The 72,089-nt window shown below is 38.6% G+C and overlaps 4 protein-coding genes across 6 annotated transcripts in view; 1 reads left to right on the top strand and 3 right to left on the bottom strand.

Moving 5' to 3' along the window:
- LOC122667864 (GBF-interacting protein 1-like) overlaps positions 1-11,263 on the bottom strand; it is a 27,186-nt gene extending 15,923 nt beyond the window's left edge. The window contains exons 1-4 of one of the 2 annotated variants that reach the window (XM_043864311.1): positions 10,807-11,263; positions 9,244-9,287; positions 8,684-8,810; positions 1,479-1,617 (exon numbers count right to left, since the gene is read on the bottom strand). In XM_043864311.1, coding sequence (XP_043720246.1) covers positions 1,479-1,617; positions 8,684-8,810; positions 9,244-9,287; positions 10,807-10,981 — 485 coding nt within the window. In that variant the 5' untranslated portion in view covers positions 10,982-11,263. The remainder of the gene's footprint in view (positions 1-1,478; positions 1,618-8,683; positions 8,811-9,243; positions 9,288-10,806) is intronic. The other variant, XM_043864312.1, reaches the window with a different exon arrangement.
- Positions 11,264-11,724: 461 nt separating this feature from the next.
- Positions 11,725-12,246, bottom strand: LOC122669258 (acyl carrier protein 1, mitochondrial-like). Its single transcript, XM_043865983.1, has one exon. The coding sequence runs from the start codon at positions 12,194-12,196 to the stop codon at positions 11,816-11,818; it is 381 nt and encodes a 126-aa protein (XP_043721918.1). The 5' UTR covers positions 12,197-12,246; the 3' UTR covers positions 11,725-11,815.
- A 17,172-nt stretch (positions 12,247-29,418) lies between these two features.
- On the bottom strand, positions 29,419-36,138 carry LOC122667479 (protein Brevis radix-like 4). Its single transcript, XM_043863753.1, has 6 exons — positions 36,055-36,138; positions 35,700-35,892; positions 35,225-35,607; positions 32,068-32,203; positions 31,208-31,602; positions 29,419-29,813 (listed from the first exon to the last, which is right to left on the bottom strand). The coding sequence occupies exons 2-6, from the start codon at positions 35,817-35,819 to the stop codon at positions 29,735-29,737; spliced, it is 1,113 nt and encodes a 370-aa protein (XP_043719688.1). The 5' UTR covers positions 35,820-35,892; positions 36,055-36,138; the 3' UTR covers positions 29,419-29,734.
- A 2,293-nt stretch (positions 36,139-38,431) lies between these two features.
- Positions 38,432-70,886, top strand: LOC122667478 (phospholipid:diacylglycerol acyltransferase 1-like). 2 transcript variants are annotated; one of them, XM_043863751.1, is made up of 8 exons: positions 38,432-38,445; positions 50,234-50,668; positions 52,486-52,708; positions 52,831-53,114; positions 56,308-56,635; positions 63,458-63,711; positions 64,556-65,048; positions 70,646-70,759. In XM_043863751.1, exons 2-7 carry the CDS (start codon positions 50,241-50,243, stop codon positions 65,037-65,039), a joined length of 2,001 nt encoding a protein of 666 aa, XP_043719686.1. In that variant the 5' UTR covers positions 38,432-38,445; positions 50,234-50,240; the 3' UTR covers positions 65,040-65,048; positions 70,646-70,759. The 2 variants fall into 2 exon arrangements, with proteins under 2 accessions (XP_043719686.1, XP_043719687.1); XM_043863752.1 differs by lacking the exon at positions 38,432-38,445 and having other exon boundaries at positions 50,178-50,668; positions 70,749-70,886.
- The last annotated feature ends 1,203 nt before the right edge of the window (positions 70,887-72,089 follow it).

The following is a 72,089-nucleotide window of genomic DNA, read 5'->3' as shown; positions in this document are numbered from 1 at the left end:
TGAATAATTGATTAGTTCATCACAAAATTGAAGTGAATGAAGTTAGCAACAAATTTATTAAGGGATTGGAAGATGTTGTTGGTTCTCAATTGCCAGTTCTAAGACTAGACTTTAGAGAAAAATATATATACTTAGTTTAACAGTAAGTTTGTAGAAGTGCTTCTGTTACTGTGCCTTACAAAGACAAACACTTCTGTTTCTTCTCTAATTCAGAAAAACTTCTTACACCATGTTACCGTATGCATTTCTACCCCGCAGGAGTACTCCCCGGGAAAAGGGAAAACAAACATCTGGCTCAGAAACACTCCTGTGGCCGTGGAAAAGTGTTGTCACATAACAACTTATTATCTGTTGGCTAGAATCAACTTTCTTCCTCCCTGCGCTGTTTTCCAATTAAAGCTAGGACTGTTCCACCGCCCCTTTCTTAGGTTCTCAGATTTTTGAGATACTGTATTGTGTGATACTGTGATAGACCTCACCATTATGGTCATTCGACCAGACTCCAGAGTTTCAGACCCATCAGAGTAAGTCTTCGTCTAGTAATTAATTTTCTTCTATACCCTCACATTTCTGAAATTTTTGGGTTTCTATACTATTTCTCCCTTCTCTGTTCTGTTATACTACTTCTCCCTTCTCTGTTCTGTTATACTATTTCTCCCTTCTCTGTTCTGTACTTCTGTTAGTTTCCTATTTTCCAATCAGTCTCCTATTCTATCTTTGTGCTGGAAATCAGCTTTGCAGATCCTTCGCTTGAGTACTTCACATCAGAAGGGACACACAAATGCTGTTTTTGGAATTGTGAGCTCTATGGTAGCATTAGTAGTTTGGAAGTCAAATGGGTTGTTTGATCTACATTTCATTAGGATTTTAAGTTGTAGTTTTCTTAATCGGTTTAGAAGTTCAATATTGTTTTCGGACTGTTGAAATAGTAGTGATTTAAATTGTATTAGGATTGGGCAAGTCCTAGTCAAAATAGAGGGTCAGATTTTAAGAGCTTTATATAATCATATGTACCCTGCCCCCTGATCATACAAGTTGATTGGAATAAAAATAGTTTTCTTAAGTGGTATGGCTGCTTCTGAACTGTTAGCTGTGGCTGAGGTAAATTCTCTGATCTCCTGTTCTTATTCCCATTGATTTTTATCATTCTTCTCTGCCTGCTTTCGAGCACCTACTGTTCAAGCAGCATTTGGGACCAAGATTCATTTCCAAAAGCAGCATCCATCAGAATTACTCAATTCTAAGGTCTCCCATTGATAGAATCTTCCATATTTAACAGTAGTAAAACTTCTCATTCAAGTTTGAAATGAATGAATCATGAATCTCAAATAGTTTGACAATCCGTGGCTCACGTAAATAGAGATACATTAACAAGCAAGTAAGTCACACATGTTTCAACAATGAGGCATGCAATAATACAGTCTCAAGGGCATTAAGGATAACAAGCAATAGAACAAAGATATAAGGTAAGAGCAAACCTCTTTCCCGAAGCAGCTGGGGTCATTTTCTCATTAGTGGAAGTTGTCCACTGAAACGATTCAGGCTTTATTTCCCGGTTTGTATTTTGGTTCACTCTATTGTCTCTCACAATACGGAACTCTCGGCTAACTCCTGCATCTAATAAAATCTTATCCATTAATAGGAAAACAAATAAACCAGGAATACAGCGAGTGACTTAAAAGAGACAGAAAGACCTAGAACGCTACAAGAAAAGACCAACATTTCAGTAGAGGTTCCTCTCTATAATGGAACAATGATTGCTTTATTGAGAGGAAAACAAGGGTAGCCCAAACAACAAGAATGCAACAAGAAAATAACATATTTACATCAAAGGTAAGGACCAGTATACAGATCCACCCAATTTATGCCATCAGGCACTAGTTTGTGCCAACTAATTGCATAATATGGATCTCCGCTGGACCGAGATATTCATGATGGCATCACTGATCTTGCCCCACGAATGAGATGGCTCGACCTTCAACTGGACCCAAATATGCCACATAAAGGTGTCCACAAAGATTCCAAATTGCATCAAACACCTAACAGCATGGGTAACTCAAACATCCATCAAAATTCAATTTTAGGATATTTTAGCAGGGGCAACACCCATGCACTCACAAAGAGATAGGATACAGTTTGTTGAGATGCAGGCGCAGAGGTTAACATCCAACTCATGTGCCCAATATCGGTCTTCCTTTTATCTTCATTTGTTTAGTACTTTAAGAAATCCTAGTAAGAGAAAAAGAATTTCAAATGATGCTAAGAATCTTGGCCATGTGCCATATATAGCAAATGTAATCAGATTCTTTTAATGTTATGTGGAGGAATATAGATTTATGGATTGAAAATGGCTCTCCCTATTTTGATGATTCAAACGTAAATATTCTCTAACCAAGTATTTTGATGATTCTACCTTTCTATTCTCTAACCAAGTATTCAACCATTCTATTTCTGTAACTACTCTTTGAGTAGTCACCTAATCCAATTGATCAGACACCTTTGCATTCATCAGTTCCTATGATTCTTCCATTGCAAAATACAAAATTTAGATAACTGCATTATTTTCCTGTTCTGTTAGCTATTTCTTTCAGTCACCAAAAATCATACCTATTTTTTAGGTTTTCCAGCTTCTAATACTTCTGGCATTCATATGTTCCATCACTAGCTGCTATGGTCACTGCTTCTTCCACTACTAATTCGCGGTTCCTTCACTTGCTGACCTTCACTCACTGACAAGCATTCTTTCTCTCTGACCTGAATCTGGTTCCTTCCATTGTCCCTCAGTCTGTTGATCCAACCAGCTCTGCTCTCGTTTAGTTCTTCACAACTCGTGGGAGGCCCCAATTGTTCATGATAAAGTGAGATTCACGCCAGTTAGCAGCACATCTCCGTCAAAAGCGGATGAACAGCTGTGAGTCATTGGTTTCCTGGAGAACGGTGAAACAGCGATCTGATAGCATGAATTGATGCCCTAGGCTTTCATTGAACAATCCAAGTACTATTATCGTTCTAGGGCTAAGGAGTTCAAACGTTAATAAAACCGGTAAAAGGTGCACTTTTAATCGAATCGACAAGAAGGCTTGTAAGCCAATTGATCGAATACTAATATAGCTGGTTGGAATTCATCTTTCTAGTAATTGGCGCATTTCACACAGGCAACTTAATTGTCCTGCATCAGAAATATCAATTGTAGAGCTAGCCTCAAAGGGAGTGAGGTATTAGGATCATCAAGCAGTCCTTACCACTGTTGGCAAAAACGTGTTTAAAACTCCATTCCCGTTTTTAAAACACATTTTTCCGTATGCCTCTCAAATGAACGGGAAAAAACAAAGATATACTTGTCTTTCATGTTTTAAACATGTTCATGTTTGTTTAAAACTAAAAAAACACCATGTGTATCCTACGTAAGGGCTCAGCAAAAATTGCTTCATAAAGAAGTGAGGTTCCCAATTCAAAACTGACTTCACGTCAACATCAGTTCCTGAGAATCCTAAGTGAGATTCCCAATTCAAAAATGGACTACAACTGTAATAGCACTATTTTTAATAAATTTTTCATTTAAGAAGTAAGATAACATGGGGGGGAAATCCTAAAAGTTCACGTGTATAGAGTATAAACTGATAAGGGAGCATAAGACTTCTACTTTCATCCAACACGTGCTCTAATTAAAATAATCATATTGAATCAATTCCACATAATGAAACAATTCCCTATGCAAAAACTATAACCCTTTCTTTCATGTTTATCCCTTATTAATATATTTTCATGAAACTTATAATGAGTTGTGGAATATATATATGCATTAATGTTGGATGTTATAGTTGTTTTGAACATTAGATGCAGGCTTTGAGGTGATAATCTCTCAATTTATATGAGTATACTGCTGTTTTTTTGGTCCCTTTTTTTGAAAACTACGCGTTTAAAACTCGTACCATTTGTTTTTGTTCGTCTGCCACTCTGCTTTTTTTACCATACCGTTCGGCATTTTGCTCCATTTAAAACCCGTACCATAAGTCTACATTTTTTTGCCGTTCACTTTTTTGCTAACTAAGGTCCTTATCATCCTAATTTCAAGCACTTACATGGTATTGATGGAATCCCTAAAAAATTCAATTATTTCTTTCCACCTGTATAGACCAAGCGCCTCCTTGACAACCAACAGAGCTGATAATGTAGTGCTAGGTTTGAAAAGTCAAACTAGGAGCCAAACACCAGGATCTGCTATGAACTGGGTAATTCAGCTAGGTCAAAATAGGTGAAAATTGTGAAACTAGGTTAGGGTTTGATGATAGGATTATGTTAAGTTGATTTAGGGGAGTCTATCAGTGAAGGTTACGTAAAATTTTAATGGAGGAATATGTGCTGGAATGAAATTGCAGCAATTTAGGGTTAGGGTTTTGGGTTTTTTAAAAGGGAATAATGGTGGAATCTAGAGTTTAGAATGGGAAATTAGGGCAAGGGTTTCGGTCGAATTCTCCTTAGGGTAAGAGGGAAATTCGATCCAAATATGGTGGTATTTTGATGGCTGGTTTGGTCTGGGCAGAATTTTTTTTAGTATGGGAATGACGTTCAGAGATGGAGGGGATGTTAGGTTGGTGGTTTAGAGGATTAGAAGAAGAAAGGTTGGGGGATGAGGAGATTCAAACTAACTGTTGTTGCACAGAATCCTTGGCAGCAGCTTGTTTGAAGATGAAAACTTGAATAAAAATTGAATCTTTAACTAGAACTTGAAGGAGAGCTTCAAAAGAACCAACCAGGCTTCACACCGCAAGGTGTCAATTGGATCAAACACCAACCCCACCAATCTTTGATCAAACACAAGAAAAGAGTCTTCTTGAAGAAGAGAAAGTTGTAGACAGCAGCTTGCAAGAGCAGAATTTTTAAAGCAGTGAGGTAAAGAGGAGCCCCACAGTAGTCCTTTATTTATATCGGCCAAAGGCCTTTTTCCTATTCAGCCTAGGGGTAGGAATCCTAGGCTGAAGCTAATTACAAAACACCACCTCTTTAAAATTCGTGGAGAGAGGTGGGGTCCACTAGACAACTAAATTAAACCCCTAGAGAATAAAAGAATATTCTAATTTCACTTAAAATGAACCACTGGTTCAAACCAGTTTGGACCAGTTCAAGCTTTTAAAAGAATATTCTAACTTGACTTAAATTGAACCGCTGGTTCAAACCAGTTTGAACGGTTCAAGCTTTTAAAAGAATATTCTAACTTCACTTAAATTGAACCACTAGTTCAAACCAGTTTGGACTTGTTCAGTTTTTAATTGAACAAGTAACGAAATACTGCTGCTAATCCCATATGCAACCTAATTACCCATGTTTTAGGCCCATAAAAGTGACCTATTACATAGAAAACCCATGGGATCAAAGGCCCAACATGTATATAACCCAACCCTAGACTTATTCCTAAGCAAAGAAGCCCAGTTTGATGATAAATCTGCATCAGCTGGGATACAAAGAAAAACCACAAGAAAATAGAAGCGCCTATAAATTGAGTCCAAATCTCAACAGCTAATGGAGAATGGATGAAGTGGTGATCCAATAACTGCCATCCATAAAACACAATTTACCCGCATGTGAAATCGTTCTGCATCACCAACTTTTTCCTCTTAGATTGAAATATTACCGTACATATTGGGGACACAGGAATTTCCAAAATTTCTTATGAAAAGAGGACTAAAACCTACCCAGCTATTTAATGGGTTCAGACCCACTCGGCCCATCAATAAAATTGTTGACGGTATGGGCGGGTCCAACTAATGCAAATCAATTAGAGGATCTGCCGGTAGTGGGTTTTCACGATAGAAGGAAAGATACTGCTAGCAATGGAGCCGCAAGGATGAGGCAAAGGGCAAGTCATGGGGAATAGAAACAGAGGAGAGAGAACAGATTGAGAGAGAGTGATAGGCTAGACTCAATAAAACAGACAGTAACTAAACCCAAGTCACAAGTAGGACCATAGAAGATAAATTCCAGCAGGAAAAAAGGAACGATGGGTAAGGAACCAGGGCTCAGATCAAGCCCAAGTCCTGGTTGAATGGACAACTAGGGTAGAGAAATGGTACCCCCAAAGTTTGATGGTGATCCAAGGGTTGGATTGATGGTTGTAATAGGAGGAATAAAGACAGAAAGTAGGGCGACAGATTTAGCAACAACTAATAACTAACAAACTACTCATCAGATCAACACCAAAGCGGGATCAATTGTAGGGCCTGGTCAATGGAGATGGTCTTCCAAATATCTAAACAAGTTGATGGCTAGATCAACAGATATAAAGGCAGGACTGAAATTAGAAAGTAAATTCAGAAATTAGTAACTTATTAATATCCAGCGAACTTACCAATAGATGGAACTCAACTCTTGGTCGATGGTAGGGTACTAACAGTAGAAGAACACTCGAAAATCCCTTGGGGAACTGATGTCCAGATTGAGAGCTACATGTGGATAAAAGTTTCTGCAGAAAACCTCCAGAACAGGTTGCCGCAGGGTATGGAAGGACGGAGGATGGTTTGCTCTTGTTCTCAAATCACTACCAACAGTATCTTACTCCAATGGCACAACTTCAGAAGGTATAGGACAGCTTCAATAGGGTTAAAATGCATGGGATAATGGTAGTAGAAGAATGGGATATGACTAAGGCCTCTCACTATGGCCTAGGTCAGTCTCTCACTAACCCTATGGCATCTCAACATGCTTTACAATTAATCTCACCAAGCTCACCGTCTCTCACAGTAATGAAGGCAAAAGCCAATTTAATTAACTACCAAAATTGTGAGGCTGGGCTCTAAGGTCCTTACAATAAATAGAAGGGTCTACTCCCTCCAAAGGAAACTAATAAAATAGAAACGACTAAAAGAATCGGCCCACACATGTAGTAGTGAGCCTTTTACATCAAGGAAAATAAAATTAGAAATCAAAGATACTGCTAAAAGAGCATACCCAGTGCATAAGGCTTCTGCCACTGCGGGGTCTAGGGAGGGTCATAATGTACGCAGCCTTACCCCCACTTTGCAGAGAGGCTGTTTCCCGACTCGAACCTGCGTACCGTTGCACCAAGGTCCACCCTCTAAACTAAAGATACTACTAACTAACCAACATAGAAACTAACTACTAAATCCCGTATAAAACCTAAATCCCTAATATCTGGGCTTATAGAATTGGGCCATTACAATAGAAAACTAAAAAATACTAACTAGTTTCAGTTATTTTCTTTCTTTATTTACTTCGACTTAATGTACAAGACAGCTCACACCATGTGTGGGACTACTACTTAGCAATCTTTGCATTCTTATAATAGTTGTTTTATTATTTAATAAGAGAAGGGGGGCTGGACAAGCCCACGATTTAATGAACTTGATTGATTGTTTGCATAGAGCAATGACAACCAGTGAGAGGCTGTGAGATAAGAGACATCGGGTGTGATACCCAGGCTGAGATAGCCATATCCTTCTTCTCCTCTTCTATTTCTCCCATCGGTTACTGTTTCCCTATTCCTGTTTCAATTCCTGAGTGCAACTTAGACCATCCGAACTCCATTAGAGTTATTGTTGAAGCCTCAAGCTGCTGCTGTCATTAGTTGCTGATCAGAGAACATAACCAGCACCTGCGGTTCTGGTTTTCTCCTTGAAACTTGCAACAACGTCAAGTCCACAGATCACTGAACTCATCCATCAGTCTTGAGTAATATTTGGAGGATCAAAGCACACCACCAGGAACACCACTCGACCAGGGTTTTGGCCTGTTTTGAGGCCTGGTTTGTGAGATCTTGAAAATCTCCTATTCTTTGGCCTAAATCAAGATTTGTCACAACTGCAAATCGGACCATCAGTTTAGTCTGAATTTTTTAAGGCTACTTCCAGTCATGATTACCCACACTCGACGGTAACCTCTGCCTTGGTGTCTTTGTGTTATCTAAGTTCTTGAATTCAACCTATTTTCTGAGTTCTTAAGCCTAGTCTTGACTTGCGGCTGGGGCCTAATGGCTGCTGACTAGTGTAATATTTGGCTGGGTTCATTTCCTACATGTGTAGGGTATTGTTGAGGGTTTAAGGGACTGTTATACTCATTGTTTATTTGCTGCTGATTTAACATACATCTACTGTTAAGTCTGAAGTCAGTACCTACTGGGGTGTTACCTGTGATCCTATCTGGGGTTAGGATAGTTGTTACCTAGCCTCACATTACAATCAATTGGAGGAATTGATCAAGGAAAAGCAAAGTAAGTCATGCATATACCATTAACATAGAGAATAAGAAAACATGCTATGATGCCAGTGTCCAAAAAAGATGTTGCAGAAGAGTAAGATCCCTTGTCAGTAGAAAAAGTGAAAACCACTATAGGAATCCTCAAAGGGACAAGAAGTCAAGAGTCAATGAGGAATAAAAAAAATATATTTACAAGGGGGGGGGGGGGGATATGATGCAACCATAAAAAATCTGCCAGATAAAAATTAGCATGCATCAATCTGCAGCATATGAAATGTATTGTCTATTGTATAAAAATAAAACAAATAAAGAGAAGAAGGAAGCCGAAATGACAAGAACATAGATGAATATGTTATATCAACAAGCAGCAAAAAAACAATGACAAGAAGATAAATCAGGAACTATATCGAATTGAGAAGGGGGAGAGGAACTAAAGCATGTAGAGAAATTAATTGCTAAGATTCTCAATTACCAGGCCCAGAATTCCGACTGTAGCTTCCCCTACGAATATTATGATCAAAAAATGTCTGGGACTTCATCCCTTGATCAACATGAACAGTATGTTTTATTGGCTCTACAGAACTCCCATAACCTGTGTTCTGAAGTCACAAGTAGATATATTTGTAAGGCAAACTTTACATTTTGAAGGCGAACTCAAATGTAAAGAAAATCAAATCCATAACGAAGTTTGTCAGACACACAACGACAAAGATGAGAACTCCTGCAAATTCCATGCCACACTCGTATAGAGTTAAACTACTTAGGGGGAGAATTGCTAAGAGCCTATCATTACATTTAAGCAGACCATTTAGAAAAAATAAAAGATTAAGCATCTATGGAAAAAAGTTCCTCCTTGACATCCCTAGGCTTCATGAAGTTGAAGCCATGAGAGAGAAATAGGGAGGCTAGGAAATTGTCCAATAAAAGAGATATTGAATGTAGAATATCTCATTAAGAAGACGAGGCAGTGACACACAGCAGTCTAGAAGTAAATGGATCAAAACTTACTTTCATAGACCAGCTAATACATACCTCTTTCTTCTTGTCTCTTTTCCTCTTCACCTCATGAAACGGATCTGAGAACAGTAAGAGCGCGTAAGATGTATAAAAGCTTGGAAGCGGGAAAATGCTATAACACTTACGAATACATAGAAAATTCATAGGTAGTAGAATAGGGGCAATATAATATGGACAGCATACAGAGCATCAACCAATAAAAGTGTAGGGCACCAAAATATCGACAACAGAAAACAATACTCTTTCTGGAAAAAAGAGAAGAGCAAAAAAGTTGAGAGAATTTAGATGGACCTACCATATCTAGAGGGTGCTATAATTTGGGACACTAATTAAATGGATTCAAAAAGAAGATAACTTAAGCTATGGAGGAAAAGAAAGACCACATCTAAAAATAACCTCAAAAAGTGCACCCAGAAACGGGGGGAAAAAAAAACCCTCTAAGGTTAGAGACTCAGATTTGAACTTACCATCACATAAAAGAATCAATGAGGAATTTGAAGCAAAATTGGAGCTGCAATTTGAAATACTCATACAAGGAAAAAAAAAGTTACTCTTTACTGTCTCCAAGTTAGATGGTACAAGGCATCAAAAAATGGAGAAGTTCAGATTGTTAATGACCCATCTACATCCAATTCAGCTTGAATTTGTGATCTAAATGTGGTATACTTCCCCACTAGCAATGAACTTACAACACATCAAAGTGTCAGAGATGAAGTACCTGGCTAGGGAGTTTTTGTGCAGAAACATGACATACAAATACACAACTTATATACTAAAGTACCCTTGTCAGCTATGCAACCTCCGAGTCTCCGACACCCTTTAACATTTGAATTCTGACTGGCCCCAGAAGCTGAAAAAGGGACTATAGCAACCACTGACTTTTATGAGAGTATCCATAAAGGCATGCTTAGGTGATGACACTCTAATATTAAAATGGCCTCTATCAATTCTTCATGTTTCTATATGAAATTGCATTTCAAACTTAAGCATACCTAAAATTGATATGCACATATTGCAGCTCATCAAACATGCAAGCGTTGAGTACCAAAAGGAAAAGGGGGAAAAAAAATCAAATGTCTATTTAAGGCTATTGGAGCAAAACCTAGTAGAGTTGCTACAGCACGTTGAACAAAAACATGTTACCTATGGTATACAGCTCGTCAAACAAAAACATTCTACCTCTGGCTTCAAGTAAAACATAATCACCACACTAGTAAGCATTTAACAATAAAGTTACATAAAAAAATTTCCAATATTAAAGTTAAAAGTTCAGCCGTCGATTTTTCATTCAAGGACCTTGAAGGAAAACCCAATAGCATTGCCACAATGCATTGAACAGAAGCATGCAAACTCCAGTTCAAAATTCAAACTTAACCACCAGTTCAACCTCTACCTAACAAAGAAATACATAAAAAAATCAATAGAAATAGTGAAAAAGTTACTCTCCTAGGTTAAACTCAACCAGAGTTTCATCGACTACAAGCCCTCAACAAAGACACAAAGCCAAGCATAAAAATTTGAAAATACATAAAACAAAAAGACAAAGAGAGAGTAAGTTAACTCTGTACAGAATCTAACCTTGATTTAACAATTTCTGCGCCGTCTCGTTAGGGTCCATGTTGGTTTCCTTGAGCATGATATAGATATCGGCGTCAGAGTGATTCCCAACAATTTCTTTGATTGATTCGATGGTTTTCTGGACGCGAGCAGAGATGCTTTGAGTTCCACCGTCGAACCGCGAACCGGAGACCATCTCCGAACGGAGAAGAACAAAACGGATTGAAAAATGGAAACCACAAAAAGAAAGGAAAGGGAGAAGGAGAGAAAGAGAGAGAATAAGTAGAATCAAATCTTGAATAGGCTGAGAAAGATGAACGGGGAAGAGAAGATGAAGAGGCCGCAAAACGATCTCTGAAGTAGAAGGAAGAACCCTTGGGTGTGCTTCGGAAACCTCCCATAAAACCCGCGAACGCGGCTTTAGCAGGGAGAGAGGGAAAGAACAAAATAGTCCCACGGATAAAGGGTTTTGAAATCTTTTTACCCTGGAGACTACTACGTGCTTTGTAAATCGTAGCAACCTTTTTAATGTAGTAATATTATGTAAATACCCTTTACTAGGGAAATTTATACATATCACCCCAAAGGTTTGACAAAAGGATATTTTCATCCCCACCATTTTGGAAAATTCTGTGTACCCCCTGAGGTTTATAAACGGTAACAAATAAGTCCATTCCGTCAGTTCATGATTAACAATATTAAAAATAAGAGGTGAACTGATGAAATTTCCCTTAGAAGAAAAAGGAAAAAAAAAAAAACACCTGCAACTCATCTTCCTCAACCGATTTTGGGGAAAATGAGTTACAGGTTTCAAAACCCTTTCAACCCTTAAGGAATTTATCAAAAGTGTTTTAGCTTGAAGCATGAGAAATCCAAGAAAATATATAGTTTATCAACAATGACTTACAATATCAAATGGATCAAAATTATTTTTCCATCCACCCCGGATGTCAGATTCCTACAACTACTCAACAAAATTGAGCAAAAATGGATGATCCAATCATTACATTCTGGACACAATAACCTAGAACTAGCCAGCCATTGAATGGTTTGCAATATACTCAATAGCGAGGGGGTAGGAATTAATTTTATCAGCCTCCTTATCTAGAATCTCCGGCTTGAACTTCTCCTCTAAAGCCATTACAATTTGAATAGTATCCAAGCTATCCAAGCCTAGATCTTTCTCGAAATGGACATCAGGGGTAACCTTAGAAGGATCGACCTTGGGGAAGCACTTGACAACATCAAGAACTCTCTCGATCACTTCTTCCGTCTCGTGATGATAGTCTCCATGGGATGACATCGACCGAATGGAGTTGCAGAGATTCCATGCCTGAGATCCCAATCGATCTAGTGCTGCAGTTTGAACTGGGACTCGAATGTGGCGGAGAATCGCAGCTCTCAGAGCCATCTCTCTCTCTCTCTCTCTCTCTGGCGCTCGCTCTTGTTCACGCCCTTGATCTCAACCCCCTTAAGGAATTTAGGGTTTCAAATTGGGGGAAAATCCCAAATCAAAACCCTTTTGCACATCAAAGTTTTGATACCCAACCCGACCGATTCTTGACTGGAATCCAAGAGAGGGAAAGGCAGAATGACATCAGACGTTGAAAGGGTTGAAAGGGTTTTGAAATCTGCAACTCATCTTCCCCAAAATCGATTGGGGAAGATGAGTTGCAGGTGTTTTTTTTTTTCTTGTAAGGGCAATTCCGTTAGTTCAAGTCTAATTTTTAATATTGTTAGTCATGAACTGACGGAATGGGCTTATTTGTTACCATTTGCAAACCTCAAGGGGGTACACAGAATTTTCCAAAACTGAAGGGTGAAAATATCATTTCGTCAAACCTCAGAGGTGGTATGTGTAAATTTCCAAAAAAATTATTATGTAAATACCCTTCCTTGCTTTCGAATAATTATCACCTCCAACTCTCATAGGGGGGAGTGGACCCCACCTTGGGCAGTGTTTTTGGGCAGGGAGTAGGGTGGTCATTTCCGCCCCCATGTGAGGAATTGGAGGAATTGGAGGGGATAACGATTCACCACTTACCATTGTATTACCTATAATTGGTTTAGTTCCGATTTATTGAATCGGTTCCAAGGTTCGTAATCTCGGGTTGGATCCACCGATTTTGGCCGGATCAGATTGATATCGAGTATCAACCGAGACCAATCTCGATACCTATCTGATCCACGTGTACGGATAAGGGTAAAAAGCAACAAAAAAAAAAAAAGGAAGTAGTTTTATGTCCGAGAGTGTGGGCTACATCAACACTCTCAGTTTCTCATGTGTCTCTCTCTCCTCTTCAAAACAAGGGGGCTGATGTGTCTTTTCATGTAGAGAGGAGAGATAGACTCATGGGAGTGTAGGCCACACTCCCGAACAAAGAACTGTCTCCAAAAAAAAAAATAGAATTTTTTACAAATAAACAAGGGCAACAGTGTCATATTTGCCCGAGTTTGGGCGATCTCCTGATCCAGCCAATCTGATCCGATATTGAGATTATGAACTTGATCAGTTCTGATTAATCAGTTTGATTTTTATTCCGTGGCTAGAAACTAAAATTTTTTTTTATTTTTTTTTTGGTGAAAAGCTAGAAACTAAAATTGAATCATTTATTAAACAGCTCTAATATCCCAGATCAAAATCAATTAATAAATAGTTTCAATTAAACGATTTTTATCGTTTCAATTTTAATTTTGTTGTTGATTCAAGTCAACAATTTTGGGTCTAATTGGGAATGAACATATTTTTGTTGGGCTTGAACAACTGCATCCAACAATATCATAGGTATTCCAACACTAAACTACTTAGGACACATACATAAAGGGCTTGTTACATGTGAGATTACCTAAAACAATGGAAGTTCACAATATAAGTGTAAAGTGAAGAACTTCAAAGTAAAAGGGGAGTGTCGTCTTCCCTTCAAGTGTGAGTATCATCGTTCTCCTCTAGTGTGAGTGTCATCTTCCCTTCCCCGGTGTTCTCCATTCACTCCCCAACTCTCATGGCCTCCTCTCGACCTCCACCACCACAAGAGAAAAAGGTGCCATGCAGTTTCCTGTTCATAATTACAAAGAACACAAATTTTTAATATTTAGAAAATTATTAAGAAGATCCATTGTTGGTAGCCCTTCATTTAAAAAGTTTCCAAAGAAACAGTTTAAACTTTGGGTGAGTGGGTAGGTTCCACAACAATTTCCCAAAAGAAAAAATATTAACATTATGCCTAGATCTATTGGGAAGACTGGAAGGAACATTATTGGGGGGAGCATTATATAGGAATTTTTCTGTAATTTTAATGGTGAGAATACCATTATTTGCATATGGGTAAAAAATAAAACCAGAGTGATGGTTTAGCGAAATTAGAATTTGGGTGATAAGTGAAGCAACTGAAGAAGGGAAGATGGTAGCAGTGAGGGGTATATTCCAAGAGCAGTTAATCATCAACTCCAATATAGTGGAAAAATTAGTAAGAGATTGGATAGGGGAACTAATATAAAGTTCAGACCATTTAGGGATCTAGATGGATATTGTAGTCCCCCTAGGGTTTGTTGTACCCCTTTTGAGGGTTTTTTTAGTTTCTCCTGTTAGGGTCTTATCTCTTCCCTATCCTTAATGGCTTTGGAGTTTGTATTTCCTTTTTTTTTTTGCCTTTAATATATTATCTCCCCCCCCCCCCCCAAAAAAAAAAAAAAAAAAAAAACCCCTATACTCTTGCAAATACTTTGAGCCATTGTGAACGTTTACTCATTAAAATCTTCAGCTCAAATTAGGCTTAAGTGTTTTCTACTTCGAAAATTGAAATAACTCCTCAAATTTCAATATTTTTATAGAAAATGATTTGTATTAATAAAAAAAGGGAAGTGAAATCATACCAAACAACCTCAGCAATTGGGGAAGCGCCTCTTGGTGTGGTGGTGGCTGCCAGTATTGTAGAGCCCTGGCCTAAATCCAAGGAGAGGTCACTGTTTCGACTTCCCCCTCGCCCATGGATAAACATTTTTTTATCCCTCCCCCCAAAAATAACTTAATTGAACGACTTTCTTCTTATTTATTTTTTTCATCCAACTTGCGCCTCCAACTCTAGAATTTTAGCTTTCGTGTCTCCTTCGACTGGCACCATGCAGCTTTGATGCCGTCCTCTAGTCAATTTTACCATGATGACTTACATTCTTATTGAAGACTCTCTCCTCTTTCAATCCCATATCCAGTGACTTTTTTTTTTCAAGGTTCATATTTCCCTTTTTTATGGTCATTCTATTTTGTTAGCTTAAGGTCTAAATTAGCTAACACCTTCTTAAGGTTTCAAAGTTTATGATCTCAACTTTTCACCAAAAATAAAAGGGAAAATTACTTAGACACCCCCTATACTATGGCCATTTTGCTTAGTCTCCCCAATGTTTAAGATAATTACTTGAACACTCCCTGCAGTTTACCATTTCTTTCAAATAGCCCTGTCCGTTAGTCAACCACCGTTACCATTGGTTAAATATTTTATAAATGCCTAAACTACCCTTAAGGTGTAATGAAATGACATATTTGCCCCCCTTCTTCTTCTTCTGCAACCGAAAAAAAAACCAACAACCATGGCTGAAATCACCAACCCGAAATTTGAGTGGTTTCAGAAAATCAGCAACTCAAGGTGTCAGATTGACACCAAACTAAGGTCGAGGGAGCCTTTTAGGTAAGCCAATAATGTCCAAAAATATCAGACATAACTGATGGTCTGATTGTAAATAATCTCACATTCTTCAAAGCTGTCCAAAAAAACCAGAAAAACAGGGCATCACCAGCCCCTTGGAGAAAACTGATTACACAACATCAAAAGCTTGAATCAGCCTCTGATTAGGTTCGAAGGTCCTTACCATAAGAGGGCCAATAAATTCAGATGTAGATACTCTGGACTTGCGTAAGATTCAGATGTAGGGATCATACTCTGGAGTGAACTTCAAAGAAAAGAGTCTAATCTGTAATAGTAACCTACAAATTTACCTGTTTTAATATTCTTGCGTTCTCTCCTAAATGTTGTATGATTTCAAGCATTTCCTGTTTCGTCTGCAAAAGAAATCCAAGACAAGTTGGTACAGGATAAATGAAATAAAAACAGGGGGAAATCAAACCCTAACCCTTTAAAATCAAGAAACTAAAGAAGCGAAAACAAAAGGCGGATAAAGAAAAACCCAGAGCCGTTCGCAGCAAAGAACGATTGGGAAGATTAATAAAAGGGAAGGAGAAGAGGAGTCAACTTACCGTCTTCTTTCTGTTATATACCATCACGGGCTTGGGATCAGATTCGTTGGGAGAGAAGGAAAGAGAGGTTACAGGACTTGAAGACTCGACCTTGAGGCTCGATTTGCTGCTATTGTATTAGGAGTTAGATAGCAGAGGTGGAGATGAAGGAAGATGAGGAGGTAATGGGTTTGAATCGGCTGCAGATCACCTTCTTTTAGCACCCCAAGAGAACGAAAACGAAGAACCAAATCCATATTTCTTTTGGGCTATCAGTTGCGGCAGTTGAAGCAGGATTTCAGCGGCTTCAAATTCGTCATCATCGAAGAAGCTGTTGTTGCTAAGCTCCCACTATTTCAAATCTGATGCAACAGTGCGTCAAATTTGCAACTCCATTGTTACCGCCAGGTACAGATTCAAATGTAGGTACTCTGGACTTGCAATTTAGGTGAGTTAATACCTGGACTTCAGAGGCGCTACATTTGGGCATCGAGTTCTAAAATCCCCAACGAAGAAGAAGAAGAAGAAGAAGAAGGGTACTTTGGTAATTTGAATTTTACTGTTTTCTATTAAATAGGTGATAAGGGTACAATAGACATTTTCATTTAAACACTAACAGCAGACTAACACCGTCAGGTTTCGGGGGGTGTCAAGAAATTGTTTCAAACGTTGGTAATCGTAAGCAAAATGGCCATAGTACAGGGGGTGTCCAAGTAATTTTCTCAAATAAAAACCAAACTTTATGATCTCAACGTTAATGGTTAAGTCTTCATGATCTAGAGAATATTTTTTCAACGAAATGTCGGAAAAGAAGCAATTGAGTGACCATCGATTCAAGCCATACAAATATTTCATTTCAAGTTTTCGTAGATTCGAATTTCATAGGCTTTGATCCTTACGGGTTAGAATGTGGGAATGAAGAAAGTAGTTGACAGCTTTACAAGACCAAAGAAACCGCAATACATAGATTTCATTTCTGTAAAACAGAACTGGGTCTTGGACCCGGGCCATGGCGCCCACAAGGGGCAGCCGGTCTAGCCCGTGAGAAAAGGGAGAGAGGGCAGTCACTTTAAGTGACCGACTCTCTCCCCCTCCTTTCTAGTCAGAGCATGACTCTGATAAGGGGGGGCATTAGGGTTATGGTTATATATACCTCTCCTATAACCCTAAGGCCGTTATACAAGAAATCAAATTTCTCCTCTCTCTCTCTCTCTCTTTTGCTTTCCAAGTTATTGTGTTCTTTGTGGGATTCAATCTGTTTCCAAGATTTGTAGTGTGGAGTTCTCTTTAGAGAAGCTTTTCAAGATATCTAGAGATTGTTGAAGATTGTTCGTGGTGCTCGTAATCAAAAGTTTGGTTCTTGATCTCTCTTCCGTTGTCTTCCCATATTCGTTCAGATAAGATCCAAACCGAATCATCAATCAGATCTAACATTGGTATCAAAGCCATTAGTTTTTTGTTCGCTCTTGTGATGTCAGGAGATTATTTGTGATTTGGAGAAGAATTAGTTTTAGGGTTTCCATCAACGGAGATGGAAACCATCACCGCATGGGTGCTGCAAAGAGCAAGCAAACCATGCCCCTCTTCCTCTCCCTCTTCCCTCCTTGATGAGCACATTTATGTGTGAAAACTTAGGGCATAAAACATGCATTTTACCACATTGGATAGAGTTACTCGGTGCTTTCTTGTGCTTTTCAGATTTTTGGGCTATTTAATGCTATTCTAGACTATCGGGAACTGCATATCCAAATTTATACGTAAAGCTGCCCAATGTTTTTGCATGGCTATAAAGAGGACTAAATTTTGAGCAAGATGGATGAAACAGAATTCAGTTATGCATTCGTTTAGGTCTCCATGCAGTCGAGTATTCTTTTCAGACTAAAAAATGATAATGGGTCAGAAATGAGCTGTAATGCAAGCCCATAGTCATTCTGCCACTTCCCATGGGTACTTTTGACATTAAAAAAGGCATTTCTAATCAATGGTGGAGATCTATTGCAAGTACAGGACTGTTTCGACAATTTTCCAATCTTGAAGAGAGAGAAGAGCTGCTACCCACATAGGGGGACCCACACTGCCTGCACCCTCCATGGTTTTTTTAGGGACAATACTGTCCACGATTTTTGAGCACCAAGGCTCCACGATTTTTAGAGGACAACTTGGGTATTTGATTAATTGATTGAGTAGAATCCTAGTCATCACCCTTATTCTCTCTCTCCTCTAACTTTCCAAGGGCACTTTTGAAATTGTACTATGGATAGATTTCTTTTGAAAAATATTCTCTCATCCATGGAAGGTTGAAAAGTTAAAGATGTCTTGATCTCATTGCTTGGAGAAGACACCTACAAAGAAAAGAAAGCACAAAAATAGAATTAGAAAGTTACTTTTTGAAAAATAGAAGGTTTATGTAGCTAAGATTTTTATCTCTCTCTTTTTCTATTTTTCTCTTTTCTCTTGGGGATCAAACCATGTAAAGGAGGAAGGAGAAGAGAATATTCCATTATTTTTTAGATCCTCTCTCTCCCCTCCACGGCTTTAGAAGGAGAGGAGCTCCCAAAACGGTGGAGCCCCTCTCCCTCTTCTCCCTTCTCCTCTTCCCCCTATAAATACCCCATGGTTTTCTCTTGTAAACTTGTTCAATTCATTAATGAAATTTTCTATTCTTCTCCTTCTAATTTTTGGCTTTCTAAGTTTCTAGTTTGATTTATGAGCTTAGTTTAATGGTTGTAATAGGTTTAATTCATGTTTTAATTTATTTATGTCTTCAATATGGTTGTAATCCTTTAATTATAGTTTAGTTTTAAAGCTTTCTAGTCTAAGTTCCTAAGTGTGTGAGAAGATTTGGAGATTTAGAAGAGAAAGCCATGCAAGGATTAATCAAGTGTTCAAGCTTCATCAAATTACATTCATGCAAGGCCTAGTTAATTCATGCACTTTCAACTTTGGTAGAAGAGAGTATCAAGTTCTTATTTTTATTTTTATGATCTTCTTCTTCTTAACCTCTTAAATCTTCTAGTTTCTAATTTCTTCTTCTTATTCTCTACCTCTTTCTTTTTCTATTAGTTTTATTTTATTAGTATTCTCATCTCCATTAATCCCTCCATTCTATTAGGAATTTTCATTCTCCATTATTTTTATTTTCATTCTCATTCTCTACCTCTGTAATTCAATCATGCTTTTAGGATTTTATTTTTTAGTTACTATTATCATTATGCATTATGGTAAGATTTTAATTTAATTATTTTTATTTTAATTTCAGATTTGGTAGCGTCATTTTAAGTGTGAGAAGCAAGCAATTTCAATCCGATTCAAGCACCTTCGTGTTTTACATCTCTAATCTCTTAGTCTCATTCTCCCTCTCTAATTTCTTTCTTTTGTTTGGTTTTTTTTTTATGTGGTTGTAGTGTGTGGCTGCGATTTATTCCCTCCAATCCACGTTAGTATTGATAGGTTAGATGAATATGTGTTAGGATGCCAATTCAATTCCTGAGATCCATAATTTCGATAGATGTTTGTGAGTTAGGATACGTTAGTTTAATCATCATTAGTTTAATCCAATACTTTAATTAATTTGGTTCACTTTGCATTGCTTTAAAGTGAGTAAAATAGAGTGACAAACATCTCCTTGAGTTCGACCCGTAGCTATGATTGATCCGTACGCTTGCGGTTATTATTTCTTGCAAACACTCCTCCCCTTCTTCTTTTTTTTTTTTTTTTTTTTTTTTCTTCCCCACTGCTTACTCTGGGTGCACAACAGCAGTAGGCTACGACTATGTGCTGCCAGGCCACGCGCGCAGCTGCGCACAACAACAGCAGGCCATGGCCAGTGGTTGCTATTGCCATATGGTGATCAATAAAAAAAGGGTAAAGTACACGTATCCCCCTATAATGCACCCAATATTCCTCGCACCCCCCTAAGCGGCTCAATATTACATGTACCACCCTTCAATATTCCACATACCACCCCTGCTTTACACCTCAAATGCCAGATAGGTCCAATCTGTTAAATACCACCATTAGATGCCAAAATTTTGACCATTTTACCCTTTGCTCCATTTTCTTAAATCTGAAAAGACTTAATTACCCTCACTTATTTGTTGCCCTAAACTAATTAAAAATGACCATTTTACCCTTTGTTTTATTTTTATAAATGAAAAGATCTAATTGTCCTCAGCTCCACCAGCGCCACCGCCACCACCCACCATTAACACCGTCACCACCGTGAAGCCCACCTTCAACACCACCTCCAACTCCTCCACCTCTACCAATTCCACCACTGAGTCCCCTTTCCTTGCCTATTCCTCCACCAACACCGCCACCCTTACCATTGAACTTCAGAGGCAGCTGACGAGTTCTTCACCGTTGCCCTCTTGAATCTCCTCTTTTCTTCCTAAAAACTCAGAGCAACTCAAATCCATCAACACTCAAATCTCCAAACCCATCAACACTCAACACTCAAATCTCCTCTGTATACAAAAAACCCAAACCCATCAACTCTTAAATCTCCTCTGTATACAAAAAATCCCCAAATCTGAACTTGAATCCAGTCATCGTTCCTTGAAGCTCACCTGCGCTCTCTTCCTAACTGACCTGCAAGAATTGTGTGCACAGATTTCTTCTATCTCACGTTTTTCTCAATTTGATCGAAGCCTTCTTCTCTCGGTGAGTTCCAATATCTTCCTCTTCCCTATTTTCCCTGTTATTTTCCTTCTTGTTACTTGCAGAGTTTCTGTTTTATTGTTCCTCTTCCTATAAAACGGTACTGATAGTCCAACTGTTTAGGATTGATCTCTCTCGATCCTTCTCCATTCTTCCCAAAATTGTGTGCTGATTCTTCCCTTGTGGGCAGCATAACCTGTTTATTTTACCCCTAAATATTTGTTCCTAAAAACCAACCCTATCTAACCGTTGCATACCCAGTGGAGAAAGAATTCAAGAAACGAAAAGCTTGGGAGGACCTGCTGCTCCGGCAACGCGTCCAACTCCCTGCTCCGGCGACTTCCTTCCTTCTCCGGCTACGATCTATGTTCTCTAATGGAGAAGAAGGAAAGCAGAAGAAGAGACAGAGAAGGAGCAGAGAAGAAAGAGCATAGAAGAAGTAGAAGAAGGAGAAGCTGAATTATGAATTCTGACAATATATTAATATTGCTTCATTGTCAAAGAACACTGTTAGGTGTAATCCTTCTCCGTTCCAATTCTTCTCGATCTGTATTATTGTATAAAGATGGTTATTCGTATCTGAAAATGAAATTAAACAGTTTTAATTAATTTGGGGAATCATCATTATTAAGCAGATAATATTGATCGAGTAGTACTCAAATCTCATCCTTCCAATAGGATCCTTAAAAGCCCTCTACTCTACCAATCAATTAATTGGATTTCATTGGTTAATGATCTTCCAGTACTTGGACTAGGTTCCCTTTGATCAAGAAGAGAAGAAAGTTATTATATGGCTTCTTCTGCAATGGGCTGGTCCGAACTTCTCCCTAAACTAATGGACCTCATCCTTGATCGACTAACCTCTCTCTCCGACCATCTTCGTTTTGCTTCTGTATGCTCCTCATGGCGATCATTAGTAGTTAGTAATCGCTATCCCCGTCGTCGTCTACTTCCATTCCTGATGCTTTTCCCTACTGTCAAAGACGACACTACTAAAATCCGACCCTTCTTTAATCTTTCAAGTCACAAGAAGATTAATGGGCTTCACATCCCAGAGATTCACCAAAAGTGATGTTAGATCGTAGCCTGAGAAGGAAGGAAGTCGCCGGAGCAGGGAACTAGACGCCTTGCCGAAACAGCAGGTCCTCCCAAGCTTTTCGTTTCTTGAATTCTTTCTCCACTAGGTATGCAACGGTTAGGTTGGGTTGGTTTTTAGGAACAAATATTTAGGGGTAAAATAGTCTTTTCAAATTAGGTTAGGGTAATACATAAGTGAGGGCAATTAGGTCTATTCATTTATAAAAATAAATCAAAGGGTAAAATGGTCATTTTTAATTAGTTTAGGGCAACAAATAAGTGAGGGTAATTAAGTTTTTTCAGATTTAAGAAAATGGAGCAAAGGGTAAAATGATCAAAATTTTGGCATCTAACGGTGGTATTTAACGGATTGGACCTATCTGGCATTTGGGGTGTAAAGCAGGGGGTGGTACGTGGAATATTGAGCCACTTAGGGGGGTACGAGGAATATTGGGTGCATTATAGGGGGGTACGTGTACTTTACCCATAAAAAAAGGGGGGGGGGGTGGGGAAGGGAAAAGAAAGAAAATAAAGGAAAAGAATTAAAAAAAAAGGATTCTTTCTTGAGTTTGTTATACTCCCCATATATTTCTTAAGTTTGTTATGCAGCCCATGTGCTTCTTAGATGGGATTTTTGGTGTATGGTTTCTTGAAACAATCCCATTCAATAAGAGAATATTATGAGGTTTCTTTTTATAGGTGCATCTCTTTTATGATATTTCTTGTTATGGGTGTATTTTTTTGGGTTGTTCTCTTTTTGTGATATGGTGCTCATTAACAATAAATCCCTGTGAAAGAAAATAAGAGAAAGGGAGTTATCCCATATCATCACATATTCTTCCCATGTGATATATATGGAAAATTATTTTGAGATGTTTGCAAATAATCAAGATCTTAATAATACCTTCCTGTGGTGGTATTGGTTTTATTTGACCTTTAGGGATACGATGTCTAACTGCATTCCATGCAACCCATGTTATGTATTTATATTTTGTTGGATGAAAAATTATTGGTACGTGTGTAAGAGATATGTTTTATGCATGTGCGATAGAGTTGATATTTGAATGTGATAAAAAGTGCGACGCTCCCTACTAGTGATGTAGGAATTTGGAATGTAATGAGATGGTTGTAATTTTAAATTATTTTTTAGTAGCCATGTAAAGAGAAACTCTGCACTGTGTATCACCTTCTTATATTGACTCGACGTGTCACATAAAGTACCAAATTGGGTCCCTTATGTGAGATCCTTGCGCACCCGATGTATGGCGCATTATTTTATGGTATGGAGATGTCCATTCCTCCTTGACTTTCTTTTGTTCGAAATCGATTAAAATCATACGTTCCCAAACCCACACACCTGTGAGATTTAATTATGAGTCTAGCAAAATTTTTTGTCTCACCGTGTAGCGAAGGGAACCATTAATTTTAATCAAGGTTTCTTGAACAAAATTTTGAATATGTACTAAATGTCCGCCTTGTGTATTATGAAATGTAGTGATGACCACCAAGACCGTTGTTGCTAACCTTAACCAAGGCAATAAGTTGGATGGAACCAACTATGACATGTGGCACCGTAAGATTAAATTCATACTGAATGAACAAGAATGCCTTGAACACATGACCACTGAAATGACAAAACTCGATGAGGGTACTACTGCCCGACACCGTCAAGACAAAGAAGCTTCTTGGTTTAAAAAGGATTATAGTGCACGTTTCATTATGTTGATCCTGCATCCATGATTTCATCAGTCAATATAAGAAATGTGAGACTGCCGAGTCCCATGGTGGTACATCAATTACGTGGTTGAGGGCCATGACCTTGAAGTTTGAGATGTACCGTAACGACCCCAAGCACACCATGACTGAACACCTTAGGATTGTGAAGGACATGATAAGAAAATTAAAGGACGTTGGGTGTAACCTTACTGACGAGCAGCAGGTTCAAGCCGTCATCAGTTCATTACTTGATTCCTGGGCCCAAATGAAAATAGTTCTTACACATAAGAATGGTGTCAAGACTTTTAATGACATCATCGCTCATGTGGAGCTAGAGGCGGAGCACCAAGAGGTGACCCATGCTCAAGCCCTTGTTACCCAAGCGGGGCAACGCAAAACATCTGGGTCTAAGCACAAAAGACAAAGGAGAGCAGAGAATGAGGGATAGGCACAAAACCTGACACCAAGTGGAAGCAAGTCCGCCAAGTGCAAACATGGCAAGCGAGGCAGGAAAAGAGATCTTTCCAAAGTCAAGTGTTATAACTGCCAAAAGATGGGGCATTTCACTCATGATTGTAATGAAGCAAAGAAGGTACCATTTCTATTCCACTCTCCTTGTACCTTTATATGTACACATATTTCGGTTGCCTATACACATTCTGATTGGATTGTGGATACAGGAGCAACAAAATATTTATCTCGTGATCAAGGGGGATTTATAGAATATAGGAAGGTTCCAAATGGCTCCCGAAACATCTACATGAGTGAAGCAGTTCGAAGAGTTGGTACCTATCAGCTCATCTGGCGCACTGGCGCACCTTACTTCTTCATGATGCGTGCTATATGCACCGAAAATCCGGTATAATCTACTTTGAGTTTCAACACTTTTACTTTGGGGATATTTATTTGTTTTTTATGATAATTTGATTATGATGCACTTTGATGGTAGTTTGTTTGGACAATGTTTATTTGAGAATGTTTTTATTAAATTAAATTAGGTAAATCCTATTTTTTCTTTTTTCATCTTTTGTGATTAATACTGATAATAATTCAATCAATTGCATGACATACTAGATTAGGACATATAGGTCATGTCAGGATGACCAGGTTAGCTAGAGAAGGCCTTCTCGGTCTACTCGCTAAATTCAACCTACCGACATGTGAGCCCTGTTTAGCTGTTAAGGCCCACGGAAGCCTTTTTAAAAGGCAATCCGAGCAACCCAAACCCTAAAGCTTCTCCATTCGGACATCTACGGACCAATTAATGTGAAAGCACACCATGATGCTTCTTATTTCCTTACCTTTATTGACGATTATTAGCGATATGGTTATGTCTACTTGATTGCTCACCACTACGAGGATTTAGATTGATTCAAACGCTTCAACATGGCAAGAGTTTAAAAACTCTACGCATTGACCGAGGACGCGAATATCTATCAGATCAATTTAAAGAACTGTGCGAGTGAAAATGAATCACCAGACAATTAACTATTCCTTAAACCCCACAACAAAATGGTGTAGCAAAACGAAGGAATATGACCCTTTTAGATATGGTTAGGTCGATGATGGCACAAGTCAACCTCACAATAACTTTCTGGGGTGACGCTCTTATGACCGCCGCCTACATCCATAATTGAGTGCCATCACAATCAGTTCCTTCCACTCCCTATGAATTATGGAAAGGCGCAAAGCCCACTTTGAGGAATCTACAACCATGGGGATGTGCTAGTTATGTCCATAGTATCTCCCATAAGTTTGAAAAACTTGGTCCTAGAGCTAAAAAGAACATCTTTATAAGATACTTTGATAGCTTAAAAGACTACATCATAAACGGTGAACATCAAGATGGAGGAATGACAGAAACCGAGTCATGCGGTGTAGTTTTCTTGAGACTGATTTTCCTAGTATAAAAATGTTATCAAAGATCTTGACCTCTTTGAGATAAAGACAAATGAAAATGTCTTACCTACTCTTGGTGAAGGTAGGGAATTAGTAACTCATTTTGTGATCGCCAAAGAGGGTGAAAGTGATCATCAGTCCAGTGGGAGTACACCAACTAGTGAAAGTGCATAACCCGAAACTCAAGATCCTTTTACGCGTAGGAGCGCACGTGGACACGTTCTCCTTCGTCGTTTAGGATTAAAGGGAAAGTTCTCATTTGTATTCCAAGGGATGAGGATGAGCCAACTTCGGTAAGAGAGGTGCTCTCCTCTCCAGCTAAGGAAATGTGGCAAGCTGCTATAGAAGATGAGTTAAGTTCTATGAATAAGAAGAGTTTGGGAGTTAGTTGACCTTCTGCCTGGGCGTAAAGCCATTGGGAACAAGTAGGTCTTGAAGGTCAAACGTAAGGCAGATGGTTCAATTGACAAATATAAAACACGTTTTGTGGCAAAGGGATATACTGAAAGAGAGGGTGTAGACTATGATGAGACGTTCGCCCATGTGGTGAGAATGACCTCTTTTCGTTTTATTCTAGCCATTATCGCAAAATTGGATTTGGAACCCTACCAAATGGACATTAAAACCGTTTTTCTCAATGTAAACTGGAAGAGGAGATCTTTATGGTTCAACCAATGGGTTTTGAGGTGAAGGAACAAGAGCACAAAGTATGTCGTCTCAAACGTTCCATTTATGGCCTTAAGCAATCGTCCAGATAGTGGTACATTAGATTTCAACATATCATTACCTCTATTGGTTTTGAAATGATTGAAGAGGACCACTGGGTGTATGTAAAATGATCCAAAGAAGGTTTTCTTATCCTATCCTTGTATGTTGATGACATGATATTGACTGGGAATGACATTAAGTCGATTATCACCACTAAAGAGTGGTTGTCCTCTACTTTTGAGATGGACATGAGTGAGGCCAACTTTGTGTTGGGTGTGAAGATTATGAGGGACTGCGTTAGGAGATTTCTTAGTTTGTTTCAAGAGACTTATATAAAGAAAGTCCTAAAGCGATTCCATATGAACAACTCAAAACCCATAGATGCTCCAATGAATAAGGCCTACACTTTGAGCCAAGACCAGTGTCCTAAGACTAATGCAGAAAGAAACCAAATGTTTAAAGTGCCCTATGCGGCCATGATAGGCAGTCTAATGTATGCAATGATGTGAACGCGTCCAGACATATGCTTTGTTGTTGGCATGGTTAGCCGTTATCAGAGTAACCTAGGACCTATTCATTGGCAAGCTTTAAAGAGGATCCTTCGATACCTACGTGGGACTACAAACCTCCCGCTCACCTACATTGGTCAGATTTGAGACTAAGGGGCTATAGTGATGTTGATTGGGCTAGTGACAGAGATGAACACAAATCCACCTCAGGGTATGCATTTGTCCTAGGAGGCGGCGCTGTTACTTGGAGTAGCAAGAAATAGAACTGCATCGCCCTATCCACGATGGAGTCAGAGTATGTCGTATGTTCAGTAGCAGTCCACGAGGTCGTTTGGCTCAGAAGGTTCTTGCAGAGACTGAGTGTTTTTGCTCACTCAAATGACATTGTGCTTATACATTGTGATAGCACAGCTGCGCTGGCATTTGCGAAGGATCCTAAGTTTCATGGGAGAGCCAAACACATTGACATACGATATCATTGCATTCGAGACATAGTTGCACAAGGTGAAGTAGTTCTAAAGCATATCTCCATTGGCAACATGTTGGTTGATCCTTTGACGAAGCCCATTGTTAGAGATGTTTTCCTTGTTCATGTTAGGAACTTGGGACTAAGGCAGATTTGATATGTATTTTACTTTGGGACAGTTTATTGGATGGACATTTATTTGTATCTCTCTTTCCATACATATATATGAGATATATTTTCTTAAGCGATATTGTGTGTACACAATTGTTTATTATTGTAAAGATGTCACGAGGCATTGAGTCGACCCACTCACACGGGTGACTCGCCTTGCCGTTTGAGGGTAGCAAGCAAGATGAGCCTATGAGCATTTGTACTTCGTGGCACCTTAGAGCTAAGATGAGACCTTAGATGGTCCAACATGGAAGAGACCACACTTCTACGTAGCCTGTGTAAAGCCGGATGTGAGGTTTCAGATAGAAACCATGAGGGTGACTGTGAAACTCAGGTTAGATGTTTGGCCCAACGACTAGACTTAGATCCGTATGACGTTTATTTTGTGAGTGACATACCTATTTCAATGGGAGTTACGCCATAGCATACATGCCATACTGTATGTGCTAATATCGACCGATAGTGAGAGTGCCTGAATGGATCTTTGCTTTGTCACTGTGTGAGCCACATAGATTATTTTCCTTCAGTACCCTTATTACTCGAGACAATGTCATGAAGATGACACCCAATGACATAACTCCGATGTACTCCTTAGGATCATGGATGATGCGGTTCAACAGGACACGATTGGGAAAGCTATTGGAGAACATGTAACGGTGTTAAACAGTTCGGTTTCGGTTCGGTTCAGTTTTGACTGCTTGAAGGTAGAAACCGTAACCAGACCGTTTAACTAAACAGTCTCATAATCAAAACCTAGACCGTTTGTTAAATGATTTTTAAACTGTTTTTGTTAAATGGTTTTTAAACGACGGTTTTACACGATTTTGGTTAAACGGGAACTAGATGGTTTCATAAACCATTTACTAAATCTAATTTACACTGGTTACTTGCTGCATTTTTTAATAGAAAATGGGGGTCTTTGGCAGTGCACATAACTATTAAGGAAGACGCATATAAAAATTAAGAATGAAATAAGAACAACAGACGCCATGGTTAGAGCTTCAAAATAACATTACGAATCAATAGCTCCCCTAAAACTGAGGTTTTTAAACATTTAGACGGTTTGGTTATAATTGGTTTTAATTGGATTACACAGTTTGAAACCGTTGGATTAATCAGTCTAAACCGAACCGAACCGATTAAATAAACGGTGTCATCTCTAAAATCATAACCGGACCATTTAACTAAACGGCATGCCTGTTTCGATTTAAACGGTTTCGATTTGGTTTTAACACCCTTATTGACATGTGGGGCTCAAGGAAATCCATCTAACATTACACCTTTGTTTTGTGATTCATTGCTCGGGCGGCTTGTCGTATTTGTGATCAACGTAGTCATAAGTACATTACATACAAAGGGTTAGCACTACTCATCACGAGGGATCCAGAGTGCTGGATCCGGTATAGTTAAATTGTTTGGGGTATTCCGAGATTGTTTGCGAGTGATGTGCTATGTTGATTAGATGTAAACTTGATATAATACTCCTACCCTGTGTTATCTCGTTAGGTCGCACTCCCCATTTCCAATATGAAGAGTTACACAATTAAGAGAAACTTGGATATATAATTGAGCTAAATGTACCCTGTGTGGGCGAGTAGGAGATGTAAAATGAAACCGGATCTTTGACCGGATCCATGGTGCCTACAAGAGACAGCTGGCCCAACCCACGAGAAAAGGGAAAGGTGGTCTATCACTTTTACTAACTCTCTCCCCCTCCTTCCTAGTCAGAGCATGACTCTAATAAAGGGAGGGGGGGGGGGCTTAGAATTATGGTTATATACACCACTCCAAGTCTTTATGTTCTCTGTGGGATTCCATCTGTTCCCAAGGATTTGTGGTATTAAATTCTCTTTAGAGAAGCCTTTCATAATATTTAGAGATTGTTGAAGATTGTTCATGGTGCTCATAATCAAAAGCTTTGTTTTTTTATCTCTCTTCCGATGTCTTCCCATATGCGTTCAGGTAAAATCCAAACCGAATCTATTTGGATCATCAATTAATTGATCTAATAGTTTCTGATAAGCCATCCAAAAAATCCAAGTGTTTTCCCCCCCTTCTTTCCTTTTCCTTTCCATACTTTTTCTCCACAACCAAATGGACGAGTACCAAAAAACGGAAAAGAAAAACACTTTAGCTTGGAGGGAAGAACCAAAACAACGCTGAGAGAGATACATGATTAGGCAAATAAAACAGAGAGGGATACGAATAGCAAATGCCAAAGTGTATATTACTGTGAGCTGCTTTTAACTTGAACAGATACTTTTATCTATAACTATCATTTTACCCACCAATCATATCCCTTCTGGCAACATCTACTTACACTTAATCCCCAATTCACCTAGAGAGAGAGAGAGAAGCACAACCTCCAATAAACATTCATGTGCAGTTTGTTATGCACTGTGGGAGAGAGAGGGATCCAATCAACAAAGCTGGCGGGTGCCTGCGACACATAATGCCGCCGTTGGGGGGCGGCTGAACCACCACCACCACCACCGCTAGCAGCTAACATTTCCTCAATCACAAGTACTGTTCATGTATTCTGGCTCTGTTTTCTTCCCACCACAGCCTTGCGTGCATCTCCCCGAACCTATCACGGCTGAACCGAAATCATCACAAACAAAGATCAGTACTCCAAAAAGATAAAAGAATAAAACGACAAATAGAACCCAAAAAAGGAAGGAACAGAGGAAAGGAAAAGTCTTTAGTTATGAATGGATACCAACCAATGAAACCTAGAGTATTACAAAGATATTTAATCCCCGGGCTATCCCAGAAGAAATCTGATGCTATAGTTCCACCATCATATCATCCACTCAACCTAATACAAGCTGCCATCTCCATGGCTTCCATATGGCAAGCCTTCCTATTTTCACCTTGAGTTAGTCAAATGATAACCAGCAGAGAGGATCCATCAGGAACATCACTACCCAAGAACAGATCTGCCTAATTGTTGTCATAAACAAATGTCACTGGATAAACTATTTGACATATTTGAGATAGTAAATAGGCTGGATTTAATGACCTTCAGTTGTGAAAGAATTATGAGCAAATAGAATAACACCCTCCACCCATCCCCATAGTAAAAAGATAAAAAGGGAAAGAAGGGAGAACCATCTGTTGCAGTGTACATTATTTGATCATAATCGATTGGAAAGATCAATCAACCAATAGTGAAATTGGTGAGAGCCTGAGATGCCATATGATTACACAACTTATAGAGCTTATTAGAATCTAACAGTGTCCCCTGGGATCAGGGTTCCCACAGCACCAATCAGGATGTGACTGATTCTTTGGCCAGGGTACTCTGATTTTGATATTGTATACCAAGGACAAGACAGTAATACACCTTGTAAAACAACCGAACAGGGTGCACCTTTGCAGTTCCTGCAGCAGCTACTGGAATCCGAACTTGGCCTCAGACATACATCTCATGCTTTATTTTCAGAGAGTCCAAAACTGGTTTCTGGATTATGTATTAGACATTAATGATTAAAAAAAAAAGAGAAAAGGAAAAGATGCAAATAAGGATAATAATGTGCTTACAATTTGACGTGGACTTTATAGCAGATACTTACTAAACTCATGCATGGCACTTCTAGAACAACCCAGTTGAGAGTAAAATTTATGCATTGTTAGGGTACCAAGTTACTTTGAAGTCCAATCTCAATCTGGGTTATATTTGGGTCACAAGCCACATGTAATGAACCTGCTAATCAATTTCCATTTTTCTTGCAGCAGACTTGACTTAATCCAATCAAACTTTGAAATCAGCCTATTTTGGGCTGCAAAGTTTCCAACATGATTGAATCCAACCCATTCCCACCTCTAGATCATGGTCATTAAATGTAGGGAGTGCATATGTTGCTACAATATATTCTCCAACTCCAATCGTCCTTTGCGATGAGACACCAAATTGGAGTTGCCTCAAGGCAAAGATAAATGGAAGGCCTCATACAGAAAAATCATTTGAAGAATGCAAGAAATTCTAACCTGAATCTGACGCGTCTGAGCTCCCTTGCACCACCAGGCAATGCTCTGATTGTAATGTAGACACCAGGTTCATCCTGTTCAACCCACTCTGTCTCCTGATCACTAGCATTACTAACAGAAAGCTCTCCAGAGCGATCTCCCTCCCTTGATGAGCTTGTCCTTATAGACGCATCCATAGATGATGTCTCAGTCTTCGCCCCGCTGATGCTAGAAAGTTTTGGTGTTGAAGTGAGGCCACCTGAATCATGGTAATGGCGAGATTGCATTGGGTGGTGGTCAAGTGAATCTGAGGATGAGTAGCCCATTCCCATTGGACGCTGGAAGTTACGAGGTAAGCGCTCTTTGCTCAATGGCGGTGTCATTGGACTGTCCTCAGCTGATTCAATCTTTGAGCTCTGAATAAGGAAACATAGGTATCATCAGAAAATATAACCACCAAAATCACAATGAGTAACCAAGAGTCATAACAGTATTGCAAGGAAACATGGGCATCATCAGAAAATATAACCTCCAAAAGCACACTGACTAAGCAAGAGTCATAACAATATTGCATTTGGCTTTTCAACAATTTATCAGATGGTAGCCAAACCCTAAGCCAATCTATTGAACCTAACCCAAGTCAGGTTGTCCAGTACCTCAAACCTGGTGCAACCTGAATGCTTTGAGTTTCAGGCTAAGCCAATGTCTGAAATGTCAACCCTAGTATCATAAGGTTGGGTTGGAATGGAAGTGTTCAAGAATCAAGATTGAGCTACAGTGAGGTAAGTATCCTAGTGTAAAACTTGCACATCAAACACCATAAGAATCACTCAATAATGGTTGTAATCTTTCTAGGAGAGGGGAAGTTGAAGGTGCCTGACCTCATCCTCAGATCTTGGTGGGGTTGGCAGTGGGACAGCTTGGCGATTGAACCTCTGGACATTGTACAGCTCCATGACTTTGTCATAGTTCTCTGCCCACCACCTCTGAGCTTGCCATTTATTAAACATCTCCCGGCTAATCAAGCAAAAGAAATTATCAATCAGCAACCATAATCTTTTAATCAGAAGTACAAAGCAGAAATCTAACATAGACATATGTTAAGGACTTTGTTAAACAGAAATATCAAAACCCCTGAATCATTAATATACCCATGCCACATATATTGCAACGTCATAATTTGAATGTCTGTTTTGCAAGGAAATAATGTGCTTAGATAAACCGACGCGTTGAAATTTATACTATTCATAAGCAATACATAAACAATAGTTGAAAGAAAGAGCAATATAAATGATAAACAAATGTAAATGTGTGTCCAAAACTAAGTGTCACTTACTACCTAAAGCATCCAAATTTTCAGATTATATAGTCCTGTACTCCTTTTACATAGCTCACAAGAGAATAATGAGAACTTTCTGATATTGAAACCTAGTACGGAGGGGGAAAACCAAATTCCCAATGGAAAGTAGAAGACAATTAACTACTTAGTAAGTCATATAGAACATCACAACTATTTGAACCCAGCTAGGACAATTATCTTCCTTCGTATCACCATCATTACACAAGTGGAACAAGTTCTCTAGGTGATGGTAGGATGTTCCATTTGGAAGCTTAGTTGACAGCCCAAGAGGCCTGGGAAATTAACACTGACAAATCCATAGTATCCCTTGACGGATGAAAAGTCACAGATTGCCCACTTCTTATTTCCACACATTAAAATAGGTGAGATGACATAGCAAAGAAACCTAGGTTGGCATCCCAAGAACTCCCCCTCTCAATTCCCTCCTATAATGCACAATATCACTGGCAACGTTGACACAGTTGACCTCACAACTTAAGAGGTTTAAGTCCAGTCCACATACTGGGAAGCCAGTTTGCAAAATGATCCACTTTAGGTGTATAGCAAAATAGATGTGGTCCCACACAACAAAATCAAGAGTTCAACCAAACCCTGGACCTGGTTCATACTGTTTATAACTTAATATGGTTTAGAGACATCTGATATTTTCATTCCAGAAAACAAAAGGCAAAAAGTTAAACTTCACAAATTGGATGTTAGCTACTATTTGTCTCTTTTGAGTTAGAGCACAACAGATGCCGTTAATTTGCTCAAACTACCAAAAGAAAATTACAAGAAAAAAGGAAGGTGCAAAAAAGATAACTCTAAAGTTATTTTGAGGAGTGGGGGTGGAGATCAGACCGGCAGAGAGAGAGAGAGAGAGCAGAGCAGAGCAGAGTGAAACAAAAAGCATTTTACAATGCTATGACACGACAATAATGCTTAAGGTTCCACTTCCACACTCAGTCTCCATTTCACAATAAATTGCACTCTTTTCCTCTTTACAATTTAGCTTCAATTACATTTCGGTGGCCAAGACCAAAATGATATCTTCTGATAAATCATGCATTCAGTTTGGAAATTTCAGTATTAACTTTTTGGTGAATATATGTACATGCATGAAGTGTATGTATCACATTAATATTTTATTATAATATCATAATTTATATGAACATTCATATATTAAATGGACAAGTGCTTCAGTCCTAGTGGTTGAGGCGATACTGTACACTAGAGAAAGACTAAGTTTGAGTCTCCTCATTTACAAATGTTTTTCATAGAGTCCCAATCCATACAAACTTTAGGCTTTGCAGGAGAAACTTGCTGAAATTTTCAGAAAAAAGGGACTAAACGTGACCAAAACCGAAATGAACAGTTTCAGAGTCTTGTTTCATTCCAGTTAAGAGACTGATACCAAAATTCGGCCGAAATTTCACAAAACGAAATGAAATTTACAAGCTTTACACTACTTGATTGTTGGTACTATTGTTTTCTAATAAATGCCTTAAATTTTTAAGTTGGGGGTGACTTCAATTCTTGTCTATTTAAAAAAAAATACATATAATCTAATCAAAATCATTTATTGATGGACAAGGATGGAATAGCTCATGTGATCATTTCCCTCACTGAAGGATAGCAGCTGATAAAAACCAAGCAGTATGGTGAAAAATAAAGTCTATAAAGTAACACAAAAAAAATTAAAATGTTTTTACCAAATGAAGGACGATCCATAGGTCAGACCAAACCTCAGCATGCTCACTTTAGAGTGTTGGATTAATTTTCAGTAGGCTAAAGATGTAAAAGTTTTCAGTACAAGATGGAAACTTGAATTTTTTTTTTTTTTTTGGGTGGCGGGGAGTGGGGTTGGGGGGGAAGAGTCTATGAGATAATATATTAATAGCTGACCATGACAACTTCAAGACTCTAAGAAGTCACTGAACCCAGAGACTCCAATGACTTGCACCCAGCGGGGTCTTTCATTGAACCATAACTGACTATTGGATGAAAGGATGGACCCAGCTTGCCTGGCTACTTCGCTCTCAGCAAGCTTGACGACGACCAACATACAAGACTGAACAAGAATAGGAGGATGACATGGAGTTAAAGGAAGACTAGTTACAAGGTTTCTACTGATAAAAGGGTAAAATACCGGGGACATGACATTCAGATTACACTAACGACGATGACATAAGCCGAATTGCTATCTACGGGGTTCCATGACCAATCCGTCTCATGACGTGTCTCAAGTCTCAACAACCCGCATGTGCAGCAGGCACTTTCAAAAACTTTCCCCAACAATGATCGTCCATCTCCATATACTACAGTCTACACGCCCCAAAAGCCTCTACTAACGCCAACCGGTTCCGCTTAAACCGAACCGACAAATCCGTTCAGCCCTAATACAATGATAAATTTGGGTTAAGACTTTGGACTAGTAAACGCTTCCATCAATTTGAAGGGTTGATGTTGATCCCACGACAACAAGGCCACAGATTAGATCAAGGTACGATTCTAATCGAATGGTAATGCGTACACACACACACGATCGTCGCATGGTTACCGTTAGAGACCGAATCAAACAGTCCCAGTTACGAAGTAACCATCAAGGACAAAGAACCTTCAAACCTGTCCAGATTAACGGTTTAACGCTCAAACCGAATCATTACTGTTCGCATCTGATCGTACAGAAAACGAAATACCTGAAGCGGATCCGCTTGAGATCGTTGCCTCCCTGAGGCAGCGAAAGGAATGTGATGAGAACACCAGGCTCAACCTGCGCAACCCACTCCTTTGGCTCTTCTTCCTCCATGAACACAACTGATTCAGTTCGACTGCTAACCGATGGAGGCGTCCCTTCACCGCTAGAGAGCCCCTTCAGTCTCGCTTCCATCTCTTTGCCCCACAGCCTTGGCGTAGAGCTAGAGCTAAACGTCCCCGTTCGACGGTAAGAGCCGTGAAACCTCTCCGACGCCGATGCAGCCTCAGACTCGGCGTAGTTCGGGCGATGTTGATGTCCAGACGATCCCGAACATGGCTTGCAGTGGCGATATGCTCCCGATGCCTTCAATGCCATGTCCTTGATCTGAAAATCTTCAATCTCTCCGTTAGATATAATTCAGCAGATTTCAAAAGAACAAACATGAGGGAAAAGGACATGAACCCAGCTTAGTCTACCTGAGCGGTTAAAGCTTTAATTGCTTGCTTAGTGCTCGGTGTACCGCCGGTCTCCTCGCCTTCTGGTTCATGAAGCGATCCGCCGCCGAGCTGCTTCGAACAAGCGACGCACGTCAGCATTTTCTCTCACACTCCTTCTGAACCTGATTTCTGTCCAGAATCGATTACGCAAGCGAGATAAAGATCCAAGCAGCTGTGACAAAAAAGGGGAAAAAATGAATTTATAATTTACTCACACCCGCAAATCGGTTTTACATTTGTAAACCAGGGAAACGTAACATACAATCTCTATTCCTCTAATCTTTCTTGCGGTGCTGGTCTAGGAGTTCACAGTTCAGACTCGTCAGTCCCAAACCTGGAATCAACATCAAATCAGGCTCCAAGAAACCAATTATCTCCATTAACTTGTAGAAATGAGTTGGAATGTTGATCGAAGCCTTGCAAATTCACCCTAATCAATTGAATGCTTCAAGAACGAATACATACGCCATCACATCGGAAAACTAAACCTCGACATCTAAGTTTCAGTCCGCTCATGGTCGAAGCTGGGAAGGAAAACCTCAAGTGTTCATACTAAGCACTTTAATGCCTCACAAATTATGATTTAATGACCATCTAAAGAATTCAAAAGCAAAAAACAAAAAGAGGACGAACAAAAGAAAATTGAATGACAGAAGCCGGGAGAGGTTAAAAACCAGAAGAACTAGTTAAACAAAGTAAGATTCGAGAAAGCAGAGCTTAGTACCTGATGCACTCTTGAGTGCTAACGTTAATGGCGAAACTAGGGCTTCAGTTTGGTCGATTTTTTAAGGGGATCGAAAGGGCTCAGGACCTCAAGCTCTTGAGCCGCATTTTTCCCCCCCCTTCAGACACAGAGAGTGAGTGCTCAGCTGAATGACTGATGAGTGAGAAATACTCTCTCTCGTTTCTCCACTGTACAAACTGACCTGCTACCGGGGTGTCACCGGCTACATATATGTACGGAACAAACCTCCACGGGTCATCAGTCTTGTCTTGTGGGGACTTTCGGCTGGATTGGCTTTTGTACTTGAGCGTGCTTAGTTCTTTTGTCTCCGTCTCTCGGAGAGTCGAAGGATGCTTTGATTGATTTTCTGTAGTGGGACAAAAAAGCATACCTTATTGGTCTATTTACTTCCAAAAGATGTTGCTATCTTACTTCCACCGTAAATGATCTCTTGGGTTTTCTACCCAAAAAAGATTGATGTCTTGACTCTTCAGTGTCAAACAAGGTTCAATGTATGAGAATGGTATCGGTATCGGTATCGGTATCGGTATCGGTATTGATTGATACGTGTTGACATCATTGGTATCTGATACCATGATGGTTGTATCGATATAGAGAATGTAAAATAGTCCAAAAAATTAGGTATCAATTTTTTTTTTAGGGAAAAACTGTCCGATATAGTCTGATATGATCAGTATCAATATCAATATCAACCGAGACTAATAAGATATATTGATACTAATACCTAAGACCATGGTGTCAAAATCCAAATTTTACCATCGCTAGTTGTATCGATCATTGTCGATATTGATACTAAAATGGTTCGATATGTAAGTCCAAGTTATATCAATTTGAACTGGTTGTAAATTAAAAAATGCACCCTGTTTTGACCGATGCTTCCAATCCGTGTTGAATACCGGTGATATCGATATGTATTGATCATCCAAAACCTTCATCCATGACCCAAACCGATTGGCTTGACCAAAAACAAACTATTATTGAATGGTTTCAGATTGGGGTTTATGGATCTTGGCAAAAAAACTGGACCAATGATAACCTAATAAGATGAGAATGATAAAAAAAAATTGAGATTGAACTGAACCAAAACTGGTATTGGACCGATAATAAATTGAAAGAGGAACAAGTTAAAATTCCAAACCAAACCCGAGTGAAACTGATCGAACCAAACTTCAGTGTAATGATTTGGCCCAGTAATAGGGTTCAGCCGATCAAACTAGACCGGACGGACCAATTGACATGCAGAATCTCTACAACAAGATTCTTGAGGAAGTTGTAACTTTGAGTCATGAGAGGATGGAATTTCCGTCCGCCTGACTATTGTTGCCACTAAATGGCGACAGCTGTGTTTAGGGAAACCGGAAAACCGGTTAAACTAAATTTCTGGGGTAAACTATTATAGGGAAACGTGTAAAGCTGTCACGCAAGTTTCTCACCTGTCATTTGTGATCTCTCGGTTACCAGGTGTTGCTTACTTGCTTTACACCAAGAAACGAAATAAGACCGTATATAATATATATATATATGTTTATACATATCATCTTGTAAGAAATCTCGTATTATTTATTCATGTTTCTGACGGTCAAGATCAACAAAGAGTTGTTGACTTTTGACTGAGGATATCAGTTTGACAATATCAGCAAACAAGACAAGGGTTTGATGACCAATGGATTGGAATAATTTTTATAGAGTTATTGATGAAATGGGTTACCACTTACCAACCATTCTAACTATTAGTAAATGGGCTAATGGAACCTGTCAGATTAGTAGGTTTCAGAAAACATATGTAAGTGTAACTCTTAAAAGCACGTAAGGGATCATTGATTTCGTTACGTCACACTCATGACCCAGTTCCTATTAGTGGGTAAAAAAAGAACGAAAAGCATGTGGTAACATTGTTGTAAGATGGATCTTGTTCGGGTAGTACTTTTGGCCATACCCGTTGAAACCCCTTGTTTTACTTTTACCCTTTGGATGAAAAGTGTTTTACTGACACGTTTTTACACGTTTTCTACTCTAAAAGTCTTTACCCGTTTTCACCTGGATAAACTCACTATGCGTGATTTTATTGCAAGTATTAGTTGGTGAGTGCAAGTGGGTTAGTGGTGGGGCCAACTTGAATTACTAGGCTCTAACGGTAACGGCGCAGACCAAGCTCCTTATCTCCGGGTGTCTTTGCTGAGGTGCTTTGTTTTTAAATCAAAGAAATTAATTTGAGCTTTGGCAGTTTGGCACCTTCTTCCGGAAGACCCGGAAAGGAAGGGATTCCGGTCCACCCGGCTCATTGTCTAAAAAATAAGAATTGGGATGGGTCAAATTGGTTAATTCGGACCGAAATCGGCCCTAATCGATCATAATTAAGGACATTTCAGAGAAGCTGATACTAAGATTTTTGGGACCGGATCTTTGAGTTTCGAATCGGAGGAGTTGATTCTAAGATTTTTGGAATTGATTTTGGCTGATTCCATTATCACCTCTGATTTCATATTTAAAATCATTGATTTGTCTCGTCCCATTCCTTTATAGAAACTAAGGTTAGGGCATGTTTTGACACATTCTGATTTATGTTTTACTGATCTTGATTGATTCTGATAACCCGGCTTGTTCTATCCTTATACGAAACTACAATTATAACCTATTTTGACAGATTCTAATCGATTTTTTATCGATTTAGATCTCAATTTTGGGTTTTTAAAATCAGGTCAGACAAGTTGTTATTCTCCCTTGAAACATACGTGAAAATACCAATTTCAAAACACTCAGAAAATTGAACTATACCTTTCAGAATTGTCCACAAATTTAGAGGAGACACTGAAATTCCTCTTTGCAGATAAGAGATATCACACTTTTGGATCGATTTAACTCGTTCAATTCTTGCACGAGAATTAGGTTAGTGGGTGTTTTGATAAAAAAAAATAATTTCTCACCAATCTTGATCGACTTTGATACAGATCTAGGTCCAGATCCAGATCCACCCACAAAAAAATCTCTCCAACGCATATCAAATGTCTGGAGCTATTCTTGGGGCGCTTGTTAGACAATTCTAACCGTTCAATGCACGCTGCACTCATTGGCGCGCATGAGAGGATCGGGACTCGATCCACCATTCCACCCTCGTTAAAAGGTTGTTGGATTGATGATATCTCTCCCTCAATGATTGTAAGAACTTTATTTGCACGGTTGTGCACATAACCTTTTATTTTTTCTTAATACACAAATTGTTTTTTATTTTTCTTGTTTAAGTGAAAAATACCTTTCAAAAAGGAGTTTAGAAGAAAAGGTCAAAAAAAAACAAGATTTCTCAAGATTTACTAAGCCTTTTAATTGAGATAGCATGAGGCATTTCTGGGTGAGGGTGAGACTTGGGAGAGGCAGAGGGGAGGGGGGTTATGAGTCATGAACGTGGGTCAAGCGTGCCAGCAAAGCTCTCATTGCTCCACTTAGGTCGGCCATTGACTTTGTTGCTTCAGACTATATAGTTATATTCATGTTTCATCCTCAATTGACCTTTTTGATTTGCCTTCCACATTGGTTCATAATAATGTTTTTCTTTACTTTGTTGACTTCTACCATTTTTTTGTTTTTTTTTTTCCCAATCGTTCCTTCCATGTATTTCCCTTATTTATCTTTTTATGTGTTCCTCCATTTTCCATGGAACAATGAATGAACCAGATAGAAATAGAAAAATATCACCTTCCTAGCTATCATGAGCCCCATTCCTTCATTGATTTCTATTCCAAAAACTGGTTTGGTGATTGAATGGGTTCAAAATCTTAGGAGACATTAAGACACTCTTGAATGTTTCTATAATATAAGTAGAGTGGTGGTATCTTTGCTTCTATGGGTGTCAAATTCCAACCCGAATTGGTCTAATTGATCGAAGCAAACTTTTAATGATTTTATTTTGGTTCAACTTTTTAAAAAATCCAATAGAAAACAAAATTGATTGGATCAATCAAAACTGAAAACCTAACCCTAAAAACCCAATAAAAATACAGAAAGAGAAGTTTTTTTAGCAAGTGGCAATGGGGAGAACAACAATTAGGTGCAACAACACGGGGTCGTATAGAGGAGGGCAACAAGATCAATTCTTTGTGAGAATGAAAAAAGATAGATCAACAAATCAGATACCCTTTTCCCAAAACCAAAATAGTTTTTCTTGTATATAGAGATTTTCTTATTGACACTTAACATGGTATCAAAGAATTTGTAGGTCAAGATATCTCTACTTGGTTGCATGGTTTCTACACAAGCGTCTAGGCTAATGGGTGAACATGCATGGGTATATACCTAGTGGCGGTAGTGGGTAGAGGTGTCATCTCACGGTGACCTATGAGAGGATGTAGGAAACACCATCAAGTAGAGATCTTTTTTCTTAATTTGTATTATTACTCTTTTGCTATTTTGGGATAACACATTTTTTTCCCAAATATATATATATATTTTTTTGATGAGATTTTCCCCAAAAAAGTTAACCTAGTCATTTTACCAAGTGTAGTCATAATTTTATGACAAATGAAAACTTGTGATAATTAGATAATGGTATAATACTGTCAAATATTTTAAATACCGACTTTTAATTCCTAAATTAAGAAACTTTTTGAGAATAAGAAAACGAACAATCAAGAAAATGTGTCAAGTTCTAAATACACTTTTAGAAGTGTCTGAAATTAAACCGGACAGCAACCTACACTAAACTGATGACACCCCATTAAGAAAAGCTAATAGAAAATCAGAATCAAACCAGATAAAAAAACAAAAGCGCACTGCACCTTAATGGTTCGACTTCGATTTGACCCAACAAATATATTGAATCAATTTAATCAAAACTAAAATTGAACTAAACCAAACCAACCCGACCCGAGCCGACCGGACCCCTACCTGCTTTGTTGGACTTAGCTGCCCGAAATGATGAATACTTGCAGACAGCTTCTCATCCCAAAAGTAACTAAAGTGATGGGTAGACAACCACAATAAATATAAATCTGAAATAATTATTAATGATGGTGAGATGCCTTTCTTTATGGTGACAACATTCATTTCTTCTTTCTCTCTCTTTCAATATAATGTAAACAAAGCATAGGAGAATAGACTATAGAGACTGTTCAAAGCTTTCTATATAACACATAGAACAGTTCTAATCCATAACTTTACAAGGAGGGTTTTCTTTGCTTGCCGTGCATGCGACCACCATGGAATGAAATAAGGGTATCCAGCCATAGTAGAGCTAAAAGCCTATAAATTGGTGGCTCCTTAGTCCGTAGCCACTACTATGAGTGGCTCTTGCTTTCAAATAAACTAATAGCCCATTAAGGGAGATGGGCTTTAGATGCTATTAGTGTGTCTATGACTTGTCTCCTGATTTCTATATTCATGTAACAAAAACCATCTTGTCCAATCAACAAGAATAAAACAATATGGGCTTGACTTGTTCTATCAAGTCTTATTTTGGTATATGGGAGAGGGTTCGTTAAGCAAGTGGCATAGGAGAGCACACTAATGAGATACGACAAAATGGAATCGTAGCGAGATCATTTCATATGAGAAAGGTAGAGATAGACAGAAAGGAGCTAACATATCCTTTGTTATGTTTCAAGGCCCCACACCTAAAGCAAAGGAATTAGAAGCCATATATAAGTGTCCCAAGCACGGTTCAAGGAACTAGGAATTGGATTGGTTGAATCGGTCTATTAAGATCGGGATTGATCTTGATTCTTGCATTTCTCTTGTTTGAATCGTCTTGTTTGATGTTTGATCTCTATTTTTTGCAATTATTTTTCTTAATTTAGTTAATAAAAAGAAAAGGCATACCTAGTGCACGAGGCTCTCGTCACTGCAGGGTCTGGGGAGGATCATAATGTATATAGCCTTACCCCCGCTATGCGGAAAAACTGTTTCCAGAGACTCAAAAACAGCCTCTCCACTAAAAATAGCAAAAAAATCAACAAAACTTTTTTCTCAGCAAAACTTCCAATATGTTGAATAAAAAACTTCAAGAAATCATAAATTTTTGAGAAATCTTTGTTACTTGCTCTTAACTTTAAATTGGGAAAAAGATCTCTGTCTAAAAGTATGGCCTACACTAGCACTCCCATGAGTCTATCTCTCTCTTCTCTATATAAAAAGACACATCTGTCCCCTTGTTTTGAGAAGGAGAGAGACACATGGGAGTGCTGGCGTAGACCACACTAATTCTCATCGATTCCAATCATTTTTATATCATCACAAGTTCACAAGACAATAATACTGATTTGACTCGAAGACGCGTGCCAATATCTTGAATACGCGTGCCAATATCTTGTGCAAACTTGGCACAAGCTGATCCTCTGTAGATGGGTTATTTGGGGCACATCTTTAATTACCATTGAGATAAGTTGTGTTCGACCACTTCTCTCAGCTTTATATCTCTAATTCTCTATATAGGAAATAGGAGAATGGTGAGATATCAACAAGTCCTCAAAATCTGAATGCTAAATAAACTAGTACTTTGTGCCATAAAGCATTCTCCCCTCCTCCCTTCCCCTTCTTGTCTCTTTAGTGGTTAGAAATCTCTTGTAGTTGATAGTTGAAGTCTCATTCGGCAGCTAGGTAGGATTGATAAAATAAATAAAAATAAACTAATACTTTTGACAGATGTTAGGATCATCAAAGAAGTTTTTCTTAACTGGATTAATGTGTAAAATCTGTAAAATAAGACACTTATATAGTCAGCTTTTATTTGTTTGCATTTGGGATCAATCCCCCCACCCCACCTGAAAGTTGTTAACCCATGTAGGCAATCCATGATGAGATCTTTTTCACCCTTTTTTACACTCAAGGATTGGGTAGCCAAAAACACAAAAAAAAGAGAGGGAAAGAGAAAGATATAACATTGAGCATTTTACAGTGGTTCAGCCTCTTGCCAATACTATTATTGAGATATATCGTTCTTGGATCTTCACTAACTCTCAATCATTTTTCGTCGTAATCAAACCTTGCAATTGTTTTTTGATAGTAATCGAACATTTACAACAATCATCGTTGTGATTGTAAAGAAAAAAAATAATATTTTTTTACCTGTATGCAAGATAATGGAGATCCACAACGATAACAAATTATATATAAAATAATCAAATATGTGTATAATAATAACACTGAAACAAATCAACCTAAAATATAAAATCACACACCAATTTTAACATTGAAAACCCTTTTAAGGCAAAAAGGAAAAACTACAAGATCTTATCCAGATAAAACTTTCACTATGATAAATAATGGGGTTACAAGATCTCCTCTCAAGACAATATAGAGAGTAACAAAACATCAAGAACAAACCTCTCTTGAATTACAAAGTAGCTCATCAAACAAAGGTGGATTCATAAGATCATGTATTCTCACTTCCAAACCTACCATGATAAATACGAAAAAATCAGAACGTTGTCACGCCTCAACTCGTTTTGGATCATGAAAGAAAACCTTCCCTCTTTCTTCACTATATCTCACCCTCACCCACTACTCGTTTTGGTGATTTGAGTTTTTTTAAAGACCAGGGATTGATCTAAATTTCGTTTGAAAATCAAGGGGTGACGTATAATTTATCTTTTATTTTTTTTGTGGAGATAGAAAAAGAACAATTAGATTTGTTAATTAGTATTCAATAGGATGTTCAAGGTTCTATATAACACATAGAACAGTACTAATCCATAACTTTACAAGGGGGTTTTTCTTTGCTTGCCGTGCATGCGACCACCATGGAATGATAAAAAGGGGATCCAGCAGTAGAAGGGCTAAAAGCCTATATATCGGTAGCTTCTGAGTCGTAGCCATTACTATAAATGCCTCTTGCTTTCAAATAAACTAATAGCCCATTAAGGGCGATGGGCTTTAGATGCTATTAGCTAGTGTGTCTCTTTTATATTCATCTAACAAAATCCATCTTACCCAATCAACAAGAATATAAACAATATCGGTTTGACTTGTTCTATCAAGTCGTATTTTGATATTTGGGAGAGGTTTCTTTAGGCAAGTGGCATAGGGGAGTGCACCAATGAAATAAGACAAACTGGAATCATTTATTGAAATGTAGCGAGATCATTTCATTTTCTTTTATTTAAGCAAGTGGTATAGGGGAGTTCACCAATGACTTGTTCTATTGGGATTGGTCGTGATTCTAGCATTTTTTTTAAATTTTTTTTGATTCGCCTTGTTTGATGTTTGATCTCCCTTTTTTGCAATTCTTTTTCTTAATTTAAGTAATAAATAACAAAAAAAAAACCTATCTCTTAGCTAAATCCCCAAGTTTGTTGAATAAAAAACTTCAAAAAAATCTTTGTTACATGTTGTTAATTCAAATTTATAGGGTTTAAGCTGATTTTGATCGATTCCAACCATTTGTATATCGCTACAAGACAATAATACTGATTCGACTTGAAGAGATGTGCCAATATCTTGCATACTCGGTCAATTCCATCCCTAACCTTTGCCTTTTTGTGTAGACTTGGCACAAGTTAATCCTTTGTAGATGGGTTTTTTGGGGGCATATCTTTACGGACTAAGTTTCTCTCCACCCATATAGCACGGTTCACTCCTTATGCTAGGGTTCACAAACTCCTCCTAGGGTTTTGGTATGTTCCAAAATACCCTCCCAATACCTTCCTTTCCTGCCCTCTCCCGCCTTCCTATTCACTGTTGGTAGAGGGAAACTCGATCCTATCTTAAATTACCATTGAGATAAGTAGAGTGTTCGACCACTTCTCTCAGCTTTACATCTCCACTTCTCCCCCACCCCCTTCTTCTCCCTTTAGTGATTAGAAATCTCTTGTAATTGATAGTTGAAGTCTCATTCGGCAGCTAGGTAGAGTACATAAAAAAAATAAAAATAAGGGGAAGGTATTAAAAATAAACTTTTCTTAACCGAATGTTAGGACCATCAAAGAATAAACTTATACTTTCACAGATGTTAGGACCATCAAAGAAGCTTTTCTTAACCAGATTAATGTGTAAAATAAGACACTTCTATAGTCAGCTTTTATTTGTTTGCATTCGGGATCAACCCCCCCACCCCACCTGAAATTTGTTAATCCATGCAGGTAATCCAAGAGAGAGTAAATTGAATATGATATTATGATGAGATCCTTTCACTCTTCTACGCTCAAAGGTTTGGATAACCAAAAACACAAAGAAGGAGAGGGAAAGAGAAAAATATAACACTGAGCATCTCGTTCTTGAATTTTCGCCAACTCTCAATCATTTTTCGTCTGTGATCAGATGTTACAATTACAACATTCATTTTTGTGATTGTTGGAAAAAAATAATCTTTACTCACATGTGTGTAAATTAATGAAGATCCACAACGATAATCAAATATGTGTAGAATAATAACATTGAAATAAATCAACCCAAACTATAAAAGCACACGTCAATTTAATGTGGAAAACCTTTTCAAGGAGAAAAGAAAAAACCACGGGATCTCATCTAGATAAAATTTCCACGATGATAAATAATGGGGTTACAAGATCTCATTTATAGGCAATATAGAGGCCGACAAAACGTCATGAACAAACATCTCTTGGATTACAAAGGAACTCACCAAACAAAGGTGGATTCACAAAATCATGTATTCTCACCTCAAAACCTACTGTGATAAATACGGAAAAATCAAAATACTTTCCATTCTTCCCTTGACAGAGAGAACACCGTCATGCTGGATCTCGATACGAAGAACATGAGAGAAAACCTTCTCTTATTTCTTTACTATATCTCACACTCACCCACTACTCCCTTATATAGTAAAAGAGGATACTAGTTTTTTAATGAGAAGTACTACATTGTTAACCTTAGAAAATTGAATCATCAAGAAGAAATCCTATGGCAACAAAAGTCTAGAGCGGATTGGATTAAGAGTGATGATCGGAATACTAGGTTCTTCCATCACTCCATTGTCAAAAGAAGAGTTAGAAACTTCATCAAATCTATTAATGTTAATGGACACATTCACTGAAGAAGTTGATATTGGTAGGGAGCTGACTCGACTCAAAATCCTCATGTTGATGAAGGATATCTCGATCCTATTAGAGGCAGGGTTTCCTCGGAGGATAATATTTCTCTCACAAGACCAGTTACCGATGAAGAGATTTTCAAAACTGTCATGTCCATGCCTTCAAACAAATCTCCTGAGCCGGATGGGTTTTTTGGTTAGTTTTTTCAAAAATCATGGAATGGGATTGGAAAGGATATTATTGATTGTGTTAAGAGCTTCTTTAACTCAGGGACTTTCTCTCTTCAAATGAATCAAACATTTCTCTCTCTCATTCCTAAGGAAGATTATCCTTCCTCTATTCATGAATATAGGTCGATCAGTCTGCAACTTCACTTACAAAGTCATTTAAAAAATCATGGTCAATAGATTGCGTCCTATTATGAATCGGATCATCTCCTTCAATCAGAACGGTTTCATCAACGGGAGATAGATTCAAGATAACGTGTTGTTTTTCATGAGCTCCTTCATAAAATCATGAAGTTCAGAAGGGGAAGAAAGGGGTATTTATCTCTCAAGATCGACATGAACAAAGCATATGACAGATTGGAGTGGCCATTTCTCAGAAGTGTACTTCTAAATTATGGATTTGATAATAGAGTGCAAAAAGTCATATTCTGTGTCGAGAATACTCAAATGGGGATTTTGCTTAATGGTGCTTTGCTCCCTATCTTTTACCCTTCGAGAGGCATTAGGAAAGGAGATCCGCTTTCTTCATACCTATTTGTTTTATGTGCTAAGGCTCTATCAACCAAGTTAGCCATTGTTATGCAAGAAAGGCATATTCGGGGCATTCCATTTCAAAATGGTAAACATGTTTATAGACCAAAGAGAATTTATCATTACCAAATATTTTAAGAAAACACAATATGACTTCCAAAATGTTACACATGCAGCTAAGGGTGTTAATCAGATCGATTTTTTTCAGTCCAAATATGAATGGTATAAATCAAAATCGAGCCGTTTATTAAATGGTCATAATATCTCTAATCGAAACCAATTAATAAATGATTATGACTAATTCAAAAATAATATAAAAAAAAAAAAAAAGAAGGAGAGAGATTCCAATTAAACAGTTTTCGATTAAATGCTTTTTGTTGGTTTCAGTTTTGATTTTATTTCTGATTCATGTTAAAATTGTTTGGCCCACTTGGGAGCTTGTAAATTTTTTAGACCCATAAAAGAAATTTGATGCTGATGGGCTTGAACCACGACATCTAGGCCCATTTATGACTTAAGAAATAGTAATAAGGATAAAAGAACGCTACCTTGTTTCGTCCGCTTTTCCCTGGGGGTATGACGGTCATTTCAGGCCTCCCCGCAAGAGTCGCTCATGGCACGTGACTAGGTAGCGTTCTCTTTCCTTAAAAATAATATACATAGTGTAAATCCTCTACAAAACATAGAGATCATATATAGAATGCTAGGACTAAACCCTTTTTTTTTACCAGTTTGGTAGGTATGGTTCAATAGCATGCTGGTTCTAATCAGTTCAAAACCGATAGTGTGAACGATTTTTAATTTTTAGTAAAAATCAAACCGTTTAAATAAATGATTTCACTTCTTAAAACCAAAATCGAACCAATTAATAAATAGTTTATTGGTTATGGTTTAAACAGTTCAATTTGATTTTGATAAAGTGGTTTCGGTTTGCAAATTTTTTCTTTTTTGGGACCAGAAACAAACAGGATTTTATTTAAGAGAAAAGAGAGGAGGAAAACCTCCCTCTAGGGACAACGGAACCAAACAACAAAGGGGGAATACCCCACCAAGACCGCGAATTTCTCAGACGCAAGGCACCATTTGCAAGAGAATGGGCCTCTCCATTGCTGGAGCGGGGAATATGCAAAAACACTATAGAATCAAAAGAAGAAAAAAGAGCTAAAGTATCATCAATTACAACTCTAGAAACCCAATCTAAGGAACAAGACTCGCCTCCTAAGGCAGCAACAACACTCAAACAATCAGAAAACACTACAACAGAACGAAGGCCCAAGAACATGTCCATAAGAAGCCCATCACAAACTCCCTCAACTTCCACAACTGCGACTGAAAATGCAAAGCTCGTCTTACACTGAGCCGCAATAAATCCACCTTCAACAGCTTTGAGAACTACTCCCCTGCTGCCTCTCCACAACTGGGCATCCCAAGCACCATCCGAGCAGATAGCCACATGCGTTGGAGGAATATCAGCAGGAGCAGAAGAACAAGCCTGTCGCATGACAGATGAGGCGTTGGACATATTGGACACAAGCAGACGGCCTTCCGTCACCGAGACATCAAAATACATGTATGTATAAAAATAAGGAAAAAGAACATTGCCCTGCAGCGTGGGTTCCACGCCTAGACACAGCCTAAGGCGAAAATGACCATTGCACCCACGTGAAATGCAAATATCCTATCATTGTTGATATTCTCACATGTATTATGATTGATCCCCACACTGGCACAAGGGTCACACTGTCGGGCAGTGAATCCTCTCCCATAAAAACAAAGAAGGGTTTTTCAGAATCAGCATGCAGAGAATCTCCCAGATCACACTATAATGGTTGCCCAGAAAAATGATAAATTCATATGGTGCCAGGAGCTATGGTCGAGTTAGGTTAAAGAAACCAATTAAAAACATCCCTTTTTTTTTTTGGGTAAGAAACAATAAAAACATCCCATGTAGGGTTGTAAACGGATCGGATTCGGCTCGGATAGTGCTATATCCACATCCGCATCCAATTAGCTATCGGACGGATTCAGATAGTGCTAAACGGATACGGACACGGATACGAATAAGATATTTTATCCGTTTACATATAAATATAGCTTTTCGAATAGCTAGAGCCTATTTGTATCCGCATCCGTTTAGCTTTCGAGCGGATTCGAATAATGCTAAACGGATACAGACACGGATACGGAAATAGATTTCGGCTATTCATTTACACCCCTAATTCCATGTGAATGAGCAATAGTACACTGAGGTTGTGGGAATCTTTTAATTGAATTACAAATTTACAAGGATTCCATCTAAAATAGGCAAGAAAGATATAGTTTTTTTTTTTTTTGGGGTCTTGGCTAGGGTGATACGTACCGGTTTTACTAGTCACCGATATTGATACTATGCTGATACCGTATCAGTAGCACGTTATGGACAAGGGGTAAAATGGTCCAAAAATTAAATTTTAAGGAAATCAAGGGATAAGTTGTCCGATACAGCCGATCCAGATCGATACCGTATCGATTTTCCTTGTTGCCGATAAAAACCGATACTGTGCACTAAAACCGTGGAGATTAGAGGGAAACACGGGTCCCGAAACGTAATTAAGCAAGTGAACTGCAAACACGCAGAGCCCATGATGAACATATCTCTGTCTACACCGTTCGATTCGCATCAAGCCATGTGACGGGACCACTTTGATCTCTGACAGTCGAGGAGAGTAATGAGTCTCGTGATCGTATAAAACCAAACCAAGCTAAATAAAGCCTAAAATAGCTTCTTTGTTCATGCTTCATGGCTCCAACGATTTCACCAAGGAAACCGTTGTTGACTGATGCTTCGGACCGGTTTCTAGGTTTTCAAAGAACAAAGAAAACAAAGAAATTTATACTTTTCAGAAGATTCAAGAACCAGACGAGACGACACGAAGCTTCTTCGTTCAAAACTTGCAGTTCAGGGCCTCAGTTGCCACTAATTAGTAATTGTTCATGCGTAATCTAACGTAGTATTAAAAGGATTTCGGCTTTTTTGATTTAGAAAATTTAGTGGAGGAAGAAAATGTCGATGTTAAGGCGGAGGAAAGCTTCTGAAAACGAGAAAACCTCCAATTTGGAGTTCAGAAGGGATGAAGAAGAGGAGAAAAAGGAGAAAGATAGTAAGGTGACGAAGAAGAAGAAGAAATGGTCTTGCCTTGATAGCTGTTGTTGGTTCGTTGGGTGTGTCTGCTCGATTTGGTGGCTTTTACTCTTTCTTTATAATGCGATGCCGGCTTCGTTCCCTCAATACGTGACGGAAGCAATTTCGGGACCATTGCCTGATCCGCCTGGCGTGAAACTGCAGAAAGAAGGCCTGGTAGCGAAGCACCCTGTGGTGTTTGTGCCCGGGATTGTCACTGGTGGGCTTGAGCTTTGGGAGGGGCACCAATGTACGGATGGACTGTTCAGAAAGCGGCTTTGGGGCGGTGCTTTTGGAGACATTTATAAAAGGTATTTGGTTTTGTTAATGTATTCATGTCAATTTGAGAATCGTTTTAATGCATTTTGACGCTTCACTGCTGGAATATGGAAATACGAAATCAAATTTTGATAATGTTAACTTGTAGATAATAAATTTCTACAGATTTTGAGCACATAGTTTTCAACTCTTTCAAAGTTTCTTGGGGAATGCGAAGCTCATATTTTGTTTATTACAGTAGAAGAGATATGGATGTGGTCGCCGAATTCGTTCTTTCTCCAGCTAGCTCATGGAGTAGGAATTCCCATGCTTTATTTTTTGGCGTCAAGTGAATATTTTCAAAGATTTTTTTTTTTAAATATAAAATTTGGCTTTGTTAGTTTTTGGAGAACGCTTAGAGATAAATTGGTAGTTTCTGAATAGGTTGGAGTAAGCTCATCCGAACACTCTTTTCTCCTAGTGTTGATAAGTAATTAAAAGGATACGGCAGTCGATGCAAAAGCTGAGAGATATGTTGGTGCTATAAATTGGGTCTAAGTGATAAAATATTTCTCTCGTAGTGAAGCTTGTTTTCTTGGGTGTTCTGAAGTATAAATCACATTTACTTGGATAAATGGAATCTAGAAATTTGGTGTTATATTTAGGTCAGGATTGAAAGATTAGAGAAGAATTTGACAACGAAAGCAGTTCCGTTTATCATTTTTCAGTATCTTGGACTTCACAATCTTAGCTTGGGAAGGGCTTATGGTGAAATTCTCAATACCAGTGCATGAATTGAGGTGTTCTTGCATTTTAATGCTTGCTTTATGGGAGAATTATGGCATGACAACCACTAGTGCATGGGGTGATATTAGAAAGGTATATCGTGGTCCTATCAATGATAAAATATTCAACTGAAGTAATGGCAGATATCTCACTATAATGCTTTCTTTTTTTGGTAGAACACTACAATGCTTCAAAATATGCAATTTGAGTTTTTTGGTCCACTAATGGTGATCAGAGAGGATTATGTTTCTAATTGTTTTCCCTATACTTGTATCTCTCATTTTTCCATCTAACTATTGGATTCTCCATTTGTTTCCCACACTCAAATGATTGCAATTGTAATGTTCCTTAACTATTTTCATGTATTTTATAGTTATTTCAACTAGTCATTGCCCTAAAGTGATTCAAAATTAATATCTTACACATTGTTAGGACAAAAGTTTGTCAACCTTTAATGGATTTGGCAGATTTGTCAAGTTCGAACTGCTTGATATTCATTCGTTGTCATATTTGTGAGGTTAACAACAAGCGAAGGTTTCCTCAACAACCCATTTAGATAAGCTTGTCTCAACAGCCCAAATATCTGCCATGCGGCAGATCAAATGAGGCCCCAATGTCCCCCTGCCTACCTGTCAAATTTCAGCCCAAACGGATATTGCCAAGTGTCAAAATTAATCTTGAAAATCTAATAGCTACGGGAGGGTACATGCGCATCAACGGACGGCTGAAAAATATAATGATGCATTCCAATACACAAAAGGTGTTTGATTGAATTACGTTCTGAAATTTGACATGTGGCTAACCCAAACCTAGACCTGTGTATGCAATGGTCAGAATTGCCACATATCCTGCCACATGGCTAAAATAGTGAACCATTGAGATAAGCTTATCTCAAAAGGGCCGTGTAAACAAAATTGTCCCTAAAATGTTTTATAATCAATTATCATTGAATCGATCATATTCACGATGAATCATGTTGTGGTTACATCATCAGAGTCATTCTGCATTTTACTTTTTACAGTACAAATGTGAAATTGATAACTCAGGGAATATTTCTTTGGCCTTTTTGTTTGGTGTTATGTAGACCTCTATGTTGGGTAGAGCATATGTCATTGGACAATGAAACTGGACTGGATCCTTCTGGTATAAGAGTTAGGCCAGTCACTGGACTTGTTGCAGCAGATTACTTTGCAGCTGGCTATTTTGTGTGGGCAGTTCTGATCGCCAATTTGGCTCGGCTTGGGTATGAGGAGAAAACAATGTACATGGCTGCGTATGATTGGAGACTTTCATTCCAGAACACTGAAGTACTCTTTTCCCTATGACAGTTCCTTTTCTGCATTCTTGTTTGTATAATTTTTTCTTCTTGTTTTAGTTTATGAATCTCTATTCTATCTCTTTTATATGTCCCTCAAATTTGACTGATTAGGTGCGGGACCAAACCCTGAGCAGTATTAAAAGCAATATAGAACTCATGGTAAGTACAAATGGTGGGACAAAGGTGGTTGTTGTTCCACATTCAATGGGAGTTCTGTACTTTTTGCATTTCATGAAGTGGGTTGAGTCACCAGCTCCCATGGGTGGTGGTGGTGGGTCAGATTGGTGCGCTAAGCATATAAAGGCAGTGATGAACATTGGTGGGCCATTTTTAGGTGTTCCAAAAGCAGTCTCGGGACTCTTCTCTTCTGAAGCCAAGGATATTGCTGTTTTCAGGTTTGTTCTATTTAACTACTACGCAATGTTAGGTATTTTATTGTGTGTGGCTTTGATGCAAGACAATATACAAATTCCTACGGATAATGGGCCCACATATAAGAGAACCCTAGTTTCTTCAAAGTATTGCCCCCTTTCAAGATTCACTGACTATCTACATTCTGAATTTGTAATTAAGATCTTTAACAACAAAAGTTGTAGAACTCGTCTGGTTCACTTAGCAAGAAGGTATTCAATCTCCATTACTTGGCTACAACGAAGTACACTTCTAGAGTTCAGCTACCTAATGTAAGACTAGATTAAGGTTAACCTAGCCCCAAATAAATCCACAATAACTCACGGCAGTTAATAAAAAATAACCCCAACAGCAGGGTACTAGCAAGGGCCGAAACTCAGATGTAAGGCCTAGGTTGTAATCCAAAACCCAGCCACTCAATAGGGCTGATAGCAAGGTCGAGTGCAGGTCCTAGGGTATCCAGCAAACCCTCTAAACTGGGACAAAATAGGATGACCAGATCACAAGTTATCAACATGCCACAAAATTAGAAAGTAGAAATCAGTGGATAAAAACCAAACCAGTGATGGGAAAGACACCCAAACTTGGATCGAGTGGAGCAGGGACAGAAGGGAATCTCTGGTGAAAATTTCAGCCAATTTCAATGGCTAACTTGTGAGTTGTGAACGAGTTCCCAAATTAGAAGGTTGGAGTCTGCAGGCCAATCCAGTGAGAAACTGGGCTTCAAGTCAGGGATCGAATGTAGCCTTTGATGGTGTGATTCAGCTTTCCAAATATCAATTGATTTCAGTGGTTAGTTGGGGAGATATCCCAGCCTAAAATCTGCAGCAAACCCTGGGCAGAACAGCAGAGCCGCAGCGTATTCAAAGTCTCCCTTTGAATTGATGCAACAGCAACAGATCTGGTCTTGATTGGGATATGATTCTGATCTTCCATAGGTCTTCACAGCAGTTGCAGAAATCTTAGAATGACAGCAGCAGTAAGGAAAATTGAGCAGGGAAGGGAGGATATGTAGTGGCAGCAGTTGTTGCAGTCACAGATTAGTAGCAGCAGTTGTTGCAGTCACAGATTTGTAGCAGCAGTACTAAAGGAGATCGAGCAGGGTAAGAAAAGGGAGAAAGGAGAAGAAGATAGAAGAAATGGGGTAGGGGAAAGGCTTTCTCAGCCTGGTTCTCTCACCCACAGCTATCCCAGCTATTGAAACAAGGATTTACTCCCATAATTGAGTGCAATAATGCCTCAAAATTCTTTCAGTAATTTTCACTGTTTCTATTACAAGAGGGGCTGCCTATTTAATGGAATAGGTCAGCTTACAAAATTAGAAACTGAAGAAATAGTAGCTTCTAAAAGAAATACCAACTTAAAAAAAATAGAAACTAGGCTTTATAGTTCAGCCAACATACAAGGAACAAAATTAGAATTAGTAAATTTAGTAACTATTAAAGCTGCAATCATGAAAATAGAAACTAAGGTGCAGCAATCCTAGCTGACTGGTCAAGGGAAGAGGCCGCCAAAATCGTGGAGCATCTTTGGGCAGCTTCTAGAAGCCCTGCTGGGCTGGCTCGAGCTGGTCTAGTTATGGCCCAAAAAGGACCTGGTTCGATGGGTCAGTTGGGTCTGGTTCTTCTGCTTCTTCTTCTGTCCAGGATCTACATCACTACCGCCAAACCCTAGGGTTATGCACTGCTCTTCTTAGCTCAACTAAGAAATCCCATTCAATGAAACACATTCATCATCACTAAAACATGGCCTGGAGTAAGGTTTAAAGTATCGGTATCGGTTATCGTATTGGTCGGGCAATTTTAAGAGACGTATTGTATCGTATCGGAGATACATATCGATCGGTGCAAAAACGCATGAAAATGATCAAAATACACATGGAAATACATTTTTGAAACACAAAGAACAATATAAACAAGCAATATATGTCATATATCATGCATATACACTAAGAATTGTGAATAATGTATAACCAGACAAGTGCGGCACTTCTAAATTGTTATAAAAGATGAGATTTCTTACATGCAAAGTCACTCTATTGCCATGAAGAATGTCGGGATGGATCAAACTCATGTCTGTAAGGGTCTTCAAGAATAAGAGCAACTAGGATGATGTTGTGTACTGACCGAACATAAGCACAATACTAACCCTTAAGGAAGCCATTTTCGGTTTTGAGTGAAAAATGGTGGATTTGAGTTCAAATCTTTGCAAATGTATACAAAGCATGCATCTAATAGTTAGTTGAACCTATTTTTGAGTATGTCTTGTATTCCAAGGATTCGAGTGCGATGTGGATCTGACCCGAGACCCGACATATTTTGTGGCGTGACCCAAAGGGAGAAAAAGTTGAGATTTAGTTCGTGACGCGGAGGGTTGGGCCGATCAAACTCATGTCTGTAAGGGTCTTTAGGAAAATGTTGACATATTTTCTGGTTCGTGTTTGGTGTAAATATAAAAAAAGGCATGTGTATCGATACGTATCGACCGTATCGTATCGACATGTATCGGTCGATACATATCGATACATTGTTTTTAAAAAAAAAAAAAAAGATACGTATCGGTATGTATCTTATCGACACCGACCGATACTGAGACGTATCGGCCGATACGGTACGATACGCACGATACTTTAAACGGTGGCCTGGAGTAGTTATCTTTATTTTCTGGTGCCCTAGTTCATTACAACTCGGAAACTTAAAATAAAGAAATAACTTGCCTAATACGACTAAGAACCAACTTACTTGGCACTTCTTGGGGCTATGACACGACTACTAGGACTGAGAAGCTTAAGCCCTATATTTCTTAAAAAACTAGAACTCAATAAAAATAATAAAATTTGAACTGCTATAAGTGGCCTCTTCCTTTGTCCATGTTAGTATTAACAGCCCCAACATACCTGCTATTGCATTGGAGAAATAACTTGCCGAATACTAAGAACCAACTTACTTGGTGCTACTTGGGCTATGACACGACTACTAGGACTGAGAAGCTTAAATCCTATATTTCTTATAAAACTGGAACTTAATAAAAATAGTAAAATTCAGAATGCTATAAGTGGCCTTTTCTTTGTCCATGTTAGTATTAACAGCTCCAACATACATGCTATTGCCTTTCTCTAATACAGGTATCTAATTTTGGTTTTATTGTTTTGATTTCTTCACTATCTCCCTAATGCAGGACAATGGCACCTGCTGTTTTGGACAAGGATGTCTTTGGTCTCAAAACTTTGAAACATGTAATGCGGATGGCCCGCTCTTGGGATTCGACAATGTCAATGATACCAAGAGGTGGAGACACCATTTGGGGCGGTCTTGATTGGTCACCTGAAGAAGGTTATGTATGTAGTCCAAAGAAGCAACGAAACAATGATACAACAGTTGCAGCCAATAATGTGACAGATAGTGTGCTCTCTCAAACAAAAAGTTCAAATTATGGAAAGATAATATCATTCGGGAAAGATGTGGCAGAAATGGGTTCTTCCAAGATTGAGAGGAAGGATTTTAGGGTAATGTTTCTAGTTTACCATCTGCTTTTCTATTTGGTTTGAAACACTGGCTTAAAATTGTGAATTGATTTAATGAATGAAAGTCACTGAAGTTCTGTTTGTGTTGATGCAAACTTGCAAAACTCTCTCATTTCTTTTCCCCCCTGTAATATGTCAGTGATTGATTATTTAGCTGATATTTGTTTTAGTATTTACATTGTGATGTGTTATGTGTCCATTGTTAAAGCTCCTATTGATGCAGTTAACGTAGGACACTAGGACTAGGGATTTGTTTTGTTTACTTAATTTTGTAATTTCTTTTTATCTTATCCTTTGATAGAGTCGTAGGTAGAGTCCTAGTTAGAGTTAAGATTTACTTTCAATTTCAGAATAGGATTAAGACTCTTTTATTTGTATAAAACTACATGTAATCAACAATGGAGAATTAGATTTTGGAAATGGATTGAAACTTGTGGGTTCGTACCATGGCTGCCAAGAGCTGCGCATCTCTCTTTCTCTCTGTGGTGCGATTCCTCTTTCTCTTTCCTGATTCTGTTCTTTTCTTCCTCCATACCTTTTTTTTTTTTAGTTTCTTCAACTTTATACTGTGTGCTCTGTTCTAGATGATAGGAGAAGCTCCTTACTAGCGATCAATTTCTGACATCCTTCATCCCTTTCGACCTGAAATTGGGTAGAGAGTTCACAAACCCCTGGTGATGCAGATCTGAAGACATATTCAACGAAGAAGAAATCCAAGAGAGGGGACCAATCTGTGGCCTAATAGTGTTGTTTTAGGCTTTTAGCTACTGTTTTGTCTTGCTCATTTATGTGCTTTAATACTTAGTTTATTTACTATGTTTTTGTCTTGGTTTAGTCTAATTGAACCAGGTTCATTGTTTGGCTCAATTTAAGTTATTAAGTGAGCAATGTTTAATTGTTTGGGTTCACACCTCTCACATGCATATAAGGAAGGTTGTGTCTTGTAAATCAAGTCACCTAGGAGGATTTTCTACTCCTATTCTGATTTGACTTTTTGGCATATTGGCCTATAAATAAAGCAAGTCGTGGGAGGCTTCTCGTACCTCACGATTTTTAAAAACAACTGAAGCTGCTGCTGCTGCTGCTGTTTGTCTTCTGCAATTAGAAGATCTTCCTTGTGTTTGATCAAAGTGAAGGGATTGGTATATGATACAATCGATGCCTTGCACTGTAGCGCCCGGGTGGATCGTCTATTGTTCTTATTCAAGTTCTTTTACCGATTTGCTGGTTTTGAAGTTTTATTCTCAGATTATAGCCACTACAAGTAAGCTTGTACTTGAATTTTCTGCAACTAGAACTTAGTTCTTTTAGAAGATCATATACAAGGTTATATTCTAGATTCAGCAAACCCATTATCCTATCAATCTGAAATTCTTAGCATACATTCTTCAACCCTAGAACAAAACTCAATTCAATTCAATTTTGAACCTAGCCAGACTGCTAGATTTGAATAAAATTATGTTTTTCCCCTATTTTACCCCTATCTCCCATTAAACTTGCAACTTAGACCTTCATCCCCTTGGCCGATTTTGTTTTCTTAAGCTTTTTAAGCTACTGGAGTCAGATTGTATTACATATGAAATCAATGACTTAGGTCTACCTGATTGAAATGACCAAAATACCCTCAATCCTATTACTACTAGGATTACCCATTCATAGGAACTACAAATAATAAATCTACCTAGTAATACGAAAAGACACTTAACTAGAAACTAGGAAAATTAAAAGACACTTAACTACCTAGATATATGAAAAGACATAAAAATAAGAGACTAAATAAAAACTGGGCCACACATTGGCCATAACAAAAGCTGCACGCAAGCTAGGCCTGGCCAGACCACGCACAGCCTGGGCTTGGTCTGATTCTCTTGGGCTGCAGGTGTTAGAGTGTATGTACTAGGGGTACTTTAGTACATGTCTATGCCATATGTCTTAGAGTTGTATTTTGTAACTTTTATTATGTTTTTCTTTTACCTCCCTAGGGAGGTCCTTGTAATTTCCTAATTATGGCTTAATGAAGTAAATGGATGTTAGGAGAAGAATCTTCTAACTTTCCACGATTCTCTCCAACTGTCTTCTTCTTCCTCTCTTCTTCCTTCTTCCTTCTTCCTCTTCTCCTTCATGCTGTAAACTCTTCATTCATTACTAGAATCAATCAACCATAAATATTAACTTGGTATCAGAGCCAAGCTGACCACACCTTGTTTATCAAGAGAGGTAATGGTACAGTTACAGCTCTAATTGTCTATGTTGATGACATTGTGGTATCTGGGAATGATGTTTGTGATGCTTTTAAGGATTTTTATCACCTTATTAGTACTCAGTTTGGTACCTGCATTCAAATTGTTCGGTCTAATAAGGGGGTGAGTACATGTATGGGGGGCTCCAACAGTTCTTTACTGATAATGGCATCCTCCATCAACTGGCTTGTGTTGACACCCCACAACAAAATGGGGTGGCTGAGCGCAAAAATCGCCATTTGCTGGAGATCACCAGGGGTCTTCTCTTTGGTATGCATGTGCCTAAGACCTTTTTGGTGATGTCATTCCCTTTCTATCTCCACAACAAAATGGGGAGAGTACTAGCAGTGAACAGAATGCTGATGTCATTCCCTTTCAATCTCCCTTGCCTACCTCCACTTCCCCATTCCTATTTGATATTGGAAAGTACAAAGAAGTGGATGTTATTGTTGATATTGATGCTAGTAGTGGTGGTGATGCTAGCAGAAAAAAAGAATACAAGGGAATAAGATTCAAAGAAGATGGTGTATTCACAAGAGGTGAATGCTTGTTGAAGGAAAAAGGGAAGCAACCATGGTATAAGCAACCCTGCCGAAACCCCTCTTTGGATCCACGTCCTCAGTCAGGTAATTCCTCTCCTTCTGAATTTGATCTTCCCATTGCTATGAGAAAGGGGAAGAGAGCCTGTACTAACCCCATAGCCCAGTTTGTTTCCTATGACTCCATTTCTCCTACAGGTATTGTTTTTTCCACTGCCCTTAAGTCTTCTTCTATTCCCAAAAATGTCACAGGGGCCTTATCTGATCCAAAATGGATGCAAGCAATGACTGAGGAAATGGTGGCTCTAGAGAAGAACAATATTTGGACACTAGTTGATCTTCCCAGGGGGAGAACTCCAGTTGGATGCAGATGGGTTTATACAGTCAAGTATAGATCCGATGGTACAGCGGAGAGGTACAAAGCTAGACTGGTTGCAAAAGGGTATAGTCAGGTGTATGGCATTGACTATCAGGAGACTTTTGCCCCCGTAGCCAAGCATAACTCAATCAGGGTTCTTCTTTCGGTGGCAGCCAATAAAGATTGACCAATGTACCAATTAGATGTGAAGAAATGCATTTCTTCATGGAGATTTAGCAGAGGAAGTGTACATGCAACCTCCACCTGGTTTAAGTGTCCCTCAGCTGAAGGGAAAGTGTGTCTCTTGAAGAAGGCTCTCTATGGCCTCAAGCAGTCTCCTAAGGCCTGGTTTGAGAGATTTAGACAAGCCATCTTGAAGAATGGGTATTATCAGAGCCAAGCTGATCACACCTTGTTTATCAAGAGAGGTAATGGTACAGTTACAGCTCTCATTGTCTATGTTGATGACATTGTGGTAACTAGGAATGATGTTGCGGAGATAAACAGTTTGGAGTCTTATTTGGCTAGATAGTTTGAGATCAAAGACCTTGGACTCTTGAAATACTTCTTGGGTATTGAAGTATCTAGATCAAGGAAAGGAATCAACATCTGCCAGAGGAAATTTGTCTTGGATCTTTTGAAAGAGACAGGCATGATAGGGTGCAAACCAGCAACTTCTCCCATTGACCCGAATCATAAGCTTGGTGATGAATGTGGTTCTTCTCTTATAGATGCAAGCAAGTACCAAAGATTAGTTGGGAAACTCATCTATCTCTCCTTGACTCGACCAGACATCTCTTATGCAGTTGGAGTAGTGAGTCAGCTCATGCATGCCCCCAGGAGTGGACATTTGGATGCGATGTATCGCATCATTAGATACTTGAAATCCTGTCCGGGAAAAGGCCTTCTATTTGCCAGACATGACCATTTGCAGATTGAAGGCTACACAGATGCTGATTGGGCTGGCTCAGTCTCTGACAGGAGATCTACTTCTAGGTACTGTACCTTTGTGGGTGGTAATCTAGTTACCTGGAGGAGCAAGAAACAACTAGTTGTAGCTAGATCCAGTGTAGAAGCTGAGTTTAGGGTCATGGTTCATGGAGTGTGTGAGCTTATATGGCTAAAAAGACTTCTTCAAGACTTGAGCTTTGAAACTGAAGGGCCAATGAGACTTTATTGTGACAACAAAGCTGCTATAAGCATTGCCCATAATCCGGTTCAGCATGATCGAACCAAACATATTGAGGTTGATCGACACTTCATCAAAGAGAAGCTGGATTCTGGGTGCATTTGTACTCCCTTTGTGAAGACTGGTGATCAAGTAGCAGATATCTTCACCAAGGGTCTCATTCCTGGTCTCTTCAGTACCTTATTGTCCAAGCTGGGAATGTATGACATTTATTCTCCAGCTTGAGGGGGATTGTTAGAGTGTATGTGTTAGGGGTACTTTAGTACATGTCTATGTCATATGTCTTAGAGTTGTATTTTGTAACTTTTAGTATGTTTCTCTTTTACCTCCCTAGGGAGGTCCTTGTAATTTCCTAATTATGGCTTAATGAAGTAAATGGATGTTAGGAGAAGAATCTTCTAACTTTCCACGATTCTCTTCAACTGTCTTCTTCTTCCTCTCTTCTTCCTTCTTCCTTCTTCCTCTTCTCCTTCATGCTGTAAACTCTTCATTCATTACTAGAATCAATCAACCATAAATATTAACTGCAGGCTCAATCAGGGGGCCAAGGAGGCCTGGGCCTGGGCCTAAGCTGGTACCTCGTGGGGTGCTTGACTGGGCCTGGGCTGGGCTTGGCAGGGGCTGCTGATGGCCCTGCATCAAAGCAGCTATCTATATTGCCAGTAATCCGGTGCTTCATGAGAGAATCAAGCATATTGAGCCTAACTGATACTTCGTGAGGAATGCTGTCTTGAACAAGCTCATTGTTACTCCTTTTGTTTCTTCTGCTGATCAACTTGGAGATGTTTTTACCAAACCTTTGTTTGGTCCAATGTTCCGGAATTTTTTTTTAACTTGGCATGGGTGATCTGTATGCTCCAGCTTGAGGGAAAGTGTTAAAGAGTGCATGTTGTACGGTTGGATACAAGTATATGTCTACCACGATAGGGGGAGTGTTCCTATTGTGGATAAATATTAATAGTTAGATTTATCTACCTTCTCTAGTTCTCTTATCTTGGCTAGGATCTTATTTTTTATAGTAGTGTATCCTATCTAGGGCTGTAAATGGAAACCAAAAATCCGAATTCGATCCGCATCGGCGCATCTGTAACTGTTTAGGGACATCCGTATTCGTTTAGAGATATCCGGAAAAAAAATCTGAATACTCCGATAAAAATCCGAATACTTCATAATAAAAAATTAAGTAAATAATGATCTTGAGGGTTTTGAAGATTCAACAGGTTCTAGAATATGAGGAAAAGAGAATCATGATCTAAGAGATATGGATTGAGAGTGAATTGTATTCGTTTGGTGGAGGAAGGTCCGGGTTACACAAGGCAGAGATGTAAACGGATGGTCGAAAATCCAAATTCGATTTGCATCCGAATCTGTTTAGAGGTATCCATATTCGGCCAGAGAATATCCAGATCCGATCACATTCGATCCTTATCCAAGCTGAATCCGATCCGTTTACAGGCCTAATCCTATCTAGGATACTTTCCTAAGATGTGTAATGGTTACTGTTTTTGCTTATAAATACAAACCGTGGGAGCAAGTCTTCTCAGCAGTCACTTCCTCTTCTTCCTCCATAGCTCGTCCCTTCTTCTCTCTCCCTCTTGTATGGTTGCTGGTTGTTAATTTCTGATATTGTTATATATATATATATATATATATATACTCCAGTAAGAAAGATATGATTTGATAATTGAAATTGAAAATTTTTCTAGAGTTTTTGAGCTGTTGAGCTTCTGTAAACGTGGGTAAATCAGGTGCTATCTCTTCAATCCTTTCTTCTACTCTTCTTCTCCTACTTTTTACTTTTTATTTTTGCTTCTTCTAATCTGCAGTACCCCTGTTCTCAGTTTTCAGATTGCATTCTTCTTCCATATCTCTCTAGTTACTGGTCTGTTTTACTTCAAATATTACATACTAGTTTCTAATTTCATTTTCTTTGAAATTCTGATTCTGTTTCCTAAAAAATTCTTGTCAATATTCTGTTCTAATTCTGCTTCTTGTTTACCTAGTAGTCATAGAATTTCTGTATTACTTATTATTCTATCATAAGAATTCCACTAAACTTTGCAGGTCTATTCCTCTATCAGATTAGACCATTCGACCAGGTTTCTAGACTATACTGAATATTGTTCTGAGATATACACTTTCTCCTTATGTTGTTATTTTTTTACTTTATTTTGTGCGCATGCTAAGTGCTAGTCTCTTGCTGGATTTTCTGGTTAGACATTAGCCGACATTACAACCAGCCATGTAATAACAGACAATTGCTCCATTGGGCTGCATCCCTTTTTCTGTTTTGTGCATTCTTGGGTTAAATCCATTATAGGTTTCATTTTATCTCAAGGCCACCTTGTTGTCACAAATTGAATTTGCTTGTGTGAAGTAGTATCATTATTACTCTTATCTTCTGTTCCTTAATTTTTTTATTGACATTAATTATTATTCTCTAAATATTTGAATGTTGAGCTGTTTGTTTATGTGCAGGATGCTGATAAGGGTTATGCAAACATGACTTGTCATGATGTATGGACGGAGTATCATGAAATGGGCTCGGAAGGTATCAAAGCTGTGGTGGACTACAAAGTTTACACAGCTGGATCAATTTTGGATCTGCTTCATTTTGTTGCTCCAAAGATGATGAAGCGGGGAGGTGCTCATTTTTCATATGGGATTGCTGAGGATTTGGATGACCCTAAATATAAACACTACAAATATTGGTCAAACCCCTTGGAAACAAAGTGAGCATCTACATTTAAGTTATATATTGCTAATTGAATTCCTTATTTGACTGGAAAATGTGTTCACTCTTCTATGAAAGGCTGCTGACAGTGACTCAACCCATTTTGGTGTCTTATGAGACATGCCTCGCATTAAGGGTATGCACCTCATGCATAAATTGAAAACATGTCTCTAGTCATACACTGCTTTGAGACTTCAAAATATTATATTTTTTCTTATTTGACTGGAAAACGTGTTTTTGGTTTTGCTTAAACTTGTTGATATATCATGTTTATAACATTCTGGTGATTTTATAAACCCTTTTAGGCATCTATTTCACATTAATGATAGTTCTTCTAGACATTGAACAGTTCTGAGATACTGGCTCCTCTAATGGGTTCTATATATATCTACCATCATGTTTTGGACCCTCTTGTTTTTTCTCCTTTGACTTGTTTTTATTTTAAAAAATTGAGGGACCGGGAGGTTAACCCTACAACTTGAAGCCACTGCACATGTCAGGTGGTCTTGATGCCTAGCCTTGTAACACTCACATATACACCTCTACATATGGCCACTTGTTAAACTCTGGAGAAAGTAGATATGGTAAGTTTTTTAAACTGTACAGTAGATTATTCACTTGGATATTTGCTAATCACGAGTAGAATCTGAGAGACAGAAACTATAGCATCGTGTACATTTTGGGAGAAATATTTCTTGCTGATTGCATTATCAGTCGGACACCTGTTTATGCTGTTCTCACTGTAGATATGTGTAGTTACTTTCTCAAATAAGTAGCTAAAGCCCATTAGGGAATAAACTAGTGCCACACTGCCACTTCATCTTCTTGAATGATTTTTGCAGATTACCAAATGCTCCTGAAATGGAGATCTATTCTATGTATGGAGTCGGCGTTCCCACTGAAAGAGCATATGTTTACAAGTCAATTCCTGCTGCTGAATGCTACATTCCATTTCAGATTGATACCTCTGCTGATGGTGAAAATGAGGGTAGCTGTCTCAAAGGTGGTGTTTTTTCAGTGGATGGAGATGAAACTGTGCCTGTTCTTAGTGCTGGCTTCATGTGTGCAAAAGGTTGGCGTGGTAAAACCCGTTTCAATCCATCAGGAATTCAAACTTATGTCAGAGAGTATGATCATGCTCCTCCAGCTAATCTTCTGGAGGGCAGGGGCACCCAGAGTGGTGCTCATGTTGATATAATGGGAAATTTTGCATTGATTGAAGATATCATGAGAGTAGCTGCAGGGGCTATAGGAGAAGACTTGGGGGGTGATCAAGTTTACTCTGATATCTTCAAGTGGTCCGAAAAAATCAATTTACAGCTATAGTGTTTGCAGGTAATATACCGATCTTGCTGGTTTTATTATTGCTATTGTTATTGGGGATTGGGGTACTAAAATTGAATGTATTCTGTATTCCTGTCCACACACACACACACAATACTTGAATAGTTTGAATATAGTTTGATTTCAGAACCAAATTTTCTGTTGATATCATGCACCGCGTACTTTAAAAGCCTTACTGTTGGGATGATGTTATTAGGAATTAAGTCTTTCTATATAGTTTTCTATAGCTGCTACAGTGCATTTATAACCAGACTGTTCTTTTTGTACTTGTGAGCTCTTCCTAGACTTAGTCAAGTGATGCAAGTATCTATGAAAAATTTGCATAGTTTTTCCATACTTATGCCATGTGTTGTGTACTTTTGCCAAAACATTCAAACTGTGTTTTTGATATGCAATTAATGCAGTGAATTTGAGGTAGTCCCTAGGCACATTTGCTGAAAGTGTGGTCAAACAAGGAAAGTGGGACTTTGAGGCAGACACCAATGTGATGTGGAACGAGATGATGACTTATATTAAGAGGGTTGCCAAAGAAGTGCTAGGGGAAGCAAAGGGTAGGCGTTAGGCCTCTAGGGAGACTTGGTGGTGGGATGAGGAGGTCTAAGCCAGCCATCAAGACCAAGAAAGAGAGGTTTAAGACATGGCAACGGACTAATGAAACAGAAGATAAAAAAAGGTATAATGAGGCCAGAAACGAGGCTATGAAGATGGTGGGGATGGCTAGGGCAAGGAAATATGAGGAGCTCTATATTAATTGAAACACAAAGGAAGGGGAAAAAGCTATTTATAAACTTGCTAAAATGAGAGAAAGGAAGAGTAAGGATTTTGATCAGGTGAGATGTATAAAAGGGGAGGATGGAAGAGTGTTGGTAAGGGATGAGGACATTATGAGGAGATGGGATGAGTATATTTATGAACTTCTAAGTGGAGATAGTTTGAATATGACCGAGCAGGTTAACTGCATTACTCATCATGAAACCACACATCATAGATATGTACATAAGATTGGTGTGGCGGAAGTTATAGAAGCCTTAAGAAAGATGAAAGTAGGCAAGACACCTGGCCCAGATGAGATCCCAATAGAAGTGTAGAAGGCCCTAGGAGTACGTGGGGTATATTGGTTAATTAAATTATTTAACAAGATTATGATCACAAGGAAAATGCCAGATGATTGGAGGAGAAGCATTGTTGTTCCGGTCTACAAAAATAAGGGTGATGTCCAAAGTTGCAATAACTATAGAAGCATAAAACTAACGAGTCATACTATGAAACTTTAGGAGAAGTTTATTGAAGCCCATCTAAGAAGAGAGACTCATATCTCGAAGAATCAATTTGGTTTTATGCCAGGTAGATCCACGACAGAAGCGATCTACCTACTAAGGAGGCTCATGGAATAATGTATAGTTAGCAAGAAGGATCTCCATATGGTCTTTATTGACCTGGAGAAAGCCTATGACAGAGTCCCTAGAGATTTAATCTGGGATGTTCTTGCGAAGAGAGGGGTGTTGAGTAAGTATATAGAGGTCATTAAAGATATGTATGAGGGTGTGGTGACTAGTGTGAGATCTGTGGGAGGCCAGGATAAGGAATTCCCAATTACGGTTGGGTTACATCAAGGATCAGCCCTAAGCCCTTATTTGTTTGCGCTTATCATGGATGAATTAACCAAGAATATCCAAGACGAGGTACCATGGTGTATACTCTTTGCCGATGATATCTTTTTGGTGGATGAGACAAAAGCAGGGATTAATGCTAAATTAGAGATATGGAGATCGACCTTGGCAACAGGAGGCTTTAAGATTAGTAGATCAAAGACGGAGTATATGAGGTGTAACTTTAGTCACACTATGATGGATGATGACATGGTGAAATTTGAGGAGAGAGAGATACCGCCAAGTGACTATTTCAGATATCGAGGGTTTATCATACACAAAGAAAGTGACATAGATGATGATGTTTCACAAAGAATTCAAAAGTGGGATGGATGAAGGGGAGAGGTGCAATCGGAGTACTGTGTGACCGACACTTTCTTTTAAAGCTTAAAGGAAAGTTCTACAGGACTATGGTCCGACCTGCTATGATGTATAGGGCAGAATGTTGGGCAATTAAGAAGTGTCATTTAGCGAAGCTAGGTGTTGCAGAGATGATTATGTTAAGATGATTGTGCGGCAAAACAAGGAGGATAAAGTAAGGCACGAACATATTAGAGCTGATGTGGGAGTTACCCCAATCAGCGACAAGCTCCGAGAATGTTGTATGAGGTGGTTTGGCCATGTGCAACGGAGGCATGGGGACACCCCAATAAGGAGTGATTTGATGCCGATGGAAGGAGCTAAAAGAGCTAGGGGCAGGCCTAAAATGACCATAGGTGAGGTTGTGAAGAATGACATGCATAGTCTGGGTCTTGTGCCAAGTATGACCTCAGATAGATACTATTGGAGGGCAAGGATCCACATTATCGATACCATGTAGCTGAGATTTTCCTGATTTCTTGGGCTATCCTCTTTCCTCTTACTATCATTTTTCATTTTTCATTACTCACTTTTCTTATCTCATTTCTTCATTTTTACTCTCATTTTTACATTTTCTCTACATTGTTTGGGAAGGATCCATGTAGCCGACCCCATTTAGTTGGGATAAGGCTGAGTTGTTGTTGTTGTTGCTGTAATTTGTTAATATTCTTTCAGTTCCACCCATGTTCCTTTACATTAAATAGCTGATGGGTTTCCAGATGCCTAAGGATTAGGTTTCAGATACTCAGATTAACCAGGATCACGGTGATGTAACAATAACCAGAATTGAAGAAAACTTGATAACAGGAGATCAATAACTCGGATGTAATATGTTGACAGGGAGAAAAAAAGGGCGTACACAGTGAACGAGGCTCCCGCCACTGCGGGGTCTGGGGAGGGTCATAATGTACGCAGCCTTACCCCTGCTTTTGCAGAGAGGCTGTTTCCAGACTCGAACCCGTGACCACTTGGTCACAATGGAGCAACCTTACCGTTGCACTAAGGCCCGCCCTCTGTGAAAGTTTATAACATAACCAGAAACAACTTTCTAAAAGCTGATTTGAATCCAACGGTCAGATTAGGAGTTACGGCACTATCCTACTTGAGATGGGATTCCCAAAACCCTAAGATCAATGAAGCCTCTTATGGCAGTGTGATATGTTCAGAAATTGGGTATGATAAGGTAACAACAAAAGGTTATTGCACAGATCTGATTTATGCCCACAGAAATTAATCTTTAATACAATAACAACATCCAAGCCTTATCCCAACTTAATGGGGTCGGCTACATGGATCCAATAAGAGACAAAAGATTAATGAAATAAAAAAAATTAAAGGGGGGGGGGGGGGACGTACCACATCAACACAAACTCTAGGGCATCGACCCTTCTTAGCTACGTACTGCTTCTTAACTGCCCAACATTCTGCTCTAGGTCCCGAAGAGGTGTGAATACAAAGCAGCATCACAATTCACAACAACAAACACCAGCTAAATGGGGTCAACCGTATGGTTCTTTGATCTCCAATCAGCTCTATTTGAGGTCATACTAGGAGTAAGGCCTAAGATAGGCATGTCTTTCTTCACCACTTCTCCTAAGGTTATCTTAGGTCTGGCCCTGGTTCTTTTGGTTCCCTCAATCAGTATCATGTCGCTTTTACGGACTGGGGCTTCTGAGGGCCTCCGTTGAATATGGCCATACCACCTCAATCGACTCTCTCTAAGTTTCTCATGTATCGGAGCTACTCCCAACCCAGCTTTAATATGATCATTTCTTACTTTATCCTTCCTAGTTTTACGACTCATCCATCTCAACATCCTCATCTCTGCAACTCCAAGTTTATTTATATGGCACTTCTTCACAGCCCAGATTTCCGACCCGTACATCATGGCTGGTCTAATGACAGTCCTATAAAATTTTCCTTTCAACTTTAAAGTGATACGTCAATCACACAGAACTCCAGTCGCGCCTCTCCACTTCATCCGCCCTATTTTAATCCTTTGGGCAACATCGTCATCTATGTCGCCTTTCTTGTTCACGAGTGATCCCAGATATCTAAAGTGATCACTTTGCGGGATCTCCTTCTCCTCAACATTCACAACTTCATTATCCGACTCAGAGTTGCTAAAGTTACACATCATGTATTTGGTCTTAGTTCTACTTATCTTCAGACCTTTTGATCTCCATAGTTCCACTTCGGTGTTAATCCCTGCTTTTTGTCTCATCTACCAAAATTAATATCATCTTTAATCACAGCAAGTAGATTAAAGGTTTGGCAAATATGAGTTCTAACTTGATGGGACTCTGTTTAATGAACTCAGATTAAAGGTCTGAAACCGTAGGGCTGCTTAGAATAGCCTGCAGTTACTAAATCTGAAATCAGAATTTGATTCTCAATTGTGAAGGTTCACGACTCAGGAGTTCTTTATGGGACTCTACGCAACTGACTTCTGATCTGAAAATTAACCGTAGGTAAGCTTAGATTGGCCTGCAATTTCTGAATCCAAGGTCACAATTTGATTCCCAGTTGTATAAAACCAAGAACTGAAGAGTTTCAATAATTTGGAATGCTGTAAAAGAGAAACAGAAACTGTACTTACTTGAAGAATAATAGAGATGAAAGGATGAAGAAAAATAAGATATGGATTCAGCTTCCCACTGAGAACTTATTGAAATCCCACCAAGGGTTGCTGCTGAATCCCACAGTAGGTAGCTTGTTTCTCGTTCATTTCAATTGGAACAAAAATTCAACCGATTCAATTGACTAGTGACGAGAAAGGATATAACAAGAACAAAGGTAGGTGTTAGTAAATAGATCGAACTTAAAACATTTTCATTTTCATTTATATGTGAAAATTTTCAAAATAGAATTGAAGTAAATATAGATGGAATAAGACAGCTCATTTCTAATTAATTTTGATTTTTTGGGTAGTCAAAAATCGTTGGGGGGGCCTTACATGATCTTAAATAGAAAAAACCAAAATTGAAACACATTACAGTCCTAGGAATAAGCTCCAGCCAATAATCTCCCACAGTCCCACTTATGCTGTGAAGAAGAGTCCTAATTCTACTTAACCACCTACACAGTAGATAAGATAAGAGTTCTATCCAAATGGAACTCTAAATAACTAATAAAAGTAAACAAAACAAATAAAACACCTAAAGGTACCCCATGGTTATGGTTGTTTGGGTGAACCGAAAAATTGAACCCAAAACGGGCCCAAACTAAGTCAACTAGTAACAGTAAGGCTGAGTTGAGCTGAGTTGCTAGTCTTGCTACTGAGTCAGCTTGTTCTTTCTTGTTTCTTCTTCTTTGGTACTTTTTAGAGTACCTATCCTGCTGATCTGCATCAATAGCATTCCAATGTTTTATTCCAATGCTGGATTCTCTGATAAGTATTTATTTCCTAAGATTGTCAATCTAACCCTTGTGTTGTTATTGTTGCTTCTGTTCTCAATTTTGCCCATTTTTCTTTTTCTCCCCTCCCTCCCCTCCCCTTCTCTCCCTTTTCTTTTTTGGGGTCACATGCCCATCATTGTTTCTACTGCCACTGAAATTAACAACTTCTGTAATGCTTAGGTTCTGTTGGAATTTCAAACCTGGGGTGTGGGTTGTGTAGCCGCGGGGCAGATGCACGACCATTCATTTTATTCTCTTGCCTTGAAGCTGACAATTTGAGCAGGTTTACAAAAACAAAAAATTGAAGAACCAGCATATGACCACGGTGGGCTTGTAATTTATTGTACAATTGGCATCATGCATGAGGCAGAGAGACAGGTCTGTGGAGTCAGGGTCCCCTCAAAGAAAGCCAGATCATTTTGATGATACATGCATCCGTAAAAAACCTAGACATGATGTTTATATTGCTCATCAACTCGTGCAATCAGCACGAATCCACTGTTACCAGGGCGATGTAAGCGATGATATTTCAGTATTTCTATAATATAATTTTTTATTTTCATCAAAACAGAAATTATGCCTGTCATTTGCTTAAAATTTTCAATTGTAATTGTAAGGTACTATAGTTCATTTTTTTTTTAATTAATGAAAGCAAAGAAGATCTGTGTTCCATTTAAAAATTTTTACACTGCAAAAAGACTCAAGACAGACATGATTTCTAAAAGCAGAGAGAAACTTTCCCACAGCCAGTGAGTCGAGTTGTTGATGTCCAATCAGTCCACAAGATCTTCGCAATCAGTCCAGATGTCTATGGTAATGGCTCCTAATGATTTTGCTGTTTAAAGTTCTTGGAACAGTCCCCTTGCGTTTGTCTCTTGTGCACGCCTTGCATAACTAAAGCTCATGGAGGCAAATGCAAATTTCTTATACTTAGGACAAAACAAAAGGTCTTGCTGGGCAGTATGAGCCAACGGAATCTTTCTTAGAAGACATTGATCTACCCGCTTGGGCAGCAATGGCATTTTTAACTAGAAAATTTTCTCTGTACCCTCTGGACTGATGTTGGTTGTAGTGGTTCTTCCTTTTTCTGTTCATCAACTCTCCCCTGGTGGCAGATGATAGTCAGCCTCCATCGGCTTGTAAATAAGGTCCATTTGTTTTCAGGTAAAAAAAATGGAAAAAGTAAATGTTTTCTGTAATATTGAACTTTCCGAAACAAACGTAAAATGGCAAAAAAAAATCTTATAAAATATCATTTGCATTACAAAATTTACAGAATTTGAAAACTTCTCTAATTATGATTGTGTAAGTTAATTAGCTAGTGAAAAAAAAATTCAAATAGAATCATTATCACTATGGTTTCATAAAAACACCCTTAGTTTCATAAAAGGTTGCTATTTGTGATCTTATTTTATGACATTACAAATTTTGATCCTCGAAACAAAAAAAAAAAAAAAAACTAATATTAAAGTAATTTTCCCCTATTTTTTTTTTTTTTTTGGGTTTCTTGAGAGTGGGACTATGGAGCCAATAACATTGCTGGGGCATGGGGGATTCAATTACTGGGAAGTCATAAATTTGAAATGTGGCAATTAGATTGTAACATATCCATGTGGCTTAAATG

The sequence above is a fragment of the Telopea speciosissima genome, chromosome 7 (genome assembly GCF_018873765.1).
Source record: "Telopea speciosissima isolate NSW1024214 ecotype Mountain lineage chromosome 7, Tspe_v1, whole genome shotgun sequence".
In the NCBI taxonomy this organism is placed as follows: domain Eukaryota; kingdom Viridiplantae; phylum Streptophyta; class Magnoliopsida; order Proteales; family Proteaceae; genus Telopea; species Telopea speciosissima.
Note: the sequence above shows the minus strand (reverse complement) of the source record. Positions and strands in the feature narration are given on the sequence as shown.

What these genes read in the sequence shown, in the direction of transcription:
- LOC122667478 (XM_043863752.1), top strand. Translation starts at nt 50,241, where the DNA reads ATGTCGATGTTAAGGCGGAGGAAAGCTTCTGAAAACGAGAAAACCTCC. An exon ending in TTTCATTCCAGAACACTGAA is followed by an intron (nt 52,709 to 52,830) that starts GTACTCTTTTCC and finishes TTGACTGATTAG; the next exon opens with GTGCGGGACCAAACCCTGAG. An exon ending in TTGAGAGGAAGGATTTTAGG is followed by an intron (nt 56,636 to 63,457) that starts GTAATGTTTCTA and finishes GTTTATGTGCAG; the next exon opens with GATGCTGATAAGGGTTATGC.
- LOC122667479 (XM_043863753.1), bottom strand. Translation starts at nt 35,819, where the DNA reads ATGCTGACGTGCGTCGCTTGTTCGAAGCAGCTCGGCGGCGGATCGCTT. An exon ending in TTAAAGCTTTAACCGCTCAG is followed by an intron (nt 35,608 to 35,699) that starts GTAGACTAAGCT and finishes GAAGATTTTCAG; the next exon opens with ATCAAGGACATGGCATTGAA. An exon ending in CTCAGACGCGTCAGATTCAG is followed by an intron (nt 29,814 to 31,207) that starts GTTAGAATTTCT and finishes ATTTCGGTTCAG; the next exon opens with CCGTGATAGGTTCGGGGAGA.
- LOC122669258 (XM_043865983.1), bottom strand. Translation starts at nt 12,196, where the DNA reads ATGGCTCTGAGAGCTGCGATTCTCCGCCACATTCGAGTCCCAGTTCAA.